We start from the raw sequence: 72,089 nt of genomic DNA on the forward strand, positions 1-72,089 counted from the left end.
TTCTTGTCTGATGTCCGCGTCCTGGATTGCCGACACGCTCGCGGCCCAATCTTTGAGTTTACTCGGTAGCAGAAGTTGATGATGGTCCCGTACGATCGCCCGCATGTGATGGATGGCGTAGTAGGCACCCTTCTGACCGCCAGGCGGCTGCTTGACGCAGCAGAACATCGTATTGTGGGAGAACACGTGCTTGCCGTACTTACGAATAGGCCTGGTGAAGGTGCCTCCAGATTTGGCGTAGCCGGGGAGAACATCATCAAGAACCTTCTTGACATTTGTGTAGTCTACGTTCGACTGACGGTCCGGGTCGAAATACGTGGCCATGGAATATTTGGGGCTTAGGAGGATGAGCGTGCAATGTGTGTCACTGCAGAAAACACGGAATGTTAAAAGAAAAACGATCGAAATCTAAGAATTCATATGTTACGGGCCGGTTGAGGGGAGGACTTACTCGGGAAAGTAAGGCACGAGGAAGTTATCCTTATCTTGGTTTGCCAGAATGACGCCTTCGAGGTAAGAACTCGCGACTTGCCGGTCCCCAGCGCTGCCCAAGATCTTGGCACGCATGTAGAAGGGGTCGACTATCACGATGTCCGGGGTCTTGTCGCGAATGATCCGCATCTCCATACTTAGTGAAAATAGCCGAACGAAGGTGTAGTGCAGCGGATGAAGGTTCAACATAGCATGGATGTCATCAAATCGCAGGACGATCGTACGCCCGATGGAGTTATCCACAAAGCCCTTGCCCTCTGGCACCTTGGCCGCGAAAACCGGGTATGCCACATCCTTCTCTCTGAGACGCCGCTTCTCCAAAGAAAGAACACTATCATGCAGACTCCGCATAGCACCGGTTGCAGCATTGAGCATATTTGTCGGTAGCATCGCCCTACCCGCCACATGCACCCTCCTCGAGATATCCTTAGGTGAAGGTGGCCCGTCTTGAGCATGGATCGTACTCGGTGCCGGCTGGCTCGCACCCTTGTTAGTGTTTCTTTAGCGTGCCTTCTTCTTCTCTTGTAATGGGACCGAGTTCTGCTCACAGACCGCCTTCTTGAGTGTGTTGGGGCTGATAATATTTCGCACCTCGCCTATCTGAGGCTCGGTGACGTCGGCAGCTGGAGGCGTCTCCTGAGAGCTGAACGGCAGACGACGCCTGTTGCAACTTGGCTTCTCCGCGGTACCAGCTAGATCACGCACGTCTTTTGTTGGGTTCGGTTCTTGAGAAGGAGGCCCCATGAAGTTGCCATCGTACACATGTTCGACAAAGTACTGATCAACGTTGCCAAATGTATCGTCATCGTCGTCGTTCTGATCCTGTGCCATATGCATGTTTGGATCCAGTGGCATAGGGATGTCCGGCACCGTTGCGGCGGTCTTGCCATGGGGCCGACTTGGCGCCGGCACGACTGGCGGTGTTGTCTTTGGGGTGGTGTCCCCCGCCCCCAAACGAATCTGGCTCTTCGGCCAAAGCAGGGGCCGGCTCAGGCAGGCGCTGAGGGTCATCACGTCATCATCGTCGGCCCCGACGGGTCGAATCGGAGGTAACAACTCGTCGCAGCCTGGCAGCACCCGAACCAGTTCAACCCTAAACAAGTTGGGTGGCATCTGGGTACCGTGGAACAAGGGGTTGCCCGGTTGAACGATTTTTCCCTTGGCGACATCGACCAACTCGTTGTTCACGAAGTGCAGGAGAATGCACGGAACATCGGCGGCGCCCTGCGAAAACATGTAGGGCGTCAGGGATGCCCAGTCAAAGGCAAGGAGATGAAGTCCTCGGCCGAGAGAGGCTTAATTAGTTACCGTGATGATGGCGTCGAGCTCGGCTAATGTCGAGGCACCGCCAACAGCGGGCGTGCAGTTGACGGAGGGGCCGCTTGCTGCAGAGGTGCCGGCCGGCGTACACCCGGGTGCATTAAGCTCCCGTGCCGGCGTCGGAGACACCAATGCCGCCTCCGCCGGAGACACCAATGGCCCCGCCATCGCATTCTGCGAGTTGCTGGCCGTGAAGCTAGGAATCGGGGGCGGCCCCTATTGGCCAGCCGCAATCCACGCACTCAACCCCTCGATCAAGGTAGGCACAATGGCGGTGATCGTCGCTCCGAGTTGTTGTTGCACTTGCTCTTGGACAATCTCCGGAATCTGCGCCACCTGTGCCTTGAGTTCTTGAACCTCGCGCGCCTGGCTTTCCGAGCTGGTCTTTTTCTCCTTCCGCACACCAGCGGTATAGTATGACCCCATTTTGTGGACAAGCCTTTGCCGGCCACACGACCAGCTGACGTCGGCTTATTGAGCTTATCCTTGTTCTTCATTACATTCAACGCCCTATTTAGAGTGGTGTCCCAAGGGTTGCTCTTAGTCGACCCCGCGCTACTGCTTTCAGTCGCCTGCGGAAGGAATGTAAACCATTTAGAAATTTGGCTTCATTAATTAGAATGCAACCATATGGAGCTAATTACGCGGGGTGTATTCCTTACCAGAACAAGCTCAAGCGCCATGGTCTTCGGATCCGTGGTAAGCTCCTTTGTTATCGGGTCCTCCTTGTACCGGGCCCTGACATAGTTCCTGGTCTGCTTGTTACCGCTGTATTTCTCGAAGCGGGGCGGTAGGCCTTGCTCGGCACGCTCCGCGTCCTCCTTGTCCCATATAGGCTCCGCCACTCTGTAACCGCCGGGACCGAGTTTGTGTTCCCCTAAGTTCAACTCCCGCATTTCTTTCCCCCACTGACTTGATTCGGAGTTTGCGGTGCTCGAGCAATTGATCTTGAAGTCGTTGTAGTCATCTTCGGTGATCGAAGGATTTTTCTCCTTGATCTTCTCATAACTCTCACCTTTCTCGATCATTCTCTTCACATTGCTTTTCCAAGTAGACAGGGCCTTGCTCATCTTCGTGAGGGCAGCATTGTTCACTTTATTCCCTTTGAGGCTTGTGTTTTCAAATTCAGCGGGGAACTTGTATCGTTCGTGCAGCTTCGTGAAGAGGAGGTTGCGCAAATTCCCTCGGTCAGGATGCCTCAGGTTCTCGGTGTTGATCGAGACGGTCCTCCGTAGAATGCACCCGAGCTGAAGCGAGTACCCCTTGACTATTCGTTCGGGCGCCGTTGGATTCCCGTCGGAGTCCACTTCAGTAACTTCCTCCTTGAGGGTGCAGAGCACGGTCGCGCACCGGTCCTTCCGTTGCCTCTTCGGTTGGCTGCCACCTGTGCGTGCGCCACCATCATCACTGGTGGCATCCTCGGCGGCACCATCAGTGGTGGCATTAGTGGGGTCATCCTTGGCGGTACCATCAGTGGTCTCAGGATCGGTGGGGAAGGCGGCGTCCTCATACAAGTGAGGTTGTTCCTCCATCTCCTGGGACAGCTTCCAGAATGCCTTGCCACCCGAACCCCCGGCCTCATCGTTGATGGCCATGTTTCTCTCTAAATAGGAACAAAGTTTGGTCAAAAAGTTGGTTATTGTCAAGGAACAAGATCATGGTCTCATCATTTAGGGTTTGTCGACACCGAGGCATCCTAAAAGCTAAGATTTTATCATTGAGGGTTTTTCGACGCTGAGGCACCCTAAAAGCCTAAGCTTTCATCATTAGTCACAAGTACCCCGGCCCATGCATTAGTCACAAGTACCCCATATGTCCTATTTTTAGCAAAGTCATGCTAAAATTCACGGAAAATTTCAGCATGACCTTTGCTGAAAATAGGACATATGGAGTACCCGAATTTGCTGGAACGGAAGTTAATCGACATTCCAGCAAACTCAAGGGCCTCTCGGGTGGACAAGGGAAAAACGGCCTCCATCACAACATGGAAAATACATTGGCATGTGAAGAGGTGAAACAATATATGCATCTCCAAGCAGTATCATTCAACATTTTGGACAAACCACTACAAGCAATAATGGATCGGATACAAGAAGAATGTGAGAAAATGCAGACAAATACTAACAGATTGAGGTGTTTAACTTGTGGTGCTCTCTGTGCTATTAACATTTCAAGTCAAAACCTTTTCTGGTTAGTAAGTGTTTCTTGAGCATATGTATGTAGTAAGTGTTTCTGCTCTCAGTGTTTCAGAACACATATTTTAGCTACCTAGTACCAGTGCTATTACCCAGCAGTTAATTAGCTTTTGCTTTTGCTTTTCAGTGCCAAATTCTAGCTAGTACCAGCAAATTAACATCTAGCAGCAATCATTTTCAAATATATATACACTAGACATTTTAATATTAACCTAAGGAAAAATGAATAGTTAGGTTAATTACCCACTGTTAGTTATTCAGTCTAATGCTTTGTCCTAGCAGTAGTAGCAGTTTTTTTCTTCTTCATTAACTGTACTAGCAGTTCTTTTTCTTCTTCATTAATTGTATTAGCTATTTACTAGCAGTACTAGCACTTGGATCATATGCTAACGCTACATTGATACATCATCATGCTGGGTAATATTAAATCCAAGCAACTTTATAATCAACGCAAGATACATCAACTACTGCATTGTCCTGCCTAATAAAAACAGTCATGCCAGCATATAGTATATAAATCTGAATTTGTGTTTACAAGAAGAGTGCCCATTGCAATGTAAACCTGAGAACACAACTCACCTCAAGTGCAGGATATAGCAGACACCTACTTCTTCAGTCAAGTGCAGTAAAAGACCGTTTGCAGAACTTGTTTAGTCAGAGTTGAACATTAGAATCCATACTATGCTCTACTATGCTTGTAAAGGAACTAGCAAACAAGCTTATCGGCAGTGTCTGTCTTCCAACCCCACCCAGAAAGTGAGAAAACAGTGGGCAAGCACTGCCAAAGCCCCATGGTAACATGGTGGGGGTCCTGGTGGCTGGTGGTACCAAAACAAAGCCCCGGAATTTTTTTGTTTGCTGGGCAAAATACATCCCGACGAGCGCGGCGGCCGCGGCCGCGGCGAGCAGGAGAGGCGTCGAGGCGGCGTCGGGGCGGCGTCGAGGCGTCGAGGCGGCGTCGGGGCGTCGAGGCGGCATCGGGGCGTCGAGGCGGCGTCGAGGGTCGAGGCGGCGTCGGGGCAGCGTCGAGGCGGCGGTGCAGCGGCATTGGGAGAGGAGAGGGGAAGGGGATCGAGGGCGAGGGCGAGGGAGAGAGAGGGGATAGGTTTGGGCCGGGGAGGAAATATGGATGGGGGCGGCACAATACTAATGGCGCACCACCCCTCGGCGCGCCATAAGTACATCCATACTAATGGCGCACCTCGCCCTGGTGCGCCATTAGTATTTTTTTTATTTCTGCTCGAGCCAACAGGTTATCTTCCACCTGACCTGATCCACATCAAGTTCCCTCTACTAGCTCGACTGGTTAGCAGCCAGTTCTCACACCAGGAGGTCTTGGGTTCGATTCCCAGGCTCCACAATTTTTTTATGCATTTAAAATGTTGTTTGATACTTATTTGTGTTTAAATATGTTCAAACTTGTTTAAATCATAACAGTAATATTTTTTTTATAAGACAGTAATAATTTTTTAAGAAAATATCATCAAACAGTAATGCCGGTGGAGCGGGGGAGGGTGCGGGGGGTGCGGGGGGTCGGCGGCGGCAGTTGAGTAGGGGAGGGGTGTGCGGGGGGTCGGCGGTGGCGGTTGAGTAGGGGAATCGAGGGTGCAGGGGGTCGGCGGCGGCGGCCGGTGGACCGGGGGGTGCTCGGCGGCGAGGGGGACCGGATCTGGCGAGGTGGGATAGCGATCAAGATGGAGGGGGATCGAGATCGAGTGTCCATGAAATTTAAAAATATTCATGATAGTTCAAAAAGTGCCCATGAAATACAATTGAGAAATGAAGGCTACGATTTAAATACAATCAATCTTAGCTAGCTATCTGTTCACAATCTTCTTGCCCTTCTTTTCCGCAAATGGAGTTCTTCTATGGAACGGACGTCCTTTAGGTAGGGTGGTCCTGCTTCTTCTTGTGGTGTATCCTGCTACTTCATCATCGTCGTCATGTTCGATCCTCGGGTCGCCGTACTTGTCGAAGTCTTGCTCATTGGCTACTCCATCCATTCCGATCATCTTCCTTTTGCCTCTCCTCACGACAACACGACTGGGCTTTGAGGGTCGGTAATGAAGAAGAATTGGTCAACTTGGGAAGCCAGTACCCATGGCTCATTTTTCGCGGTGACGTTTGCGCCCGCGGTCTTGGATTTGGCTTCGGGTATAACCATGGTGGTGAAATACCGGTCTTCTTTTAGGACGCTCTTCGCCCATCTGACACGGAACATCGGGACCTTCTCTCCAGCGTAGCTCAGCTCCCAGATCTCCTTGATCCTTCCGTAGTATCTGTCCTTGTCATTACCGGTGTAGGATTCCATCGTTATCCCGGAGTTCTGATAACCATCGCTCTTCATGTCCTTGGCCTCGGTGTAGAATGTGTAGCCGTTGATATCGTACGCCTCATAGGTCATCAGGTTGTGCTCGGCGCCCTGTGACAAGGCGAATATGAGTTGTTCTTCCGCGGAAGAATCCTCATGTAAAGGGTACGACAGAAGCTTCTGCTTGAACCAACGCGTGAAACATGAGTTGTGCTCTTTGATTATATCTCCGTCCGTCCTCTGTTGGCCTCGGTCATTGTACGTCTTCTTAATAAAGGTTTTGTGCTCTACCACCCAAGGATCGACCACGTCTATGTGTTGTAGCGCGACTAGGTTTGCTCTTTCAAAGTCGGCGAGTCGACCCTCTAAGTCGACATGCATTTCGCGGCGACCCTCACGGTGACCCCATCCAGCGAGCCTGCCGAGGTGCCTGTTGACGGGCAGACCAACGGGGTTCTCGATGCCTAGATAATTCGTGTAGTAGGAGATGCACTCTTAGGTCAGAAAGCCCCTGGCTATAATTCCCTCTGGACATGACATGTTGCGAACGTATCCTTTGATGACACCATTCATCCTTTCGAACGGCATCATGCTATGCAGGAACGTCGGCCCGAGTTGGATGATATCCTCCACTATATGGACCAACAGATGCACCATAACGTCGAAGAATGCGGGCAGGAAGTACATCTCAAGCTCGCATAGTATCACCACGATCTCTTCCTGTAGCCTTCTGAGTTGCCTCACGCCAATCGACTTCCGAGAGATGACGTCGAAAAAGTTGCATAGGCCAAATAGCGTTTCACGGACGTGCGCGTCCATGATCCCACGGATTGCAACGGGAAGTATCTGCGTCATCAGCACGTGACAGTCGTGAGACTTCATCCCACTGAACTTCTGCTTCGCTGGGTCTAGGTATTTGCTTATCTTCCCCGCGTAACCGTAAGGAAGTTTTACTCCTAGGAGGCAGGTGAAAAACTGCTCGATCTCCTCCTGACTTAGAGTGAAGCACGCGGGAGGGTAGTCATTTCCGGTCTTCTTCGCCTTTTTGCCTTTGCGACGACTTACTGTGTCCTACTTCGCCTCATCATCATCATCATCATCATCATCATCATCATCATCATCATCATCATCATCATCATCATCATCATCATCATTATCATCATCATCATTAGCGTGAAGCTCCTACCTGATGCCCATTGATTTCAAGTCTGCCCTTGCTTTCGGCCCATCTTTGGTCCTCTCTGGCATGTTGAGCAGGGTACCAAGCAGACTCTCGCACACGTTCTTCGTGATATGCATGACATCAAGGCTGTGAGGCACACGGTGGATCTTCCAGTATGGCAAGTCCCAGAAAACAGACCTCGTTTTCCATACCTTCAGCAGTGGCTCTGGCGCCTTTCGCTTCTTTCCCGGCTCTGGCGCCTTTTGCTTCTTTCCCGGCAGTGGGCAGTCTTTCCAATTTTTCAACAGCTTGTCTATTTCCTCGCCGCTCCTCGTACACGGGCGTTTTCGGGGTTCGGTTTCACCATCGAACAGATCCTTGCATTTCCTCCACTGGTCATCGTTGCGAAGCCACCTTCGATGTCCCATGAACACGGTTTTCGAAGACCCGGGATCTCTATCTAGCTGGCGATACGTTGTGTCATCCATGCACCTTACGCATCCACAAAATCCGTGGACTACCTGCCCCGCGAGATATCCGTAACCGAGATAGTCGTGCACCGTCGTGAGCAGTGCGACTCTCATAGGGAAATATTCTTTCTCTGCGGCGTCCCACGTATTGGCTGGCGTTTTCCACAGCGTGTCAAGATCCTCTTTCAGCAGCCCCAGATACAGATTGATGTTGTTCCCTGGTTGTTTTGGCCCTTCAATTAGCATACTCATGTGAATGTACTTCCTCTTCATGCACAACCAGGGGGGAAGGTTGTACATCCACACAAACACATGCCAGGTGCTATGTGTGCTTCTCTGGCTGCCAAACGGATTGACTCCATCGGTGCTCGCGCCCAGCACGATGTTCCTTGGATCCTTCCCAAATTCTGGGTCTTCGAAGTTCAACGCTTGCCACTGGCTCGCATCCTTAGGGTGACTCAGCATCTTGTCTTTTTATCTATCTCCGGATCATTTGCGTCATCTTCTCGCTTCTTCTCCTCCCTATCCGCATGCCAACGCAGGAGCTTTGCTACCTTAGGGTCCGCGAAATACCGCTGCAGACGAGGAGTGATCGGAAAGTACCACACCACTTTTCGAGGAGCTTTCTTCCTCTTCTTGTATCGAGTGACGCCGCACACCGGACATATGGTAGACTCCGCGTGCTCGTCCCGATAAATGATGCAATTGTTCATGCACACATGGTATTTCACATGCGGTAAATCCAGAGGACACACAATTTTCTTCGCCTCCTCCAAACTGGTCGGGCACTTGTTCCCCTTGGGAAGACGTTCGTGCCAGAATGACATGTTCTCGTCGAAGCATGCGTCGGTCATTTTGTGTTTTACCTTCATCTCCAGAGCCATGAGCATTACTTTCAGGCGGGTATCCTCGGGCCTGCATCCTTCATACAATGGAGTAACCGCGTCTAACTCAAGTTGATCCATCTTGGCTTTCTCTCGGGCGGCAGCTCTTGCGTTATCCGTCTGCTTGAGAAGCAGCTCTTGAATATGAGGGTCCTGCACCCAGCCCATCGATGGTCCAGCGTCGTCTGCTCCGCCGGCATCATCATCTTCATGATCATGCCCGTCGTCTGCTCCGGCATCTTCCTCATCATCATGTCCTGCATCTTCTACATGATGAATGTGTACAGCATCGCCGTCATGATCATCTCCTGGGGATTCTTCGTCTTCTCGCCCGCCCGAGCCGTGGTGGCTGTCTTGCTGCCCTTCCTCATTTCTTGCCCGGCCCCCATGGACGACTTCGTAGTCATCTTCATCTCCTTCCACCGATAGCCATCCATGAAACCACGCAAGAGCAGGTGGTCCCGCACTTGCCCGGAATCCGGGTCCGCAATAAGGCTCTTCAGCTTTCATCTTCGACACGGACATCTTATCTCCGTCTCGTTCTTTTGAAGCATCTCGGCCTTCGCGGACCTCAAAAACCTATTCACGATGCCTTCGGTCATCGTGCGGACCATGGTCGCCTGCGGGGTAGAGCAAAACGATATTTTAGAACCAAGAAAAAATTTGACATGACTTTCCCTGAAAATAGGACCAAAAAGAATGCTTAATGCCAAAATTCTCGCCGAAACGGAAATGAATCAACATTCCGGCAAAATATTGGCAACTATCGCATTTCAAATACCGGTACACCTCCAAACACAAACACATATGCAACACCACAAACATATGCAACACCACGAACATACATAGATCTAGCTAGGCCATGAAAAGTGCATGTGCACATTGTTGTAGGGAGAACAACATAAATATAGTTTCCCTCCTTACTTACCTATCAAAACAAGGTAATTTAACCACTTAATTTGAATGAATCTATGGTGGAAATGAGGTGAAAAAGAGGAGGCACCCGAGACAAGGAGGAGGTGAAGAGAATAAAGTGGGGAGAAAGTGAGTGTGGGTAGGAGAGGCTGTCCAAAATATCTTGTTGCTGCCCACTTACTAATGGCGCACCAACTCTAAATGCGCCATTAGTAATCCAGGTTACTAATGGCGCACCTTCTGGTGGTGCGCCATTAGTAGTTTTGCAAAAAAACATACTAATGGCGCACTGTTCCACAGTGCGCCATTACTAGTTTAAACTAGTAATGGCGCACGGTGGAACAGTGCGCCATTAGTAGTTTTGCAAAAAAAGGAATAAAAAATATAATAAAAACAACAACATTAGTGGCGCACTTTCCGACAGCTGCGTCATTACTAGTTACAACTAGTAATGGCGCACTGAGTCCGGATGTGCCATTAGTATGTTTGGACAGGCGCACTAGTTCAAAAAAAATTGATACTAATGGCGCACCTTGGGCCAGGTGCGCCATTAGTAGTTTCAACTCTAATGGCGTATCAGAAGGTGGTGCGCCATTAGTATATACTAATGGCGCACCACTTGTCTGGTGTGCCATTAGTGTCAATCCCATCTATAGCCCTTTTTCTAGTAGTGTATACATCATAGATCGCACCATATCCAATAATGTGTGGTTACGACGTTCGGACATACCACTACGATGTGGTGTTCTAGGTGGTGTGAACTGTGAAACTATTCCACGTTGTTTTAAATGAAAGACCAAACTCGTAACTCAAATATTTTCCTCCACGATCAGATCGTAGAAACTTTATTTTCTTGTTACGATGATTCTCCACTTCCCTCTAAAATTCTTTGAACTTTTCAACTGTTTCAGACTTGTGTTTCATTAAGTAGATATACTAATATGCTCAAATCATCTTGTGAAGGTCAGAGAATAATGATACCCGCCACGAGCATCAACACTCATTGGACCGCATACATCGGTATGTATTATTTCCAACAAGTCAGTAGCTCGTTCCTTTGTTCCAGAGAACGGAGTTTTAGTCATCTTACCCAAAAGGCATGGTTCGCAAGCATCAAATGATTCATAACCAAATGATTCCAAAAATCCATCTTTATGGAGTTTCTTCATGCGCTTTACACCGATATGACCCAAACGGCAGTGCTACAAATAAGTTGCACTATCATTATCAACTTTGCATCTTTTGGCATCAATATTATGAATATGTGTATCACTTCGATCGAGATCCAACAAACTATTTTCATTGGGTGTATGACCATCGAAGGTTTTATTCATGTAAACAGAACAACAATTATTCTTTGATTTTAAATGAATAACCGTATTGCAACAAACATGATATAATCATATTTATGCTCAACGCAAACACCAAATAACATTTATTTAGTTTCTACACTAATCTCGAAAGTATAGGGAGTGCACGATGATGATCATATCAATCTTGGAACCACTTCCAACACTCATCGTCACTTCATCCTCAACTAGTTTCTGTTTATTCTGTAACTCCTGTTTTGAGTTACTAATCTTAGCAACCGAACAAGTATCAAATACTCAGGGGCTACTATAAACACCAGTAAGGTACACATCAATAACATGTATATCAAATATACCCTTGTTCACTTTGCCATCCTTCTTATCCACCAAATATTCAGGGCATTTCTGCTTCCAGTGACCATTTCCATTGCAGTAGAAGCACTCAGTTTCAGGCTTTGGTCTTCTTCACGGGAGTGACAACTTGCTTTCCATTCTACTTCAAGTTCCATTTATTTTCCTTTGCCCTTTTCTTGAAACTAGTGGTCTTATCAATCATCAACACTTGATGCTCTTTTCTTGATTTCTACCTTCGTCGATTTCAGCATCACGAAGAGCTTGGGAATCTTTTCATCATCCCTTGCATTATAGTTCATCACAAAGTTCCAGTAACTTGGTGATGGTGACTAGAGAACTCTGCCAATCACTCTCTTATCTGGAAGATTAACTCCCACTTGATTCAAGCGATTGTAGTACTCAGACAATCTAAGCACTTGCTCACTAGTTGAGCAACTCTCCTCCATCTTTTAGGCGAAGTATTTGTAAGAGGTCTCATACCTCTTGACATGGGCATGATTCTGAAATACCAATTTCATCTCATGGAACATCTCATATGTTCCGTGACGTTTCAAAAACGTTTTGTAGTCCCGGTTCTAAGCCATAAAGCATGGTGCACAAAACTATCAATTAGTCATCATGTTGAGCTAGCCAAACGTTCATAACATCTGCATCTGCTCCTGCAACAGGTTTGTCACCTAGCGGTGCATAAAGGACATAATTCTTCTGTGCAGCAATGAGGATAAACCTCAGATCACGGACCAAGTCCACATCATTGCTACTAACATCTTTCAACTTAGTTTTCTCTAGGAACACAAATAAAACATAGGAAAGCAACAACGCAAGCTATTGATCTACAACATAATTTGCAAAATACTACCAGGACTAAGTTCATGATAAATTTAAGTTCAATTAATCATATTACTTAATAACTCCCACTTAGATAGACATCCCTCTAATCCTCTTAAGTGATCACGTGATCCAAATCAACTAAACCATGTCCGATCATCATGTGAGATGGAGTAGTTTCAATGGTGAACATCACTATGTTGATCATATCTACTATATGATTCACGCTCGACCTTTCGGTCTCCGTGTTCCGAGGCCATATCTGTTATATGCTAGGATCATCAAGTTTAACCTGAGTATTCTACGTGTGCAACTGTTTTGCACCCATTGTATTTGAACGTAGAGCCTATCACACCCGATCATCACATGGTGTCTCAGCACGAAGAACTTTCGCAATGGTGCATACTCAGGGAGAACACTTATACTTTGATAATTTAGTGAGGGATCATCTTATAATGCTACCATCAATCAAAGCAAGATAAGATGCATAGAAGATAAACATCACATGCAATCAATATAAGTGATATGATATGGCCATCATCATCTTGTGCTTGTGATCTCCATCTTCGAAACACCGTCATGATCACCATCATCACCGGCGCGACACCTTGATCTCCATCGTAGCGTCGTTGTCGTCTCGCCAATCTTATGCTTCTACCACTATCGCTACCGCTTAGTGATAAAGTAAAGCATTACAGGGCGATTGCATTGCATACAATAAAGCGACAACCATATGGCTCCTGCCAGATGCCGACAACTCGGTTACAAAACATGATCATCTCATACAATAAAATTTAGCATCATGTCTTGACCATATCACATCACAGCATGTCCTGCAAAAACAAGTTAGACGTCCTCTACTTTGTTGTTACAAGTTTTACATGGCTGCTATGGGCTGAGCAAGAACCGTTCTTACCTACGCATCAAAACCACAACGATAGTTTGTCAAGTTGGTGATGTTTTAACCTTCGCAAGGACCGGGCGTAGCCACACTCGGTTCAACTAAAGTTGGAGAAACTGATACCCGCCAACCACCTATGTGCAAAGCACGTCGGTAGAACCAGTCTCGCGTAAGCGTACGCGTAATGTCGGTCCGGGCCGCTTCATCCAACAATACCGCCGAACCAAAGTATGACATGCTGGTAAGCAGTATGACTTGTATCGCCCACAACTCACTTGTGTTCTACTCGTGCATATGACATCTACGCATAAAACCTGGCTCAGATGCCACTGTTGGGTAACATAGTAATTTCAAAAAAAATTCCTACGCACACGCAAGATCATGGTGATTCATAGCAACGAGAGGGGAGAGTGTTGTCTACATACCCTTGTAGACCGTAAGCGGAAGCGTTAGCACAACGTAGTTGATGTAGTCGTACGTCTTCACAATCTGACCGATCAAGTACCGAACGTACGGCACCTCCGAGTTCAGCACACGTTCAGCCCGATGACATCCCTCGAACTCCGATCCAGCCGAGTGTTGAGGGAGAGTTTCGTCAGCACGATGGCGAGGTGACGATGATGATGTTCTACCGACGCAGGGCTTCGCCTAAGCACCGCTACAATATTATCGAGGTGGACTATGGTGGAGGGGGGCACCGCACACGGCTAAAAGATCAAACGACCAATTGTCGTGTCTTTGGGGTGCCCCCCTGCTCCCGTATATAAAGGAGCAAAGGGGGGTGCGGCCGTCCAAGGGAGAGGGCGTGCCGTGAGGAGTCCTACTCAAACCGGGAGTAGGACCCCCCCCCCTTTCTAGTTGGATTAGGACTTGGGAGGGGGAAGGAGTGGAGGAGAAGAAGGAAGGGGGGGCGCCGCCCCCCTCTCCTTGTCCTATTCGGACTGGGGGGGAGGGGCGTGCGGCCCAGCCCTAGCCGCCTCTCCTCTCTTCCACCTAGGCCCACTAAGGCCCATTATGTTCCCGGGGGGTTCCAGTAACCTCCTGGTACTCCGGTAAAATCCCGATTTCACCCAGAACCCTTCCGATATCCAAACATAGGCTTCCAATATATAAATTTTCATGTCTCGACCATTTCGAGACTCCTCCTCTTGTCCATGATCACATCCAAGACTCCGAACAACCTTCGGTACAACAAAACATATAAACTCATAATATAACTATCATCATAACATTAAGCGTGCGGACCCTACGGGTTCGAGAACTATGTAGACATGAACGAGACACGTCTCCGGTCAATAACCAGTAGCGGAACCTGGATGCTCATATTGGCTCCCACATATTCTACGAAGATCTTTATCAGTCAGACCGCATAACAACATACGTTGTTCCCTTTGTCATCGGTATGTTACTTGCCCGAGATTCGATCATCGGTATCTCAATACCTAGTTCAATCTCGTTACCAGCAAGTCTCTTTACTCGTTCCGTAATCCATCATCCTGCAACTAACTCATTAGTTGCAATGCTTGCAAGGCTTTAGTGATGTATATTACCGAGAGGGCCCAGAGATATCTCTCCGACAATCGGAGTGACAAATCCTAATCTTGAAATACGCCAACCCAACATGTACCTTCGGAGACACCTGTAGAGCACCTTTATAATCACCCAGTTACGTTGTGACGTTTGGTAGCACACAAAGTGTTCCTCCGGTAAACAGGAGTTGCATAATCTCATAGTTATAGGAACATGTATAAGTCATGAAGAAAGCAATAGTAACATACTAAACGATCAAGTGCTAAGCTAACGGATTGGGTCAAGTCAATCACATCATTCTCCTAATGATGTGATCCCGCTAATCAAATGACAACTCTTTGTCCATGGCTAGGAAACATAACCATCTTTGATTAATGAGCTAGTCAAGTAGAGGCATACTAGTGACACTCAGTTTGTCTATGTATTCACACATGTATCATGTTTCCGGTTAATACGATTCTAGCATGAATAATAAACATTTATCATGAAATAAGGAAATAAATAATAACTTTTATTATTGCCTCTAGGGCATATTTCCTTCACTAGGGGGGCCAATGGCTGGAGATGCTCTAATTAACTGGTGTGCTGGCAGGGTGTAAGAAAACAGAAAAAAGATAGACCACTAAACAAGCCCAAGCCAATGCCTCTGCAGCGAGTAAATTACATCCACAGTACCTGAACTTGACTCTAGGGTTCACTTTCATCACTGTATTCCAAAAGTGTCAAAATAGGTCGCAGAAATGTGTCACTCTAGGTTAGGCCTACCGTATCCAATGTATTTTGTTGATGTGGCACATTTGGACTGGTCCTGCGCCGTTGACTTGCTTACGTGCCAAGCGCATCTCTTTCACACAATCCATTTTGCACCCAATCTAATGTAACTGAGCTGCGCCGGTCCGTTTATGCCGACATGCCTTAGATCCCGCGGCGAGCAGGCGACAGACCCATTTCCAAGCATGAGAGTAAAGCATGACACTACCCACAGTGGGAGTAACATATATAGTAACGTTACACATATCTAGATAAAATAGATGATGTGTCAAGCAATAAATGAAGAAAGAGAGGAAAATGGTAACGTAGCTAGTTACTAGTAGTATGAGTAACATCACATATATCAAGGCAAGATGTGTCTATAGCCTAATAAATGAAGTGTTGCATGTTACCACACATATGTTACTCCCCACTATAGAGGTAGTAACAGAAAAACCTTAATTAATTGAACCTAAAAACTAAGTAAACTAAAAAACAAAAGAAAAAAACAGGGTGGCAGGGGCTCACGGTGGGGGCGGCGACGGGTCGGGGAGGGGGCGGCGACAAGGAGGGTAGGGGGCGGTGACAGGCGGCGCTCCTCGGGGACGGTCCATCGGCGGCTGCAGCAGGGAGGCGGCGGTGGGGAGGCTCGGGAGGGGGTGGGGAGGCAGGGAGGGGGCGGCGACTGAGAGGTGGTGGGCCGGTGGGGGTGGCAGGGCGGGGCGGTGCTCGTCGGGTGGAGAGAAGAAAGAGAGAGGGTGACGGCGGGGGCACGGGTCGTTATCTTATTTTGAAGCATTATCGTCCGTGTCGCCTTTGCCGTCCGCAAGCTGATGGCAACAGACTCTTTGCCGTCTGCTGGCGGACGACAAAGAGGGGGCCTGTTAGTGCTTATTAGCCAGTGGGCCAAACACCATCTTTGCCGTCAGCTAGCGGACGACAAAATAATGGCTGATGGCAAAGCATTACTTTGCCGTCTGCTGCCGCTTTGCCGTCTGCTTTCCCGTGGCTGATGGCAAAGACATTTTTTGCCGTCCTCTAGCAGACGGCAAAGAGGTGGCAGATGGCAAATCTTCAGATTCCAGTAGTGGAAGAAGGTTGCATAGTAGACATCAAGCTCTTTTCTGGCGCCGTTACCGAGGAGGTGAGTGCTTGAAGGTATATCTTTAGATCTTGCAATTGAATCTTTTAGTTTTCTATTTTATCACTAGTTTAGTCTATAAAAGAAAACTAAAAAAATGGAATTGAGGTTGCCTCATATGCTTCATCTTTTTAATGTATTTCATGAAAATGATGGAAAGGAAAATTGTGCTCAGGTGTTAGAAGAGGAATGCATTAAGATGTTTGGCACTAAATCTTTGAATGATGAGCATGATTGCAATGTTGTTAGTATGAATTCTTTGAATATATATGATGCTAATGATATGAAAAGCCACAAGCTTGGGGATGCTATGTTTGATGAAGATGATATTTTTAGTCCCCCAAGTTTTGATGAGCAAATTTATTACGATGATAGCATGCCTCCTATTCATGATGATTATATTGATGAAAGTGGGTTTGGAAGAGTGTAAAATTTAGGAAGTAACGATCCCACTATTTTGGAGGGTGTTGAATCTTATTGTGATAATTATGAAAGTGGATTTGAGAGGTCATGACTTTATTTAGTGATGAATTCACAATTTTGGAAGAGGTTCCAATTGATTATGAGAACAAAGTTGCTATCTATGATGATTATTGTGATGACATGTATACTATAAAGAATAATGATTATAGTTGTCATCATGATTTTAATTTTCAATTGGATTATGCCTCACATGATAGTTATTTTATTGAATTTTCTCCCACTACTATTCATGAGAATAAATTTGCTCATGTGGAGAGTAATAAAAATTCTATGCTCATGCATCATGAAAAGAATGCTTTATGTGATAGTTATATTGTTGAATTCATTCATGATGCTACTGAAAATTATTATGAGAGAGGAACATATGCTTCTACATATTGCAATAATATCAAGTTTCCTCTCTATGTGTTGAAAATCTTGAAGCTTTGCTTTTTTTTCCTTCCTATGCTAGTTGATTGTTGTTCCCATAAATTGTTTGCTCACAAAATCCCTATGCATAAGAAGTGGGTTAGACTTAAATGTGCTAGTCATATTCTTTATGATGCTCCCTTTGTGTTTCAATTCTTATCTTTTATGTGAGCATCATTGAAATCATCATGCCTAGCTAAAAATGCATTAAAGAAAAGCGCTTGTTGGGAGACAACCCAATATTTACCCCTACTGTTTTTATGTGTTCACATGATTATGCTACATTAGTAATCATGTTTTATAGTTTTTGTTTCAATAAAGTGTCAAGTAAAGCCTTTGGGATAGTGTCGATGATAGTTGACTTGATTCTGTGCAAAAACAGAAACTTTTTCCCTCAGTCCAGGAAATTTGAAAATTCATTGCAACGTGCTTTTGATGTAGGTGATTGATATACAAATTGTCTATGTTATCCTAATTTTTCAGAATTTTTGGAGTTATAGAAGTATGGAAAGTTTCCAGATTACTACGGACTATTCTGTTTTTGATAGATTCTATTTTGTATGTATTGTTTGCTTATTTGGATGAATCTATGTGTAGTATCCGAGGGTATGAACCATGGAGAAGTTGGAATACAGTAGATATAGCACCAATATGAATTTAGAATGAGTTCACAACAGTACCAAAAGTGGTAATATTATTTTCTTATACTAAAGGAGCTTACGAGTTTTCTGTTGAGTTTTGTGTTGTGAAGTTTTCAAGTTTTGGGTGAAGTTTCGATGGACTAAGGAATAAGGAGTGGAAAGAGCCTAATCTTGGGGATTCCGAAGGCACCCCAAGGTAATATTCAAGGACAACCAAGAGCCTAAGCTTGGGGATGCCCCGGATGGCATCCCCTCTTTCGTCTTCGTTCATCGGCAACTTTACTTGGAGCTATATTTTTATTCACCACATAATATGTGTTTTGCTTGGAGCATCATTTTCTTTTGTTTAGATTTGCTTGCTGCTATTCAGAGACATGTTTTATATCTTTTAGTTCAATAGAAAAGTCAAGTATAGCCTTTACCATGCTTATTTTACAAGTCTATACGTTGTTATTTTGAAATCAGAAAGTTTGTTGTTATGTTTTGAATATTGGTGAATAGTCAGAACATGATAAATCATGAATTTTTTTCACAATGAGTAACAACAAATTTTCTATAGTGTGGTAATTTTTCAGAATTTTTGGAGTTAGGGAAGTATGATTCCTCTTGCATTCTTTACAGGCTGTCTTGTTTAGACATATTGTTGTTATGTTTGCATTGTTTGCATATGTTTGCTTGGCTATTAAAATCTGTTAAAATAATAACATTCGTAACTACGACATGTATATCCTCACAAATAACGATGGGTATAGCAGTTGGTTTATCGGCCAGTTGCAAAGAGATTTCAGTTGGTGTCAACTTATTCAAATGAAGTCTACGATACAATGAGAAAGGCATGACACTAACACCGGCTCCTAGATCACATAAAGCAGTTTTAACATAGTTTATTTTAATGGAGCATGGTATAGTTGGTATTCCTGGATCTCCTAGTTTCTTTGGTATTCCACCCTTAAATGTATAATTAGCAAGCATGGTGGAGATTTCAGCTTATGGTATCTTTCTTTTATTTGTCACAATATACACACACACACACACACAAACACACACACACACACACATAAGGAGATATTTTCAGAATATCAGTCAAACACATACGCAAAAAGACATGTCTAAGCATTTCAAGAAAGCGCTCAAATTCCTCATCATCATTTTTCTTGGATGTTTTAGGGGGAAAGGGCATGTGTTTTTGAACCCATGGTTCTCTTTCTTTACCATGTTTCCTAGCAATGTAGTTTCTCTTATCATACCTTTTATTCTTAGGCTGTGGGTTATCAAGATCAACAACAGGTTCTATCTCCACATCATTATTATTACTAGGTGGAGCATCAACACGGATATCATCATTAACATTATCACTAGGCTCATGTTCATCGCTAGATTGTGTTTCATCATCAAAAATAGAAATATCATTTGGATTCTCAGGTGTGTCTATAGCAGGTTCAGTAGAAGCATGCAAAGTCCGATCATCATTCTTTTTTCTTTTTAGAAGGACTAGGTGTATCAGTATTAATTCTCTGAGAGTCTTTCTCAACTCTCTTAGGATGGCCTTCAGGATAAAGATTCCTGAGTCATTTTGTCACATCTAGTTATAACTCTAATGGCATGATCATTCATCTTATTATTGATTTCATTCAGCAAATCATTTTGTGCCTTGAGAACTTCTTCTACTTGAGTTTTTACCATGGAAGCATGTTTACTAACAATCTTGGGACCATTAACAGTTCTACACATATAATCACACAAGCGTTCAAGCATATAAGCATTTCCTTTCAATTATCTACTAACATATGCATTGAAGTTTTCTTGTATAACAATAAAATTATCAAATTCATCCAAGCATTGGCTAGAAGACTTATTATAAGGAATATCACCTTCATGGCTTCATCAAATCTATAGAGAGAATTTACCTCTACTACTTGTGTCGGAGTATTAAGACCATGTATCTCTTCAATGGGTAGTAAATTCTTAACATCTTCAGCTTTAATACCTTTCTATTTCATAGATTTCTTTGCCTCTTGCATGTCTTCAGGACTGAGAAATAGAATACCCCTCTTCTTCGGAGTTGACTTAGGAGGTAGTTCAGGAAGAGTCCAATCATTATCATTACTCAATATATTATTCAATAGTACTTCAGCTTGTTCAATAGCCCGTTCCCTGAAAACATAACCAACAAACTATCTAGGTGGTCCCTAGAAGCATCTGTTAGTCCATTATAAAAGATATCAAGTATTTCATTTCTTTTGAGAGGATGATCAGGCAAAGCAGTAAGTAATTGGAGATGCCTCCCCCAAGCTTGTGGGAGACTCTCTTCTTCAATTTTCACAAAGTTAAATATCATGGGGACTACACACACAACTAGGAGCAAGAGAATTAAACCATATCTTAGCATCACCCTTTAACGAGAAAGGAAACAACTTAATAATATAGTAGTAGTGATTTTTTCCTCATGAGAAAATAAGGTGGCTATAACATTCAATTTAGTAAGATGTGCCATAATAGTTTCAGATTCATAACCATGGAAAGGATCAGATTCAACCAAAGTGATTAAGTCAGGATCGACAGAGAATTCATAATCCTTATCAGTAACAAAGATAGGTGAAGTAGCAAACTTAGGATCATATTGCATTCTAGCATTCAAAGATTTCTCTTTCCACTTGCATAGTAATTTCTTAAGATCATCTCTATTCTTACAAGCAAGAAAGTCCCTAGCTACCTCTCCATCCATAACATAACCCTCAGGCATAACAGGCAAATCATATCTAGTAGAGCTAGGTCTAACAGGTGTTTCAAAGTGTTCAGTTTCAATAATTTCATCAGTTTCGGAAATATTATCAGTTTCAACATTCTCAATATCTTTAGCTCTAGCAAGTTGTTCATCAAGAAATTCACCCAGTGGCACAGTCTTATCAAGCAAAGTACTAGTATCATCATAAGCATCATGCATAGCAGAAGTAGCATCATCAATTACTTGCGACATATCAGAATAAATAGCAGGCGTAGGTGTCGCAAGCTTACTCAAAACAAAAGGTGAATCAAGTGCAGAGCTAGATGGCAGTTCCTTACCTCCCCTCATCCTAGAGGGAAAATCTTGGTTTTGGTATCTTTAAGATTCTTCATAGTGATCAATAGATATAAATCCCAAGTGACTCAGAGAATAGATCTATGCTCCCCGGCAACGGCGCCAGAAAAAGGTCTTGATAACCCACAAGTATAGGGGATCGCAACAGTTTTCGAGGGTAGAGTATTCAACCCAAATTTATTGATTCGACACAAGGGGAGCCAAAGAATATTCACGAGTATTAGAGTCGAGTTGTTAATTCAACCACACTTGAAAGACTGAATATCTACAGCAAAGTATTTAGTAGCAAAGTAATATGGAAGTATCGATAACGGTGGCAAAAGTAACAATAGCAGTTTGTAGTGATTGTAACAACGGTAACAACGAAAGTAACTCGGCCAAGATCAATATGTGAAAAGCTCATAGGCAATGGATCGGCAATGATAATTGTGTTGGATGATATTCATCATGTAGCAGTCATAACCTAGGCTGACATAGAACAAGCTCCAATTCATCAATATAATGTAGGCATGTATTCCATATATAGTCATACGTGCTTATGGAAAAGAACTTGCATGACATTTTTTGTCCTACCCTCCTGTGGCAGCAGGGTCCTAATGGAAACTAAGGGATATTAAGGCCTCCTTTTAATAGAGAACTGGACCAAAGCATTAGCACTTAGTGAATACATGAACTCCTCAAACTATGGTAATCAGCAGAAAGAATCCCAATTGTTGTCACCTTGGGGTATGCGGATCATAACTCATAATAGTTGATACTAGGAATCAGACCCTAATAAAACTAACTCAATTACATGATAAATCTCATCCAACCCATGACCGTCCAGCAAGTCTATGATGGAATTAGTCACGCACGGCGGTGAGCATCATGAAATTGGTGATGGAGGAAGGTTGGTGATGATGATGGCGACGAATCCCCCTCTTTAGAGCCCCGAACGAACTCAAAATCAGCCCTCCGATGAAGAAAAGGAGGCGGTGGCGGCTCCGTATCGTAAAACACGATGAATCCTTCTCCTTGATTTTTTCTCCCCGAGTAGGGTTATATAGAGTTGGAGTCAGGGTCGGAGGAGGTCCAGCGGGCCCACAGGCCCTCTAGGCGCGCCCAAGGGGGACGCCCCCAGGCTTGTGGCCTCTGGGTGGACCCCCTCTGGTAACTTCTTTCACCACTTTTTTTTATATATTCCACAATAATTCTCCGTAAATTTTCAAGTCAATCCGAGAACTTTTATTTCTGCACAAAAATAACACGATGGCAATTCTGCTGAAAACAACGTTAGTCCAGGTTAGTTCCATTAAAATCATGAAAATTAGAGTCCAAATGGGCAAAAGAGTTTGGAAAAGTAGATACGATGAAGACGTATCAGAAAGTATATGTCAATCGTAGAAGAACCGTCAGTGATACACAACAGATCGCTGACGATTTGCAACACTACTACGTGTCCGTAGGGGCTCCGAAACCGTTTGAGATACCATATTATCGCACAGAGAGCTCAGAGTAAACCGTGCCCAATGTAAAATACAATCTCAGTCGTAAAATTTTCAAGAAACGTGTGAGATCCCAAACGAAAAGCACATGTCACTCATATCGCAGTCATCGCTGATACACAACAAATCACAAATGGTCTGTAGCACCTGTATGTGTGCGAAGGGGCTCTTGGACCGTTTGTGAATGAACATCCTCGCACATGGTAATTGCTTGGAAACAAGTGCGATGGAGTCATGCATGGCAGACGAGTTCCACATAAAACTCGTGTGCAATGGGTCACATATCGCACACAGTTTATATGTTGGCCTGTGTGCCTTAGATACTGTTTACCAAAATTTTCAGTACGAAACATTGTTTAGTTTCACTGCGTCATTAGAAAGATTAATCACCAATCCCACACATGTGACAAAAAATTGTGTGTGCTGCATCGCATATGATTATATTTGGCAAGGCGTCTGCATCAAGGCTCCCCTATCCCCGACGGTTTTTGTGTCATGTGGGAAGGAACCCCTATCGCACACACTCACTAGGCGACGGTTTAAAATGCCGTTGCAGAAAGGGGTTAAAAATCGTTTGTATAGTAGCTCGCTGTACCAGTGTTTGCAACGAAAGGAGGATTATTTCACCACAGTATTAAACTCGATACCGCTTAGTATCCAATTTAGGAGATCCCTAGTAGGGGAACATTGGAATGCTTGGTTGCACCTGGTACGTGGGTTGATGGATGTTCAACTATCAGATCAGGAGGATACAATTCGCTAGAATCTTCTCAATGAAATCCATGTATTCGGACTTAATTGATTCCGGGCCATTGTCGAGGTCTTTGCACATTTGGAAGATTAAAGTTCCGTTTCGAATTAAAATCATTATGTGGTTCGTCCATAAAGGAGTCATTCTGACCAAAGATAACTTGATGAAAAGGAATTGGGTTGGTAACTCCAGGTGTTATTTCTCTGATCAAAATGAATCGATTAAACACCTTTTTTCGAATGTCCACTTGCAAAATTACTATGATGATCAATTCATATAGCTTTTAACATTCACCCCCCAAGGAGCATAAACATGTTATTTGGGACGTGGCTTAATTGAGTGGACATACACATAACTAAACATATTCGGATAGGAATATGTGCATTATTTCAGGCTATATGGAACACTAGGAATGATTATTAATGAGACAAAATTCACTATTTTTTTTGTAGGTTATCTATAGAGCTAGAACTTGGATCTGTATGTGGTCGTTACTCACTCATGCGGACTTCAGAGAGCTTTTGGTTATTGTGTGCAACTGCTGGGAGACGGTAGCACAGGCTATCTTCAGCCGATTTGGTTGGCGAGCTAATAATAGGCTAGGTGTGTAGGCATCGTAGCTTATTCTTCATCGCCGGATGTGACACTTTTCAGTTCTATACCGCCGGATGTGGCACTTTTTAGATTATTTTTTTGATTTTTGCCTAGATTATGAGCTTCTTTGGACCTCAAGACATTGTTACATTTTTATTTAACAATCTGGCTACATGCATCGATTGATGCAGAGGCCTGGGGTCATCCTCCTTAAAAAAACTAAATAAGTGTCGGATAACAAATGAAAATCTAGTCTTCCTTTCCTGACAATGCATGAACTTGATAATATTGGTTCTTAACTGAGGTTATAATACTTATCTCTACTGTACTGTATCTCTCCTCCTCTTAAAGGAAAATCCCAACGCAGTTCACAAGTAACACATTGCCGACGTCGCCGAGTCGTTAACCACCGCCAGACGTGCCATGTGGCACCACTTTGCCGTGGGTACTTGTTTGACTCTCAGCAAAAAGAGCATATGCCGACTGTGCCTTCTTGGCCACGTCTTCTTCTCGGCAACAACCTCTCGTTGCCGTGTCATCCTTTCTGTGGTAAGCTACTCTTGACATATACTCCCTCCGTTCCTTGATATAAGGTGTATAGATTTTTGAGGAAAAATCCGAAATATAAGGTGCATTGCGTTGCACCACTCGTTTGGATAATTCATTTTTGGAATTTGATTACATTTCCTTATATCAGGCAAGATCCTCTATTTACTCATGTCAATTAGTCAGGTGTAATCTCGACCAAAACTTGTGAAATTTTTCCTCCATGTGCGTTCTTTAATTTCCGTGCCAAAAACTATACACTCTATATTTAGGAATGGAGGGAGTATATTTTTGCGGAGTCCCTGTGGTTTGGCTCTAGGCGACGAGCTAGGCACTCAACATAACATCAATATCTTCAACAATCAAGGCCGTAACTACATTCATTCACTAAGCAGGTGCAGAGGAGACCTGTAGATTTTAGATTTTACCGACTGGTAAATATTTTTACGTGAGTGAACCACCTAAGAATTTAGCAAAATACTTCTCTCTAATGATAGAACCCCCATGTGATTCACGCTCTGGCTCCTCCCCTGTCACGCACTTTAATGCAAACGCTCAGAAAATACTACATCTTCAATGCATGGGACCCAAGGTTGTTGAGGTGAACAGCGCATGTTGGAAATAATTGAGGTTCAACGTAGACAGCTGCAACCACAAATAAAATCTCAAATAATTGACCGAATTTGTGTCTGCTCGCATCTCAGAACTTAATAGAAGCCGACGTGTGCTTCAGTGCGGCGATTCGTTGTCCCGTCCGCTGTGTACCTTTTTTTTAATCGTCTAATTGCCCATTTTTGTTAAGCCACATGTATTGCACCGTTTGTTTACATAGGCCATTGACGCGGCACGCTTCGTCCTATTTTTTTATTATCATTAGATTTTACCTGTGTGTCTAGCACTGATGGATGCTTATGGTTGTTGGGTTTCTACAAGAACGGACGTTTGGCTCTCGGTTTTCATGGAGGTCAATATTTTGAAAAAAATAAAAAATATTTTTTTTTATTTCAACAAAGTCTCAAAAAAATTGTGTAAGTAAACAATGATGTGAGGCGTGGGTGTGTGAATTTTCAGGATGAAATGCAATCCGTACGTAAAAGAAAATTCATGGACTGAGATGATGAATAGTATCTTGTATTAAAAAGCCCCAGATCTGTCTTTTTTGCACAACCTTCATTTTAGTGTATTTCGTCCTTAACATTTACACACTTGCACAATATGCTTTCATCTATCTCTGTATTTTCTTTTGTCAGAATTTTTTGAAATGTGAAAATTTGAATTTTCACAAATTTCGAATTTTGCATTTTGAGGCCTTCATAGAGCTCGGCCTCCAAAAAAATTGTATGCCGACTGTGCCTTTTTGGCCACGTCTTCTTCTCAGCAATAACCTCTCGTTGCTGTGTCATCCTCTTTGTGGTAAGCTATTCTTGGCATATATATTTTTGCCGAGTCCCCGTGGTTTGGCTCAACGACATTCATTCACGGCCGACGAGCCAGACTCAACGTAACATCAATATCTTCAACAATCAGGGCTGTAACTACATTCATTCACTAAGTAGGTGCAGAGGAGACCTGTAGATTTTAGATTTTACTGACTGGTAAATATTTTTACGTGAGTGAACCTCCTAAGAATTTAGCAAAATACTTCTCTCTAATGATAGAACCCCCATGTGATTCACGCTCTGGCTCCTCCCCTGTCACGCACTTTAATGCAAACGCTGAGAAAATACTACATCTTCAATGCATGGGACCCAAGATTGTTGAGGTGAACAGCGCATGTTGGATGCAAAATAACTGAGGTTCAACGTAGACAGCTGCAACCACAAATAAAATCTTAAATAATTGACCGGATTTGTGTCTGCTCGCATCTTAGAACTTAATAGAAGCCGATATGTACTTCACTGCGGCGATTCGTTGTCCCGTCCGCTGTGTACCTTTTTTAATCCAGACTTTTTGTTTTGGCAAAATCAGATGATAAGCACAAGAAACAGTTCTATTTGTTGTTGACTATATTGGTTATTTAGAAACATATGATAGACTAAGAAATATTTTGGATTGTCTTGTATTCTAAATAGCTCATGTACATATAAGAAATATTCTATATACCTCAACATCACGCGCAATCGTCTTGATCACTGCTCGCCGTCGGGATCTGCCTGATCTACGCCATGTGACAGACCTGGCCCGTCGGTTGCGTGCGCCTCCGCAGGTCCCGTGAAGATTGTCCCCGAGTTCAGCGTGCCCCTCCAGCGATCGAGCAACGGGCTGCCACTGCATCGCTCCGTCGAGCCACAACGCCGCCGCCCCATGGTTCTCCTCGCAGTTGCATCGACTTGTGCGCCACCGCTACGTCGCCCCTTCGGGTCATAGTGCCACGATACGCGGTCCCCGCCGCTGCCCCGAGGCCGCCCCCATGGTTGCACCGTTCCGCGCTCAGCCACTGGACCGCCCGTTCGGGCTGTAGCGCCGTGGCCCGCGGTCCCCGCAACCGCCCCGAGGTCTTCCATCGTCGCCTTGACCTGCTCGCCGCCGCTGCGTCATGGCCCGCGGTCTACCGTTGTCCCCGCATGTCGACCTCTCGTGTTATGCGCCGCGCCGCCTCCCTTGGTGCGGGAATGCCATCGTCCGCGCTGGTCTTCGTCACGCTGTTGGATTTCTCAGCTACTTTGAGCACCGCCGCCGCGCTACTAACCTAACCTCCGCCGCCACTCTTCTTCGGCTGCCGCCGCTACCTCTGTAGCCGCCGCCCGTCCACCCCCTTCGTGTTTGTCCAAGCACCATCCCGTTGCCAACATCACCGTCGTTGAGTTCTTCTCTGCTCGCCCCTCCGACTTCTCTGACATGGCGTACAGCTCGTGCAGGTCCCTCGTCTACGCATGCCCGGTGCTTGCAACACCGATGCATGCCTTCATCCATGACGTGTCCCCGGGCCTGGCAAGCTTGGTGTGACGCTTCGTCAACTTTGTCTTCATCCGTCTACGCATGCTCGGTGCTGGCAACACCGACGCGTGCCTTCGTCTATGACATGTCCCTAGGTTTGGCACACCCGACGCGACGTGTCGTTAGCACCGTCTTCTTCCCGGTGCACCACTACTTCGACACCACTGCGCCCATGACTAACTCGGCGCCTCCTTGTGCCCGCGGCTCCACGGCGAATTCCTCGACGCTGGCCACCCCGACTCGACATCGACCACGGCATTCATCGCACGACTACCTCAACCATGCCCCACCACCTATGCTCTCGGCTACCTCGACAAACAGCACAAAGGGCTACCGCCTTGCTTGCAACCTTGTCGGTTGCCACTCCAGCCATGTCTTCCGCGATGCATCGACCGTGGGGGGGGGGGGGGGGGGTCCGTCGGCTTGCCTCCGAATTCTTCTCCAGTCTCACCGTCTGTGTCGCTACCGTTGTGACTGCGGGGGGTGTTGAGGATATTGATTATTTGAAAACATATGATAGACTAGGAAGTATTTTGACTTGTCTTGTACTCTAAGTAGATCGTGTGTGTATATATATATATATATATTTGGGGCACCTATGTTTGGATCCGGCTTGCCTGCTCCCTCCCCATGCTCCCATCCATGCTCCCACCTCATCCTACGGCTGTCTTATTTTCTTTTTTCCTTTTTAATATAATCATCTCCCCCCTGATTTTAAGGGGGTGGGGCCGGGTCTTATTTTGTTCCAATCAAATCAAGCCACATATACGGGAGCACGGATGGGTGCACGCGCGGGGAGCAGGTAAGTCTCATCCCCTAGGTTTGGGGCACCTAGGTGCCCAGCCTGGGCACGTAGGCCCATTTATGGCAAGCCAATTTTATTAGCGCATGACATGCAATCAATGAAATAGTAGCTTTTCATTTTTCTTTTGCATGCACTACTACACTGGCCAATGATTACTTTCCAAAAAATATATTATGTTGATTTCCTAGCAGCAATCCTTTTCCAAATATTATGTTGATGTATTATACCTAATAAAAATATACACATACGTAGGCTACTATATCTAATGAAAATATACACATACCATAAATATTACTTAATGAAAAATATACGTATACCCGTGGTATTATATGTACTAAGAATATACGCATGCCGAGGTATTATACCAAATAAAAATTACGGATATGCCTCGGGTATCTCAAATACCTACTAACAAGACGAAATGAATATACCCAAAAATTTCATGAGTATGTAGATACCTCGAAAATATCATGAGTATGTACAATCTGGTATGTATATATCTAAATGGTGTACGTACTCCAAATCATTGGCACGTGCATGAGGTATCAGGTACCTACTAACGAGACACAATGTATATACCCAAAAATGTCATGAGTATGCAGATATCTCAAAATAAATTTGTGAGTATGTAAACTTTTTTAGTACCAAAGATATTCTCGGGTATGTTTATATCCAAAATATTTTTGGGTATATGCAAGATTTATTAATATGTACCTACAACTAGCTTATCCATGTAGAACAAACTTAAAACGATGTACACATTTACTTTTTGGGTATTTTATATTTTTGGATGAGTGAAACATGAGAATACCCAATATATTTCTAGATACCTTTGTTTTTAATAAGATTATACATGCACGTACTAGGAAATACGACCTCAGACACAAGAAACGGCCACATTCCTAAAAAAAATAAGATATATATGATGTATTAGGAAATATGATGTTATTAGTTTGGCATATACGTGGAGTATCCATATGGCTATTTTCATGTAGGAGTCACGTAGTTAATGCACGTCCAAAAGTAGGGAGATATTTATTTCCTTATTGCCATGGACCAATCAGATTAATACCTCATTAAGAAGGCAAGTAATCACGAATTTAAACAGTGTTAATTGATGGCAGCACCGCAGATTCTTTCCAAATATAAGGTACTATAAAGGAGAACGGACGTTTGGCTCCCGGGAGCCATGGAGGCCTTTTTTTGAAAACAAATCAAAATTCAAACTTTTCGGTTTCAAAAAAATCTGAAAAAAATTGTGCAAGTAAACAAGTATGTTATGCCTATGTGTGTAAAATTTCAGAATGAAAAACGTTGAAATGTGACCTATACAAAAAAGAAAAATTTCTGGTCCGGGAGGATGAATAGTGTCATGTGTTAAAAAGCCTCAGATTTGTCTTTTTTGCACAGCCCTCATTTCAACTTATTTTGCCCTGAAAATTTACACACGTGTGTGTTAGGCCTTCATATATATGTGTGTTTTTTTCAGAATTTTTTGAAATGTAGAAAATATGAAATTCAACAAAATTCAAATTTTTCAAAACCGAGCTCCATGGAGCTCGGCCTCCAAAGACAATATCCGACTATAAAGGTGCATGCTTACTATATTAGCTTAATTCCTTCAAGGTTTCTCTGAAATAAACCCAATGTATACGTACGCTCCACCCTCAATCCAACATATTTTTATCACGTGTTTTTTTCTTTGATTTCTCATGTCTTCCCTGTTTCTTAGATTCTGTTGCTGCTTCTACCTAGGCTGCCCGACTAGAGCTTTAACTAGACTACCAGAACTCCAGAAGCATTGCCGTTGGCCGCACCATGATCTTCTTTCCCAAATAAACCAAAGTTTGTTTCATTCCCGTTTGTTCATATGTTCTAGTATTTCTGACACATCATATACTAATCATTCGACCTAAAAAATGTGCTCTTGATAAGTTTTTATCAAAATAATGAAGTGGCATTTTGGAGAAGGTTGCTTATGAAAAACAAATTGAAGATTTTGTTTCAAGGACTGCTAGAAGGATGCATGTTTATGCCGAATAATGTACTAATTTTGAGTTTTTAGAATGGCTAGCTTCTTGAGTATAAAAATTTCTTTTCCTAATTGCCAATGGTTATATCAAGGGGATAATTTTGAATGTTGAACAGGGCCCCCGTTTTGGATGTTGAACAGGGCCCCCGTTTTCTCGGGCCCATATCATCGTGGAAGCACTGCTACATTGAATTGGATGGCGCTAAGCGTGGGTATCTGCATCTTCTATAAGTAGCTCTCGTGGCTCTTGTATACCCAGTGTTGCTTGAGTCAGTCGGCCAAGCATACACATCCATCAATCAGAAGAGCTAGTCCCTGGTGTCAGCCATGGTTGTCGGTGTGGTGTTCTTCCTCTTGGCCGTGCTTCTAGCAGCGGCGGTCACTGGGGGCAGCGCGGCGCTCGTTGAGCATACGTTTGTCGTAAGCACTCCTAGTCCTGTTTAGCTGTCTCCTTAGTAAAGCTACTATAGTAGTACTTTCTCACCATTTCTTTTCTTTGGGTAGCTGAACAAGAAACATATGTAGTACATGTTAATTCTGTGAGTAATCAGAGGTTAATTAATTTGCTGATCTAGCTACCGATTTGTGCAAATATGTAGGTGAGCCAGATGAAGCTGAATCACATGTGCAACGATACGCTTGTCACCGTGGTGAACGGGCAACTCCCCGGGCCGGCATTAGAGGTCAGGGAAGGAGACTCTGTGGTGGTTCATGTCATCAACAAGTCGCCCCATGGAGTCACAATTCACTGGTGTACTTTCAAGACTGCCATAAAATTGTCAATAATTCACTGTTATTTCTTTCAATGTTTTTAGCACACTTTTCAGGCAAACATGGTTACATTGTTCCCCGGAGGAAGAAAAAGAAAATAATATGACACCTTATATGTATATATAACCATTATCCTATGTATATAACCATATATATATATATATATATATATATATATATATATATATATATATATATATATATATATATATATATATATATATATGCAGGCATGGAGTGAAGCAACAGCTCAACTGCTGGGCTGATGGGGCAGGGATGATCACCCAATGCCCAATCCAGCCAAGCAAGAACTTCACATACCGGTTCAACGTAAATGGCCAAGAGGGCACGCTGTGGTGGCACGCGCACGTCGCTTGCCTCCGTGCAACCATCCATGGAGCCTTGATCATACGACCAAGATCTGGTCTCGACTCATACCCGTTTCCAGTACCTGACAAGGAGATCCCCATTATTATAGGTTTGTACGCAGTGTATGCATGATTACATTTGTGGAATTGTCAGTCTAATGATATACACACGAGCCTTATAAAATCAGAAAGGATGGAGTAGAGCTCTGGTATTTTGTGTGTGGGTAACTAGGTAGATAGTGGGAGACAGATCCAGGTGACTACATGCATGCATAGCAGCTAATCACAAAGTTTGTTTATTGCATGCATGCAGGTGAATGGCGGGAGACAGATCTTGTGGAGTTAGATAGGAGATTCGGGAGAAGTAACTATGCCGATCTGCCCCGTTCATCTATGATCAATGGGAAGCTTGGGGACCTCAATAAGTGTTCTGGTAACCAATTATTGCCAATTTTACGGCAGTCTTAAAAGTAGGAGATTAAGGAATTTGATTTCACCTACTACCATATAGGGGTCACAGAAGAGAACTATGTTCTTAATATGGAGCATGGCCGGACGTATCTGTTACGGATAGTGAACGCTGCGCTCCACCCGCAGTACTACTTCAAGATCGCCGGGCATACGTTCACGGTGGTGGCTACGGATGCCAACTACGTCAAACCCTACACGACGGACACCATCGCCATCGCGCCAGGCGAGACCGTCGACGCGCTGGTCGTCGCTGACGCTGCACCTCCCGGCGGCAGATTTTACATGGTCGCCCTGGGCATCATCTCGTTGGGGCCTTCCCAGACACGGCCGGTGTTCATTTCACGAGGAGTCGTGTCCTACACCGCCAACGACCCAAGCAAAGAAATATCAGACGATACTGATTCGATAATGGTCCCTGAGATGCCAGACTTTCGTGAAGAAACCACATCCTTCTACTTCCATGGCAACCTGACCAGCCTGCGGCGGCCGCAGCCAGTGCCGGCAGACGTTGACGTGCGGCTGCTCATTGCTGTAGACACGGGGAACTTGTGCAGACAAGGCAGTGTACCATCAGCACCATCCTACTGCATGGTGACCCGCATGAACAACATCTCCTTCCAGCTTCCGGCGGCGACATCGCTCCTCCAAGCACATTACAACGAGGATATCGCAATGATCAACGCGTTGGAGGACTTCCCAAGCAGGCCACCGGCGAGGATGGTGTTCGACCAGGGCCACACGTCAAAAGCAACGTACGTCAGTGTGGAGGGTGCGGTACAACGCCACAGTGGAGATCGTTTTTCAGGGACCGCCGACGACGCCCAGCTACTCTAACCCCATGCACCTCCACGGGCATGACTTCTTCATCCTCGCACAAGGGTTCGGGAGATACGACGAGGAGAAGGATGTGCACGCGTACAACCTAGTGGATCCGCCCGTGAGGAACATGGCCCTCGTCCCCATGTATGGGTGGACTGCCATCCGATTCGTCACAAGTAATCCTGGTACGTGGCTGCGTGCATCCATGTTTATACATACTCCTACATGGATTCTTATGTTGTTGTTGCTGAATTAAGGGATATGAGTTTTTGACACCAACTGCATGCACGATGATGAACTCAACAGGGGTGTGGTTCTTGCACTGCCATATCGAACAACACATATCCTCGGGCATGGCAGTGGCATTCGTGGTGGAGAACGGACCAACAAAGGATACCACTCTTCCCCCGCCTCCTGCAGATTATCCAAGCTGTGATGATCCAGATGATAAAGTGTTGTACGAATGAATAAAAGAAGTATGACCCTAAAGAGAGTCTGCCTAGAGCTCAACTAACTATGACATCATTTCACATCGGCAGATAAACAAAGCCCACCGTTGTATGCATTGTTAGTTATCTCGTTTTCTCGCTGTTTGTTTGTTGCCCACGACACCCAGCCCATAAGGACGGGACCTTCTCCGACTGAGCCGGTCCATTGGTGAAAAAAGAATGTGTTGCTGGCACTACAATTTGAACTGCAGACCTCCTGATGGAGGACACATCTTGCTAACCGCTGCAACTTGACAAGTTGGCATGACAAATGAGTAGCGTGAGGTCTAAAGAACTAATGGCAGCGCCATAAATGAATATTACTTGAAAAATTGCAACCAATTTTTCAAATTTTGAACACTTCTTTGAAACTGTGAACAATTATTTCGAATGCGAGCAATTTAAAAAAATTCCCAGCATTATTTAAATTATGAAGAAAATTTAAAATTCCCGATCACTTTCGAATTTGTAAACAAAACTTGAAAATGAGAACATCTTTTGAAATTCTGATTTTTTTAAACGTGAATATTTATGTATTGGTGAACACAATTTTTTTTAAACACGGACATTTTTAAGATTCACATACATTTTTTGAAAGCGCGAACATTTTTTGAGTTGGTGAACAAACTAGCGTTATATACAAAAGGATATGACTCGAAAGGGTGTGTCAGATTTGTATACAACTATGGGATTTTGAAAAAAGGTGGGAAGCTAACACAATGGGTTGGGAACTAAAAAATATATCAATGGTGGCTTTTCCAAAGAAAAACATGAACACTTGGGTCGCTCCAACTCGGTTGCATATCTTTAAAAGAAATTAAAAAAATGGTGAGAAATGGGCTTGCAACGGGTTTGAAAAAATGGGTTGGACCCAGAAAATGGGAAACAAACACCGTTGAGTAGCTAAAATAGGTAAAGAAAAGAAAAGGTAGACTAGTGAAAGCACAAGTGCTCCCTGGGTGATTTTGGTATTTAATGTCAACATATCTCTTGTTGGACTAATACCTTTATCTAGTATACTTCAGATCAGTTCAACAATGGCATGGCAAGGACAAGAGGATGTGGAACCCCTTCAAAATGATAAGGACAAAGATTGGAAAAAACTCAAGACTCTTCATTTTCATTTTAGTGATCCAAGATCACATTGAGTCCATAGGAAATCCAATACTATTAAAAGGGGATGAGGTGTTGCTTAATGGTCTACTTGCTCAAAGTGTTTAGTGATATTGCTCCAAAACCCTCAACCACTTCCTCATTTCCACATATTTCCAAAACCCAAAGTCAAACTCGGCTCCATCGATTTGATCTATCTGGTGCCACCGAGTTCAGTTGGCATAGCGACTGCCCAAAACACTAGACAATTCGGTCCCACCGATACGGATCTTGATCTCACCGAGATGGCCTTGCAAACTCCCTATTTCCCTTCGTAACATTTCGGTCTCACCGAAATGAGCGATCGGTCCTACCGAGTTTGCTTGACATCCTCTCTGTTTGATCTTTGCTGAAATCGGTCTCACCGGGTTCATGCAATCGGTCTCACCGAGATGAGGTTTTGCCCTAGCCCTAGCACATCGGTCCCACCGAGATTCCTAATGTTCACATTTTGAACTAAATTGGTCTCACCGAGTTCTTCTATTCAGTCTGACCGAGTTGGGTCAAATGTGTGTAATGGTTGGATTTTGTGTGAAGGCTATATATACCCCTCCACCCGCTTCTCCATTTGTGAGAGAGCCATCAGAACGTGCCTACATTTCCACTACTCATTTTCTGAGAGAGAACCACCTACTCATGTGTTGAGACCAAGACATTCCAATTCTACCACAATAATCTTGATCTCTAGCATTCCCCAAGTTGCTTTCCACTCAAATTTTCTTTCCACCATATCCAAATCTATGAGAGGGAGTTGAGTGTTGGGAGACTATCATTTGAAGCACAAGAGCAAGGAGTTCATCATCAACACACCGTCTATTGCCTTTTGGAGAGTGGTGTCTCCTAGATTGGTTATGTGTCACTTGGTAGCCTCCGATAAGATTTTGGAGTTGAACCAAGGAGTTTGTAAGGGCAAGGAGATCGCCTACTTCATGAAGATCTACCCGAGTGAGGCAAGTCCTTCGTGGGCGATGGCCATGGTGGGATAGGTTGCTTCTTTGTGGAACTTTCATGGGTGGAGCCCTCCGTGGACTCGTGCAATCGTTACCCTTCATGGGTTGATGTCTCCATCAATGTGGATGTACGATAGCGCCACCTATCAGAATCACGCCAAAAATCTCCGTATCTTCATTGCGTTTGCACACTCCAATCCAATCCCTTTACTTTCTTGCAATTAGCATTCCTTACTCTTTCCGCTACTTATACTCTTGCCATGCTTGCTTGAAATGTATTGTGAATGCTTAAATTTGTGCTAAAACTCCACCTCAACTTGAAGAAAAAATTGCCACTTTTGCTTGTCGAGTGTCTAATCACCCCCCCCTCTAGACACCTTTTCTCGATCCTTACACTTGGTATCAGATCTTTGGTCTCCATTGATTTGGTTTAATCATCATTGGAGGAAGATGGATGAGTCTATGATTGGGAGTATTAGACGTAGAGTGCCTATACTTGATGGAGAGTTCTATAGTGCTTGGAAAAGTGAGATGCTTGAGATTTTCAATGAATTTAATTTGAACAAGTATATTACTAGCCCTTGTGCGCCTTCTATTGATCCCTTGCATCCTACCCCCGATGAGTATCTTGACATAACCCGCAATCTTAGAGCTATTGATCTTATCATAAGAGGGTTGCCTACAAATTTGCTTGTATGCTTGCCTACATTTGAATGTGCTTATACTATATGAACATATCTTGAGGAACGCTCACCAAACTATTCCTTGAAAAATCTAGATGAGATTCTTCAAAAGTCCATTGCTTTTCATAAAAAATTTCTTTGCCTTTTTTCACATTAAAAAAATTCACATTTGAAATTCCAAACAACCTTTAAAATTTTTGCGTTCAAATTTGTTTTGTGTTTATAAAAAGTCATGTTCAAATTCCTAAAAATATATGTAAAAAATGGTCAACATCCATATAAAAAATGTTTAGCATGTATTGAAAAAATGTTCAATGTGTAATTAAAAAATTTCTAAATGTGTGTCTAAATAATTCGTATGTTTAAAATGCATATTCAGAAAATATTTAATTTCTTCACACAGTTTTGAAAGAATGTTTTTTTGCGATAAAATTTTGAAAGAAGATTCATTCCTGTTTTCAGAAAGAAATGAGAAAAAAGAAGAAATACAATGGAATACCGAACAGCAAAAGAAATGAACATGTTTTACTTTGCAATGTCATTTTGGGCCTTTGGATGAGCTCAAACTGTGAAGCTGGACGTCGAGAACTCTGTACGCTTTTGATTTTCCGTAGTAGGAAGGAAACGGCCGCCTAATACAGAAGATCTTAAATTACCGTACTGCGAGTTGGCCAATATAGCATACTTGTTCTAGTGGTTCGGTATGTTTGCATGTCAAGAGCAGGTCGTGTGTTTGAGTGCGGCTGCATCTAATATTTTTGGATTTTCCACTATTTCACTGCTACTCTGTTTGCATGTCAAGACTGTTTGGGCCGGCCCAGTTGACCTTCCATGTACGCCGGACTGTGTACGGACGGCACATACTCTGTATATAATTCTAAAAAACACACAAGCTGTGTATCGGGGGTGCAAAAAGACTATCCTGCCATTTATTATGAAAGGGGAATGGAGGGATCTCCTTCGTTGATGTGTTTACGGGGTTGTATCGAAGTAGAAGTGATCCATCTAAGAGCATCTTCAATAGATGGTCCAAATTTTGATGATCCAAAATCGGAGATGTAAATTTTGGACTGCCTAAAAGTGCGTTTTGGAGCTCCGAAAAAAGGTCAACTCCATCAGATGGTCCAAAAGAGCAACTCCAATAGATGGTCCAAATGCATGGTCCAAAACCGGCCAGCAGCCGCCCGGCTGCTGTTCAACGCGCGGTGGAAGAAGATGGCCGGCGGTTGGATTGGCTGCTGCTAACGGTTGCGGTCGGCTCCGGATGGCGGCGGTGATAAGAAATGAGGTTGGAGGCCGGCCAAGAGGAGCTCGGCAGGCGGCGAAGACTAGTTCGGCAGCCGGGCGGAAGGCGACGGGGAGGCGGTCGTGCGGCCGGCGCAACCGCCGTGGACAGGCTCACGGCCGATGGGAGAAGGTCGGCGGCAGCCTAAGACCCGGTGGAGGCCTACCGCGGCAGCCGGACCGCCGGAGGGACCGAATCCCGCGCCGGCTACCACCCGATTCGGCGGCGTCCGGGCGGCAGCGGGGAGGCGACGAGGGCGACGGGAGCGGAGGGCGGCGGCGGCGGAGGGCGGCGGCGGCGATGTGGGGTGGTGGCGGCGCCGACTGCGAGGTTTTGGGCGGTTGCGGCGGCGGATTCCGGCCGGTTGTTCTTCGGGCGGGCGGACGGGCGCGGGCGGGAACGGAAATGAAGTGGCGGTTGGGCGTTCGCGGGCGGCGGCTGGTTTTGGACCAGATGCATCTCGTGATGTATATTTGCATCGCGAGGTGTTGCATTTTACATCACGAGGAGGCCGCGGTCCAATTTTTTTTTACATATGGACCGTCCGTTGGAATAGCGTTTTTTTGCCTCGGACGGTCCAAAAGTTAGTTATTTCAACATTTGAACCATCTATTGGAGATGCTCTAATAATCTGCATTTTCCTCTGTTGTGCGACACTTGCGATGTTGCGGAGAGCTAGTGCGCCCAGCATTGTTATGCTAGTTGAGTTGCTTTCAGCGCGACTAGAATTACCTACCATTATCCTCTTTCAGCTTTGCATCGGGTGGTGTGTCTAGTGGTGCAGTGCGTGGACCATTTCTGCTCATCATCCTGTCTTCCATAAGCGCAATGTGCTCCTGACAAGATGGCACCTATATGAATTCAGCCAATCCGCGTTGCTCACTTGTTCCGCACTAGCTAGCCACGTCTACACTTGTGCTCAGCTCCTCATCATCACCATGCAAGTAACACTGCCACTCTCTCGATCGCAAGCCTATAAATACCACTCATCTCACCCCAAACGCTCACACCCATCTGAAGCCATACTTGCTCAAAGCCAGTAGCTCACTACTAGTCGATCAATCTGTTGTTTCAGAGAGACGCCATGAAGTACTTGGCCCAGCTGGTGGTGGCGCTCCTGGCCTTCTCGGCGGTGGTGCTGATGGTGGCGCCGGCGGGCGCGGAGGGGGCGACCTGCAACGCGCTGCAGCTGACCCCGTGCGCGGGGGCCATCGTCGGGAACGCGGCGCCCACGGCGTCGTGCTGCAGCAAGATGAAGGAGCAGCAGCCGTGCATGTGCCAGTACGCGCGCGACCCCAACCTGAAGCAGTACGTCGACTCCCCCAACGGCAAGAAGGTCATGGCCGCCTGCAAGGTGCCCGTGCCATCCTGCTAAACCGACGCATATATGATGGATCCACACGAGTGAGCCCAGCGCGCACGCGCGCCTCTCTGGCCTCTCGCTGCATGTTTCGTGTGTGTTGATGTGTCAGTGTTTGCTTGTTCCCTGCACTGACTGGCTACCCTGACGATGTACGTGGACCGATGTGTATCTGAATTTACGCAATAATGATGATGTTTCCAGCTATATGCAATTTACATGTTCTTCCTCGCGTACCGTTTTTTTATTAATAATAAATTTTAATTTTGTAATTCCGAAACTGGTAAGGAAAAGTCGGAATTTTGAAAAATAAGAAGGACCCGATGATTAGTAGCGTCCAGGCCTGGTCGCTGTTGCGAACCACGTCCACACCTGGACGCTATTGTTAGCAGCGTCCTGTATGTTGAACTTGGCCTCCGTTCAATCTTTCAAACTGATGCGGATTTTCTCCGTTCTTTCTTCATTTGGGTTGGTCAGGTGGACGCAAATGTTTGTTTTTGTCTGCCGGTTCGTAGGTGCGTCCAACACGGTCAGAAGTATTTCACATTTGCGCTAGCTTTTGACATTTTTAAAAAATATAACAGCCAACAAAAAGTCCTAATTATATTAATTAAATCTTAAAAAATTAAATGAAAACTACAAATACAGTCAGCGGCTGGGGGTAGATCTAGGTAGCATCATCGTTGTCCTCCTCCTCCTTGGTCAGGTCGACGTAGACTGGCGCCACCATCCACGGGAAGGCCTGCTGGAATGCTGCCAGCTGCTGCTCCGCCTGCCATGACCGGCAGTGGTGGTGGAGCGGCGAGTGCGCGTGGTGCACCGGACTCACACTCGAAGCACTACCGGCAATGCTGGTTGTTCTCGGTGGCGAACCATGCATCCCCCTTTGGCGAATCCACCGCGTACGTTGGGTCGCGGCGAAGGTCGGCAGTAGTAGAGCACGGGTGGCGGTGAATCTTCGTCAGCTACGTGCGGCCTGAGGCCGGCAGAGCCGGCACCGGAACCCTATCAAGGTTGAGGTGCCACCCGTGTGGTTGAGGTCCACATCGAGCTACAGCGCTGGCACACCATGCTCCCAGAAGTTGCGGAGAGCAGTGCACCGACATGTAGAGGCAAAAAGCGCGGCCACCGACTCAAGGTCGATTTATCTATTTTCATAAACTAGCCAATTACCAAATCCATCCGTGAGAACCTCAAATGTACAGTTTTGAAGGCAGTATACAGTTCAGCCTGTAAACCGGTCAAACCTCGTCGGAGCAGACGCGCTACCGTGGAACTGGCCGGAATCTACCCAGAACTCACCGGAATCCGTCGCCGCACGTCAGAAGAAGCCGCCGCACGCCGGAATTTGCCACCACCGGTCCGAATTGCTGCCGGCCTGACCTCCACTGCCGAGGCGAGGCCATCGACGGGCAGGGCGGAGCAGGCCACCGGCGGCCCGAATCAGGGCGAGGCGACGCCGGAGAAGCGCGGGGGAGGGGGGGTAGCGCGCGGCGGCGGGGAGCTCGCACGGCCACGCCAGGGGGCGCCGAGAAGCTCGTGCAGCCATGCCGGGGAGCACGCGCACGGCGGCGGGCGGTGCCGGGCTCAATCGGGGACGAGAAGGCGCGCCAGGGAGCGTGTGCTCGGGGTGGGCGGCGCAGGGCCAACGCAGGCGAAGCCGGGGCTTCGGGGCAAGGCACGCCGTGGCCGAAGACATGCTCTGCCGGGACAAAATATTCACTGACAAAATTCCGGCAAAAGTGACAAATATTCTCTTACATGTTCTTCCTCGCGTGCATATTTTATTTTTAAAAGATCCAGGAAATGTCAAAACGTTCCAATTTTTTTCCCAGCAAACTTGAGTTGTCGTTTCTGTCGTAAAAATATATTCTGTAACGAAATATTCACTGACAAAATTCCGGCAAAAGTGACAAATATTCTCTGACAAAAGCGTGAACAGTACCTTGTATATAGTGACAAATTTGTTTTTTTCGCCCACAACAACATGAAAGTCATTTCTTCGCGAACGATTTTATACGAGTGCAGCAATAAATCTGCTTTGTTCGCAACAAGTTTCAGATTTTTTTGTTTTTGACTTTCTTACAAATTACTTTTTTTTTAATTCGGGTGTAATCACACCCGAGAGCCAAATGTTCCCGTCGGATGGAGGGAGTATAAACTAGTAGAAACAATCTCATCAAAAGGCAACATGTTTTTCAGAATCTTGCAGAAGAATTGTCTTTTTTATTTGTCTTGTAGGATCGTGTCCCATGGATTGGGGTGGGTGGGTGCTTGAATAGTCCTATGCAGAAATTCTACTATGAATTTTAATGTGCAAGTCTTAGCCTTTTCCCAGTTATATCCTTCGCAAGACCTATACCTGCAAGTGCATAACAAAGAAGAATGTGAAAGCCAAACTTGAGAAAAGTACGAGTTAGGGATAGAGATTGCAAAGATGGTGACGGTTTCACGAGATTCGGTAGTTGGTGGTATCTTACTACTCATTGCTAGAGGTTCAGGCACGAAGTCCTATGGTGCACAAAGACCACAATAGCGTCGCGCACAAATGGATTGGGTTGGATAGTTAACAGAGCTTCTAGAAAGAAGTGTCTGCAATTGGAAAAATGTGTTAATGATTTCATTAGCTCTATGGAAAGATACTCATTAGTCTCTTTGTACATCCCCCCCCCCCCCCCCCCCCCCAAATTTTTTTTCCTTCTTGTGCCTTTGTAGTTTCATTTATATATAGTCTTCTCGTTTTCGGATATTCACTCCGGCACATGGGAGTATATGCTCCTACTGCCGGTAAAGGACATTTCAAAATGCCAAAAAAATGAAACAAAAAAATTGGCGCGTACATCTTGACATTCTATGTGCGCACGCCAAGTTTTGGCGTAAAACCGACATTTTTTATGGCCTCTGTAAAAAAGAGAAACAAATTGTCACCTGAAAAGCCATTTTTAACACTGATTTTTTTTCTTTCTCACACGCGACATAAAAATTGTCGGTTTTTCACGAAACGATTTTATGAGCATGTGGAATGTTGAGAAGTACGCGCGAACCTTTTTGTCATAATTTTTTGACATTTCAAAATATGTTTAGAACACATTTTGAAAACCAGGAGCATATGCTCCTGGGTGGTTCTTTTTTGCTTTCGTTTTTATACCTTGTACTAAATTATTGAAAATTAATAAAAATACACAGCAACAGAATCATGTTGTTTCTCGTACAAAAAGTATCAGATGGATTTGGTTTCGGAGTATCGGACCTATAATGAGAAGAGGTGATCGGAAGTGCCGGAGAAAATGCTTGGAGGTGCGGGATCTAACAAAGATGGTTTCCTAGGATGACAACTCGGTGGTATAAGAGAAAAAATCTCGGCGGTTCCAAAGGGAACAAAGAACAGGGTGCGCTTAGACAAAAAAACACCCATTCCTCACATGATCAGTATTACCTGGTAGAAATACTCAAAATTATCAACGGTGGTAAAAACAGCGGAATTTGAGTGGAAGAAGTTCAAAACTTGGGAATTTTGGTTGAGAATCTTTATTTGGAGTTGACCCAAGATATTTTTCCTTGTTCCCCTCTTGACATTATATATGGTTGTCCTTAAACTCATGGTGAATTTTGGATTCACCTAACGCCTATAAAGATGCAAACTATGAGTTGAAGGATCGAATTGCCATTAATTACCACAACCCAACAGGGGTATAAGATGCACTTTGAATCTCCCCCTATTTGTTGATCGGGGACAACACAATTAGATATAGAATGAAAAGATTAAGTATGTGAAAGTTCAGGTACTTATTATAAGTTTTGAGCTCCCCTATTTGTGTGCACTATTAAAATTTGCTCTTGGAATTCAAGTGTTACACATTATTAGATAGTGTGGGAACAACAAGTATATGACACATTCCATGGGATGCATTGTGTGTACAAAAGATAAAGATGGGGAAGACCATGGGTAAAAATTTAGGCACGACTTTCGCGGTCAGGACAATTGAAACACCAGAAATGACATGACCTAAGTGATGGTTGTTCCACAACGGTACATCTGTGATCTATGGCGGGCGATTCTAGATTATTTTTTAGCAAATATTAATCCCATTTTATTAAGAAATGGTAATTTTCATAGGAATGGTTACAATATCATGTGGCGTCACTACTCACTAGCCACACCAAGGGACAAAGCATGTTTTGCCAAATTATGGGCATTGTCATTGTTGTTCCGGCTTCTTTGGACATAGCTGCATTCATCAAACTCCAAAGCTTTGGATTTGATCTCCCTGATGATGGAGGCGATTCTAGATGGCCCTTCTGAGATGGGAGTGTATTTCTACCGGCCTGCTAAAGACGTGCCGCCAATGATGACCCATTCTGTATAAGTGAGGCCTGATTTGGGCGAGAGAGTGGGCTCTTGTTTTTGTGCCATGGCTTGTTTCAGTTATTGTCATTGTAACACTCTAGAATGAGGCAAAGGTTTTGCCTCCACTTTTGAAAAATTTCCACTGAGACTGGATGGTTTGAGAACAGGAGCACCTGTCAAAACATTGCCTGGCTTAAGGTGTCCCTAAATGTGATGCGTGGGTAGCTAAATAATAGGAACCGAGGAAGTGCCATTCCCACTAACCGAAAGGTCGTTGGCTTAATGAAATGGAGCAATTGGTCTATGTCGCCCTTTACACTTTCTCTCTATTATCACATATGAACACGTCTATTTGCTGGTGAGAAAGGACACACTGGGCAGCAGCCCGTCAGTGAGGGTGAGTAGAGTTTCTCTATACTTCGTCTTAAAGGTGGCATAATACCGAAAAATGGAAGGGGGTGTGTAGTGTGTACAGTGAGTTAACTCATAGGTCAAGGAAAAGGGTCGAAGGTCTGTTTTCAGGGCTGACCAAATGCTCTGAAGATAGATACTGAACTAGACATACAGGTGTATCATTCCACTCAAAAACCTGAATACATTTTAACTCTACACTCAACTCTTTACCAAATGTTTTATGTTTCATTCTCTTTGTAAAAATACAATAAACTAGTTAAGCTCGACCTTTCCGCTGTTCTTTAACCAGTTAACAAATGTGACATGCAGCACAGCTTAACAAACCTTATCATGGGCATGCAGTCCACCAAACCTGCTTTTTCCTCTGGGTTGTGACACTTGTAGTTTCAGAGGTAGTGCGCGTGGCCTTGTTGTGCTAGTAATTGAGTTGCTTTCAGTGCGTGCGTCGACTAAACTTGCCAATCCTCTGCACTTTCAGTTCTCCTTTTTTTCATAGTGCGTGGACCATTAATTTCTGCCCCATCATCATCATGTCTTCCATGAACGCAATGTGATATGCCCCTGAGGAAAAGGCACATCGTTGCACACTAGTACTGCAGCAGCCGTGGCCATTTGGCCCGTGTCTGAAGTCTGAACTCTCTTAATCAAAATTCAAAAGCCTATAAATACCACTGATCTCATCCCCAAACACCCACACCATCCAAAGCCATCTTTGCACAAGCCACTAGCTCACTACTCACTACCAGTCGATCTACATTTCATCGTCAGAGTTTCAGAGACGCCATGAAGTACATGGGGCAGCTGGTGGTGGCGCTCCTGGCCTTCTCGGCGGTGGTGCTGATGATGGCACCGGCGGGCGCGGAGGCCGCGACGTGCGACGCGCTGCAGCTGAGCCCGTGCGCGGGCGCGATCGTCGGGAACGCGGCGCCGACGGCGGTGTGCTGCAGCAGGATGAAGGCGCAGAGGCCGTGCATGTGCCAGTACGCGCGCGACCCCAACCTCAAGCAGTACGTCAACTCCCCCAACGGCAAGAAGGTCCTGGCCGCCTGCAAGGTGCCCGTGCCATCCTGCTAAATCGACGTCTATGAACTATGATAGGAGACGAGATAGCCCAGTCAGTGGCATAATATCTCCCTGCACGCTGCAGGTGTTGATATGGGAGTGTTTGGTTGCCGTGTGCAGTTACCCCGATGTATCTGTATCTGAAATTCTGAATAAATGCAGTAATAATTATGTATGTTGTTGGTCATCGTGCGTTATGTTCGGATGGTGCTTGTGTGAGCTCCACTAGGTAAGAGATGGGCCTTGATGGGAGAAAGAACTGTTCGTTCAAACGGCCGGTCATCATATATGGCATATGTTTTTCCCGAACAGGCATGTGACATATAACTCATGTTTTTTTTAGATAAAAGGATAAGCTCGGCCTCTGCATCATTACGATGCATATAATTATATTTATTAAAACATACATATCATCATTCGGTACACTACAAAATTAGATAAAGCCACGAACAACAAAAAATTAGAAAATATATCTACACACATATTTTATTATTGGACCACCATCAAAACTGGTTGAATGTTTCATGTCCTACCATCTTTCATCGATTGCACCCAATGCTATAAGCTCCAGCGCTTTCACATGCTGAATGAAGGACTACATACAAATCCATCATGAAGCTCTGAAAGCAACCTGCAAAATTTTAAATTTTTTATTACTCTCTCGAATTATTGCAACAGTTCTAGCTTATAACATCCATAGTAAAGCACAAACTATCACTGAGATACGCGCCTTAACTTTAGGATTAACCCAACCAAACTAGCATGCACACAAGCTCGTTATACTAGTAGGTGGGGGCATGTTATATGAATCGCACACCAAAGAAAGGTGGCAAACATGTAAGAGCATCTCCAGCCGTTGGTCCCACAGGAGGCGCTAAAAATCGCCCCCTGGAGGTGCACCGGTGCTAAACCGCACGCTGGCGGCGTGATGCCCCCAGTCGTGGCGCCCACGTTTTTATGAAAATTTAAATTACGCCACAAACACAGCGCAAATTCAACCAAACTTCGGCGAGTACGTTTATATTTAAAAATATTTTACAACAAAGAAAAAAAAAGCTACTAGGCTGCTCCTCGCCGTCTCCCTCGCCGCTCCTCGCCGCCCGCCACCCGCCGCCCTTGCAGTTCTACATGCCGAGGAGGCTGTAGAACCGCGTGTAGTCGCCGCCGTCGTCATCGTCGTCGCCGCCGCCGCCGTCCCTGCTGCAACCCTCCCCCGGTTGGCACGGCGGGTTGGACGGTCCGGGGGCGTCCTCGTCGTCGTCGCTGTCGAGGATCACGACGTCGTGCTCGTCCTCGCGGCCACGTTTGCGGGCGGCTATCTCCTCCAGGGCCCGGAGCTGCCGGACCATCTCGTCACGGAGGTAGTCGTCTCGCGCCCACTGTAGGGCCTCCTCGTCGGAGAAGCCGCACCGGGCTATCTCCTCGTACTCCGCGGGGAGGCCGGGCTCCGGCTTGGGCGCGACGAGGACGAGGCGGCCAGAGGGGGGTGGAGTCGCCGATGCGGACGCCGGAGCTGCGGGTGCGCCCGCTGACAGGCCTGTCCTGGGGCTCCGGCTTGACGGGGCGGAGGTAGGGAGAGCCGGACGAGCGGTCGGACGAGGAGGAGGACGCCCCGGGCTGCTCCATGCGCCTCGGAGTCCACGAGCTCCCACGTCGGCGAGAGAAGGACGGGGGAGCGGGGTACTCGAGCCTCGGCGTGTTGCCGCCCTCGATGTACTCGAGGACGGCCTCCAGCGTGCGCCCAGGCACGCCCCACCATCGGCGCCACCCCTCGGAGTTGAGCCTTCCGGAGGGCACGACACCGTTCGTGGCCTCGAGTTGTTCGGCATGGCGGCGGCGGAAGTATGGCTCACAGAGCGGGCTGTCGGGGACGTACCGGGGTCCTTCCCTCGCGGCCCATGGCAGGGAGGCGCGGATATGCGCGATCTCCGCATGCCACGCCGCCCCGGTGGGCGGTGGTGGCACCGGGACCCCACAAGCGCTGATTCTCCACGCCCCGGGCACCCGCATGTCCGGAGGGACCGGGTACTCGGCCTTGAAGAGGAGCCGAGCTTCATCCTCGTGAAGGTGGCGGCGGCCGAAGCCGTTCGCCGCCGCGCCGTCGCCTGGGAAGCGCTCGGCCATGCTTTGAACTGGAGACGGCGAGAGGAGAGAGAGGAAGGGGAGAAATGGCGCGTCGGCAGTGGAGGCTCTGTGCGTGTCTCCTGCGCGCTGGGGTCGACTTATATAGGCGAAGGCGCCGCGTACGCGTGGCCGCCGCGTGTACGCGTGGCGGGCGAGGGGACGCGGGTCGTCCGGTCTTCACTGCGCCGCCCGTGAGGCATCAATGGAGGTTGACCAGCGCGGCAGCGCGCGGCAGCTTTGGCATTGATTCGCCGCGGGAAACGAGGCGATGAGGACGACGAAGCGGCGAGAAGAGAGACGAGTCACTGGCAAGGAAGGCCCGCAGCTCTTTCGCGCCAAAAACGATTCGCCCGGCGCCCCCCAGCGCGCCGGGTTCGGGTTGGGTCCGCCGGCGCCAATTTCGGCTCGAGCCAGTGAAAACTGGGCCCTTGGGGGCGCGACTGGGCCGATTTTTTGGCGCCGGCAGCCAAAAAGTCGCCTGGGGGGCCTTGTTGGGGGCGCGGCTGGAGATGTTCTAAGAGATAAAAGGTGGTTATTTGTTTCATCTTGGTCACAGAAACAACATTATTTACTACCTTATCACCTCCGTTTTTGCCAAATTACCCTTCATTGGGATGACCCTCCGTATGCATGAACCACACTAAAATGTTGTCTTAAATGACACTTTGTTTTCTCAAGTATGTTTCAAACAAATTACAAACCTTGTATTTACGAGGTCCGTATACATCGATTTAACCGAGAAAAATCCTAGAAAAGGTCAGCTGCCAATGAAAGAATCTTGTTCGCTAGTTAAACTAAGCATCATCAACACATGCACTAAATCGAGCCAAGCACCCACGCAAAATATAAAAAATCGAGCCAAGCAGTCCATTTGTCCCTTACCAGAGCTCGTGTGAATTGGATATTCAAGGAAGTTGTCCCTAATATTGTACCCACAAAAATCTATTTCTGTTAGAATAAATTCGAGGCATACCGTCGATCATCCAAGGACCAAGTAATCACACGAGCACGACACCGAGATTTGTTAACGAGGTTCATCGATATGGCTACATCCCCGGGGCTCGACTACGGGCGCTCCTCCCCGTGACACCGTCACAATACCGCACACCGGCCACCCGGGCGCCGGCACAAGCCGTCGGCTCCCCCTTGCGCGTCTGTGCTATTATGTTGGTATAGGTTACATCGTGTGTCTATCCCCGCTATATAAGAGAGGCCTAGGATACAAGTGTCCTACTAGGACACGACTCCATATCCTATGTAAACACAATACAACTCATAGTCCAACTGTAACCTACCTTGTACACAATATTCGACACAACTCTAACAAACTCCACCTTGGCGAATATTTTCCACCACCATGAATTCGTCAATGCGTCAAACTTCCATGTACATTGGACTTGAGCTTATCCCGTGAGTACCGCTGCTACTCCAAAGACTCCATGTGACTCCACCTGCAACTTGTAGTCCCTTCTTTTCTTGATCACGGTCAACACTCGAGCATAATTAAATTCCTTGTTACTCTAGTTCGTGCTCCCAACTTTCAGAGTATCCGTCAACGCCATCACACACCGATCACTGACCTGCGTGAAAGTGAACAACTCACATATTGGATGTCACGCATAAGAGTTACCTGAACTCAACATCACCGCTCCTTTCTTGACCGCCTGTCTGAAACTTGAAAAAATTCACCGTTGCTTGTAGTCATCCCAAGTCAAATTCGCAGTTGTCTCACCACATGTATGACCACCAGAGCCCTGGCCCGTCTCCATGTCCCGTGCATACCGCACGCATCGCCGCTATTACTGCGTCGAGCCTCCGCTGTCCCGGTCGAGTCTCAAGGGTCGCGAGACCACACCACTCAACCCCCACTGCAGAGTACCACCGGTCATCACCGACCGATGACGAGTTTCACGCTTCCATCAGACCACTGGGCTCCAGTCCGAACTACGTGCCACTCGCTTTTCCCATCCACTGAATAGGCTTCGATTCTCTGGATCCTTACACCGTAGCCCCTCAATCAAGCTCCACCTTCAACATGACTCCATGGTAGATGATCAGTCCACCCTCGCGTCCCGTCGACTTCAAGCTCACATGTGCACCGTCTTGAATCAACCCCATGCCATAGTCTTGTCGAAGCCACACAAGCCTCGGGCCTGCGTCACGTGTTTCCACGCCCAGAAGTCGGTCACCATCAGCATCACGCTCCTACGTCGTCGTCGCCGATTCCACCACCGTCTTCTGTACCAACCGACTTGCGTCGATCCGTCAGACTGCCTAGTCCGACCCAGTCGAACTCGTTCGACTGTATGACACGCTCATGGCTCTCAAATCGTCTTCCACGAAATTTCCATCCATTCAGACATAATTCCATCTTAGCTGACAAGACTTCCCGCAACGCCCTCAAGCATCCCTTTTGTGCCAACAAATCTTCCACCATTGTCTGTCATAACTCAAGATTTTCTGTTCCGTGAACTTCTCCACCTCAAACCCGATGTCCGATGACATCATGATTCTTCGTACAACTGACGCTGCCAAAAATTATCCGAGCTTTCCTCTCATGTGATGCCCAAGTACACAAGCAAATCTGTACTACTAGCAAATTCCAACCAAAACTTATTTGGCCTTCACGTGATGGCTCGGCTCCTTGCACAAAACTCCGATGCTAGCTTTGCTTTGCCTTGTCCTAAGCCTTCCCGATGGATTCGTATCATGTATCAATGGATTTCATCTTTCCGGCGATTGATGCCTGCCTATCTCTGTGTCACGTGGAGACTCGGTCTCCCTTCTTGGTCCAAACAAATCCCGTGTCCAGCTCCTGCCGCTCATGGAACTCTCCAACACATGCAACGCGCACGCTCCAGGCGTCGTTGCCTCTGAAGAATCCTGTCGCTGCACGCTGCATGACGCCGCTGCCGTTGTGTTCCCTTGATCGCCACATCTCCTGCCCACTCGCCGAGACCGATTCGATCTGGGACGCCTCGATGCTTACGGCCGCTTGCTGCTCCGATTGCTACTTACGCCGTCCGAATAGTTCTCGTTGCCACCGTTCCGATCCGATCAGTTTCAACTTCACAACCGTGATCTTTCGGCTTCGCTTCCTCTAGATCAACCACCACAGCCTCCTTTAAACCTTGCTCATGATACCACTTGTTAGAATAAATTCGAGGCATACCGTCGATCATTCAAGGACCAAGCAATCACACGAGCACGACACCGAGATTTGTTAACAAGGTTCACCGATATGGCTACATCCCCGGGGCTCGACTACGGGCGTTCCTTCCCGTGACACCGTCACAATACCGCACACCGGCCACCCGGGCTCCGGCACAAGCCGCCGGCTCCCCCTTGCGCGTCTGTGCTATTATGTTGGCATAGGTTACATCGTGTGTCTATCCCCGCTATATAAGAGAGGCCTAGGATACAAGTGTCCTACTAGGACACGACTCCATATCCTATGTAAACACAATACAACTCATAGTCCAACTGTAACCTACCTTGTACATAATATTCGACACAACTCTAACAATTTCTGTTGCACACTATTATAAAATGATGTGTACTATAAAGTCAAAGGTGCATACTCTAGTCAAGTATCCTCCCAAAACGTGTGGTACGAACATCTCCAACTTGAAAAATGCTCTATTGAAGAACACACACTTTGTCCTTATCAACCCCTTTCAGAAGTGCGAGTAATTTGGCTGAATCGTAACTTGAGATAAAGCTTTGGAGTGAAGATACTTGTTACGCAATAATTGAATCCTCAGTTCCTCACACCCTCCTCCGAAGCAAGCCTTGCAGCCATTGGCTAATGAGGCATTTGTTCTTAATTTTGTGGTCTTTAATACCCAAACCCTAAATGCTAACCCTAATCCCACTCCTCCTACAACTGGCCCCTCGTTTCCCTTTCTTCTTTCCTTGCATATTCTCCGCTCAGCTCCTCTTGTTTTCTGGTACTTGAGGGCGCTTCATTTCTCCTCTTTCTTCCTTCACGAGAGCGTTTTATACGTAGAATGCTATGATATTTCATTGATTCCATAATTGTGCATTCCTTTCTATTCAGATCATGTATCGATTTCTCCCAGTAAATTCTGTTCATTTAGTTATTTGCCTTTTTATTTGAAGCAAATGTCTCCATTAAATCTCTGTGATTCTCATTCTTCTACATGGATCCCAACAAGAGCCTTGGCAACACTAAGAAGGCTAAGGTAAATTTTTTTCATCATTTGTGCTAGTTTGTACCATATAAGGCATGTCTGATTCATAGGAAAATAAAAGGAAAATCATAGGAATAGGAATTTTTACTATGGTGACAATTCGTCTATTTTATTCAATTGAATGGACCATAGAAAAGTTACATGAATGATTCCTTTCAATTGAGTTTCATAATAAAATCTAAGAAATTTAACAATCAACCGCAACCTCTACTTTACATTCTCATGCACAAAGAATGAGACAAAGGCCATAAGTAACATAATGCCAACTCCATCTTGTCTTTGCATATAGTTTAACCTCAATTTGACCATGTATTTTAGGATTCCTACATTTTTTCTATTCATGCGAATCAAACAACCACTTCTTAACATTCTTGTGTTTTCACAATCATCTGTTTTGCACATGTCAATCAGGAAAGAAAGCTAGGAGGATGGACTAATGATGGACCATCTAGAAGCAAGGGCGATCAGAATTTAGACAGTGAGGTAAATTTATCTTCTGGTCTCTCCTTTCTCTTATGTTTGCTCTGGGGCCTGGCCTTTCAGCTATGGCCATACTATGCTCTGCTCCAGCCATCGAGCCAATGATCTAGTGCTTGTGTTTGCTATGAGACGTATCTGATAATTCTCATGTGGATACCGTACATATCCACATGAGAATTATCATATATGTCCAGCGACTAGCGACTAGCAGGAGATTGTAGCACGGGATACATACAACCAGGATACATACAACCAGTTTGAGTGACGGTTCAATAGTCGGCTATGTGTGTTGGCATATTTACCGATTTTCACCAATCATGGCTTGTTTCTGTGTTTTATGTCTTCATCGATATTGGATCTTATTACTCAAACTTGAATAAATGATGCATACACCAGGGCTATCCTCATTTTCTAAATAAAAAAATAGAGAAAACGTACTCACACACACACACAAAAAAAACAAGAAAGAGAAGTGTTTCAACAAGCAAAGATCAAACTCTAGCAGACTCACCGTAAAGGCAGACCCAAAAATGGCTTTAGTGCAGGGACAACCCTACAAAAAAAGATCGGATGACACAGCAAGACTCAAACTCCTACTCTTGGCCATGTTCATCCTCTATTATCAGTGTTATTTGATCCCAGAATTGAAGATCAGGCAAGTTGCCATAATCCGCCAAAGTATCCTTTGATCTCAGAGTTGAAAAACAAGATTACGATTCCATAGCAGATTCCTCTATTATCACACGTGCATTCTCAAATTATTATGCTATATGCATGAACGCGCTTGTTATTGTAATCCTCTATTTTATAGGAATCTGCCACGGAAAGCAACTCAACTAGCTGTATACGGCGATACCTGCCCTTTGCAGTACAGAATTATGCTACGTTCGAGAGTGGTATTGAGAAACTGTACTCTGGCAATATAAATAGAGTTCTTGGACAACCCATAGCCTATCCTTTCTCACCAACAAAATAAACGTGTTGACAGGTTATAGAAAGGAAATTAAAAGGTTGGCAGATCAAGTGCTCCGTTCGATTAAGCATCAACCTGTCGGTAGTTCGTAATGTCACTCCCTCAGCTCCTTTTATTTAGCTGCACCAACGTGCATCACATTCAGGACACCTAAGCCAAGCAATATTCTCCCAACGCAGTCGTTGATAATAACACAACGCGGTACTAGAGAGGCCAGACATAAATTGGCTATCTGATTACTAGTATTCCGGTATTGAATGTGTTGAGTTTTATTTGATGCTCTTAGTACTCTGTACTATGTTCTGTTGGTATTTACACGTACAAATTTAGAGCTGGGCATTTGTCATTTGCAGATCTTGTAATGGTATGTACTGATGTGGGGATTAATCTAATTTTGATTCTATACTTGAGCTTAACTGCAATCATATTAAGCACAAACCTAAAAACAAAGACAGTTCTCTCTTATTGTCATATTTGTTTCTGAAACCAAGGAAATTTTAATAGGTTGGATGAATTGTTTTGGTTGAAATCGCCAGCAAGCACACCTTGAGATATATATTTTTGGATCCCATGCTACAAATGGAACAATATTTATAAGAAAATTTTCTAAAACTTTGAAGTATGCACAATTGCTTGACCTAAAATCACTCAAAATGTGACAGTTCAATTGTGGAAATGATGACCCATGCTTACATTTAGCCATACTGCCTCAAGCCCCTCGACACTCCATGAATCATCGCCATCCCAAAAGGATACGACCTGTGCACCGACGCGCGAGCAGCTACCCGTGCACCCCTCTACGTGTAACCCAGCAGCGCACAGAGCCGAGACTTTCCTTGATCGTTTCGGCACGCCCATGATGGGTTCCACTGACCCACTAAGATCATCAGGCTGGCCATGTTCATCACATAGTAAAAAGCGCAACACGTCACCCCGGTCAGTACCGTCCGATGCCCCACGCCCCGTCTCGATCGATCTAGTGGATCGAGCTCGGTGCCCGCGCGCATGTCGGTAGTGCACCCGGGCTTGATGCTTCCGCGTAGCACCCTCTGTCGCGCGCCACACCTACTACGTGCTGCATGCGGCCTATAAAAGGCGCACCATTCTCCACAACGCAGGCAGCAGCCAACTCCTCACCGACGCACAGTCGCACAGACACAGCACGAGAACAGCTTCACCACTTCCCTCCCTCCCATCCGAGCCCAAGAAGCAGCAACAATGGCGGCGTCGAAGGCCACCCTGTCTGCTTCATGGTCGTGGCTCTCGTGACGGCGCTGCTGGCGGCGCCGGGCGCGGTGGAGGCGGCCACGTGCAGCCCGACGCAGCTGCCCCCGTGCGCGCCGGCCACCATCGGGAACGCGGCGTCGAGCGCGGCGTGCTGCGGGAAGCTGAAGGCGCACCCGGCGAGCTGCCTGTGCAAGTACAAGAAGGACCCCAACCTGCAGCGCTACGTCAACTCCCGCAACGGCAAGAAGGTCTTCGCCGCGTGCAAGCTGCACCTGCCAAGATGCTGAACTAGATATTGGTGCTGTTGGTGCCGCGCCTCGCCTGCCGCGGCCCTCCTCTCCCTCACCCTCAGCTCACTGTCCCTCGCCGTCACCTGACTCACTGACGAAGAAGATGAAGTTCAGAAAAGTTCAGAGAGGAGACAGTGGACACAGGGATTTTTCCGGCGCTTGTACGCCTTCTCCTTTTCTCGAGCACGAACTCGACCGTGTCAACAAGATACAGGGGGGATCCGGGGCTTTATACCCGCGAGCACCGGCCTGCCAGGCCACGCCTCGCACCAACTCGCACACCCACTCCCCCACGTCCCGCGCGCTCTGGCCGCGCCCGAACGCGATCGCCACGGCCACCCCGCGCGCCCGACGCGGTCTCCTCCCCGCGCTACTCGTCTACACGCAACGGCCCGAGCGCTCGCACGCAACGGACACACACGCACACACACCTGGTCACGCACGCACGCGACCCAGGCCGCCCTGGCTCGAGCCCGACGCGGCCACTGCACGCACGCACGCACGCGCACGCCACTCCCCGGGCCTCGCCACGGCTTATTCCCAACAGGTGCCACGAGCTTCGTCCATCTCTGTCTCGCGCGTGACAATGTGCCATGGCCGTTGGTGTACGTCACGTGTACGTGAGGTAATGGCCCGGTTTGGATACTCTAACTGAGTTAAAAGTTATAGTTAGATTCTAGCCCTAAACTAACCTTGAACTAACTTTAGCCGATGAGGTGTTTGGATGACAGTGTTAGATGGAGCGCGGATACGGTGAGGCGCCTTCACGGGCGGTGCGAGAGTGAGGGGGGAGATGACAAGAAGCTTCAAGGAAGTGAGGAAGGATCTCCTGCGGGAAGGGCGAGAGAAAAAAGTGCTTTTTAGTGATCCCGAGAAGAACTAAACCAAATAAACACCTTTTGGGTGGGTTAGATTTTTGGATATTTTTGGATTAGTTGAGTCCAAACTAACTCTAACCCATGGATCCAAGCAGAGCCAATAAAACGAGGGGTGGGTTAGATACTTTATTATAAAAAAATTAAACAGAAATAAATTGACAGCGCTGTAGTACTTTGGTACGGTGCACGTCATGCGTACTTATGTCCATGCACATGCATACATTCACCCCTATGAATGCACACATGCACACCCTACCCCTATGAGCACCTTCAAAAGACTAAGCCGGCATATCATCTTAAAATTTATGAAGTTACCGAGCAACAGGATTTGAATCCTGATGGGCTGAGGATACCATAGTCCCTTTAACCATCCAACCACAGGTTGGTTCTCATATCCTGTGTATTGAAGCATATATATATATATATATATATATATATATATATATATATGTATGTCAAGAGGGATAAACATAAATATTCTTCTCTATTCCCGAAAAGAAAGAAAATACTTTTTAGAACTGGGGAATAAAATACCAGTAACTACATAAAACACCACGTGTTGTTGTAGGAATTTATAGCAATAAATTTGTTAATAATAAAATCAGAAATATGAGAGTAATACCTCTCCACGTTCTTACCACATATCAAAGGTAGCAGACTTGTGGCTTCAAGTGTCTAGCCTTCTTGGTGCGTTAGAATGACTTGTGGCCAAAAGTAATAATCGATGATGTGAAGAGGTTGCATGTGCTTGTTAGTGCGGAGGATTTGCATGTATTGAAAAATGAAAATGAAACGTCGAGTGATTGTATGTGCTTAATAATGCGGATGACTTTACAACTCCTTAAGAATAGAGGACGTCATGCTTGCTTCATGCCTGTACTTTAGCACAAGGATGAGCCATAAAAAACAACAATGAAATTGTTGGAAAGAAATGTTGGATCGAAAAACTGGTCGATACCAAGCGTTAGGAACCTTCTCTAGTCTCTCGACTGAATCCTTGATACAAATTACATGGGAAATGTGCAATCTCTCGAGGTTGAAGCATGGGGAGGGAGTGATAGACTCGTGCGGCTTCCTTCTAATCCAATTGGATGCCGAAATTAAACATATTACACGTATATGTAGGCCAAGGAATAAGTAGTGTTGTGTTTTACTAGACTCAATCGTAGCTGACGAAGCGCTTGTCGATTAGGTCAGGCTACCCTCTTCGCCAGTGGCGGATCCAGCCCAAAATGCTAGGGTGTGGCGAAGGCGAGTAGGGCCAGGATTTTTTTATTACTTCCTCTTTTAAAATGGGCTGGGCCAAGATTTTAGGGGTGGGGCCCGCCCCACCCTACACCCTGCTGGATCCGCCCCTGCTCTTCGCCCTTTCGGTGCTGTTGAAGCCATTGGTATTATATCTTCGGCGTGGACAGAGTCAGGGATTATAATTACCGGACAAGTTACATAAAGCCATAAATACATTACTAAAGTACTAAAACTGAAAAAGGATAAACAAGAAAGGGAAAGGAAGACGATATATGCACTTGAAGAAGCTCTTTAAGCTTGAGACATGAAAACCAACACTAAGAAGATAACCAGAAGCAGTGCCCTGAGGAGTGGAACTACCGTCATCAAAGCCCCTCACGAATTGAGACCTTGCGAAGCAGAACAACATCAACATTTGGCTTAGTGACCATATCCACTAGCTGGCCATTGGGAGATGATGCAAATTAACGATTATTGTCAGCATTGTCGAGGGGGCTTACGCCGCTGAAATAACATCACAAACACAAATCCCGCTAGCTTTATCACCATGCCATCACTTCGTGGTGATCTGCAAACACCATCAAAGGGTGGTGCAAAACCGATATTCCAGCAAACAACACGAACTATGATCATGAGAGCTCCACCATGGGTACAAAGCTTCACTTCATAAAAATGAGGGTGTCCATATACACTGTTGAAAGGCCCATATCATATCACCAGAAACACGAAGCTCGGTGCATTACCATTGACCATCCCCACTGGACGAAGTAGAGCATGGGTGGCAGTACATGAGCAACCCGAGTGGGAGAGATGGTCTTCTTAAGCTCAAGTGGGTGGAAGAGATCCTAGCACTGGGATGCCATGTGGTGTCACCATTGAACCGCTCATCAACACTATTGTCAAAGAATGCGACGAACCACGTAAATGCCAAAGATGGTGGCCCTTGTGGCATATTCAAGAAGTTGTAAGAACGCTTGAGGGCACCATAGTCACAAAGCTTTCTCTTGGAACCAGGGATGGATCTAGCTGGCAAACTAAACACCTCCTAGGCTTAACCGAACCCTCTATATACATTAGCTCATATCACAAGGCAAGGGGACAAATTATACTATTTTCTGTTTTATCACTGGAACTAAAGTGCACACACACAGTGGCATTGGGCAACTGGTGATACTTGCATGATTACAGTGCATAACAATTTGCAAGTGTGTTTGTGCATATTGTATCCTTAAAATATATTCTTGGTCGGGTATCCTTTAATACTTTGGTACATATCTTCAAGTACAGGGTCTAACCGATATCTTGCTAGAGGTTTCGAAGGTATGACTATGTATATGCAAATAAAGAATAGAAGGCTACATAATGTATTTATGAGAAGCTTGTCATTGAATCATTGGCATTGTTAGGTTACTCAATTTTCATGGTTAGATGTGTCCTACATATTCTTTGGGTTTTGTTTTGACGTGACTAAGTAGTATACTCCGTAGGTAATGAGATCAAAATAGCATCGCCTCTAACAAACACAAATAAACATTTGCACATTTGGTTTCTTTGTTTGGTCCATAGTTTGCATAAAACTACAATTCAATCTTTAAGTAGAGATGACTTGCACCCGTAACCTGCTCCAAACTAGCCCAACTGACTATGCTTTACGCATTCTTGTGTTGACTTGAGAATTTTGCTATAGAATATTAGATACATAAATATATACTACTAAGACCATGCAAAAAATATGAAGTTTTATTATAAATATTATTTACTTTAACTCGTTGGACGTCTATTGGAAGTTTAATTCAGTATGGCCTATGCCAAAATTTCACGATCACATATATTTCCATAATCTTAGTGGTTGCTATGGGTTCATTTTTTATTGGAGTCTCAGAGCGTGTTTTTGTATATGCTTTATTGGAGGACTCCTCTGCATTACAAAACCACCAATTAATATAATCCGCTGGTTTCTCGCTTGGTCATTTAATAAATAATATTATATGCATATAATATGTAAGAATATTAAACCACCATAGGTTCGGGTTTCTATCTAATTTTGGGGGAGTCAGGTTGTTTCCTTGTTGTCACACAAAAAGTCTATACAAGGTTAAATTACTCATCGGCCATCTCTTCGAATGATTTGAAAGACGCGGTTCTAGTTACTTGTACATTTGGCAGGTTCTAGTTACTTGTACATTGCATGTTAAATAACTTGTGAAATGCAACATCATTTTGAAAGGGTTACAACACTAGTAAATAAATAGATGAATGCCTTAGGCATCATCATACGTATTGGAGGCGCATGGATGACCACATCACACAATTCAATGTGAGCATACTATTATTTGCTTCATTGCATGTTTTGATCATTTGCTTCACTTTATTTCAGTGTCTTGATTTTTTGATAATCTTCCTTATTTTTTGTTTTAATAGTGTATCAATATTTTAACCCAAAAATCAATGTGAAATGACCTATTTACCCTTGTGGCATTGTTGCAGTCTCTCTCTACTATATGACTAAATGATGAAAGGTTTTGCTGGTCACTTTTAGGTCACCACTTCTTGCGTTTTTGCAAAGTCAATGCTTGGTCAAAATTTTCATTTTCGGTGACTTTCAAAAAGATCAGCACAAATTCACTTACTTAAATCTTAAATTTTCAAATAATTTTAGGTAATTCATTTTTTCTAGAAATTTTGAAACTTGTCCAAAATTTAAAGTTCCAACTTTTGGTTTCGACTCTCGGACTTCGTAACATCTGAAAAAAGGCTTGAAAAACGTAGAGAGAGAAAGAAAGTCATCGGGTGATGGGCCATGGGCTTTCATCTTTTTGCTTGAGTCCCAAGTCTAGCCGGGCTACTGCCCGTGGGCATGAGAACTACATCTCGCTTATAGTGAGAGTACCTACTGTCTCGCATGAAGGTTTTCATGTGCCCGTCGGTACTGGCCAGCCCCATTATTAGCGTCGTTCACACGCTGGTTGTGTGTTCACTGAGTTTTCTTCAGGTTTTTTTGTTTCCTTTTATTTATTTCTTCTCTCATTCTTTTTCACCGGTTTTGTTTGTTTATTTATTGGTTTTCACTATTTTTCTATTTACTTTGTTTTTCTTTGTTTCTTTCTTGGTTTTCACTGATTTGTTTTCTTTCCATTCTCATTTTTCTTCTTTTCTTCCTTTTCTTTGTTTCTTTCTTTATTTTCTTTATTTCCCGTGTTTTTCTTGATTTTCACTGTTTTTAATTCTTTTGCACTTGGATTTCTTTTTTCTTTTTTCTTTTGTTTCCTTTGTTTCTTTTTTGGTGTTCATTCGGTTTCTTCGTTTCTCTTTGTTACCTTTTGGTTTTCTTCGGTTTATTCTTTCTCTTTTTCGCATGGAACATGAGCATCTTTTATACACATTTAACATTTATTCAAATACATGAACCCTTTTTCTGTATACGTTGAATTTTTTCCAAATACATGATTAACATTTTTTTCAAACATATATTTTGATGCCAACCTTTTTTCATACACATTCTTCTTCTTTACATATATTCGGAACATTTTTTGCAGACACGCTTAATATTTCAAATACATGATTAACATTTTTCTCAAACATATATTTTGATGCCAACTTTTTTTCATACACATTCTACTTTTTTTGCATATATCCGGAACATTGTTTGCAGACAGGCTTAATATTTCAAATACATTATCAACATTTTGTACATATTTTTAATGTCTACTTTCTTGCATGCACATTTTACTTCTTTTTTTGTATACCTCAGGAACATTGTTTATACACATTTGATATTTTTTAAATACATGATTATTATTTTTGCATCGATATGTTTGGAGTCACTTCTTTGCATACACATTTTACATATTTAACAGATTTATAAATGTTTAATATATTTTTAATATATCACTAATATCATATGTGTCTACTATTTTCCAGCACATTGTACAGTTTTTCATACACTAGGAAAAACATTATACGTGTTTAACATTTTTAAAAATACATGATTAACATGTTTTTTCATATATATGTTTTGATGTCTACTTTTTTCATGCATGTAAAGCAGTTTTTAGAATAGATTTATTTCGGAACATAAGCAAAATTAAAAATAAGTCAAAAAGCAAAGCAACAATATGGAGAAAAATAATAATGAATAAGGCCTCTGGTCTCCGCTAGGCCGGCCCGTTATAGCGGCTGCTTGACTTAAGACCGCGCTAGGTCTTGCTGTGAGCAAGTCATAGTCGCGCTCACCAGTGAGGGAGCTACCCCTAAAAAAAACAGTGAGGGAGCTATCCCTAAAAAAACCAGTGAGGAGCTCTTTCGATTATCAAATTCCCCCCACACGAGCAGCTCCCACTGACAGAAACCAGTCGCACGGGCAGCAGGGTCTGTCTCTCTGATGGCAACCGTGAAAAGGTGGCCAGGGAAGGGGCAAGAGGAGGCCCCGAATGGAACTGCCTACTCAAGTGGAACGTTGCCGACGCCACAGGCCAACCCGTGACACGCCATCCAAATTCTAAGGCTAGCGACTGACACAGCGACTGATTTGTCAGTTTGAGATTGCTTTTACCACGCTTACCACGTGGTCTAAGGCTAGCGACTGGGTTATATTCCCTCCGTCTCATAACGAGCAATTTGATAAAATGACACACTTTTTCTCGTACTTTGATCCAATGGCACACCTTTCTTTTTATTAGATTAAATAGCACACTTTTCATTCATAGCTGGATAAAATGGCACAAACTGAGTTGTTCCTCCTTCTCCAAGTCTGAGCCGACACGTCATAACACTTTGGACGAATTTGCCCTTATGTTGTTTCTTCCTGGTCAACCAGTTCGATTGAAACAGAGGAGATGAGACTTTCGCCAAAAAAGAACAGAGGAGACGAGACGATTCAGAGGAACGATCAAAATCTCTCCCTTCATCTTTCTCTCTCTCTCTCTCTCCCTCTAATTCGATTCAATAAGCATGTAATTAAAGCTAAATTTCTTCAGGACCGGGCATCAATACGAGCTGAATTTCTTCACAGGAAGAAGCATCCGTAGCCTATAGACAGCTGAACGGGCAATCAAAATTAAAAGCTAAATTCAGGCCAGCGGCATGAGTTTCATCAGGTAGACTGCTAAAGCTAGCACTACAGCTGCGAGCAGCTACAGCCAACTACAACAGCGAGCGGCTACGAACACGCGCTACAGTCAGGACTCGAACACGTTCAGCAAGGGACCTGGACTACGACGCCCTGCAGGGAACTTGAAGTGGCGGCAACCTTCTTCTCCCGCATGGCGAGGGAGCGGCCGGAGCGTGGTGGACGGGGGCGCCCTTCTTCTCCGACACGCCAAGGGAGCGGCCGGAGTGCGGCGGACAGCAGAGCGTCCTCCACAGGTACGGGCGCGGCGTGGTGAGGTGGTGGCGCCGGGGAGTAGCAGCGAGGATTCATAGCTGTGGAGAGGAAGCACACCGAGATGGCGGCTCTTTGCTTGGCTCCAAACCAGTTGACCAGTCAGAAAGGGCAAAATAGTCCAAAATATTATGACGTGTGTGCCCAGGCTTGAAAAAGGAGAAAAAAAACTCAGTTTGTGTCATTTTATCCAGCTATGAATCAAAAGTGTGTTGTTTAATCCAATAAGAAGAAAGGTGTGCCATTGGATCAAAGTACGAGGAAAAGTGTGCCATTTTATCAAATTGCTCGTCTCATAATATGGGATGGAGGGAATATGTTTTAGACTTCTACCGTGTATCAATTGGGACTAGAAGATAAAAGGTAAAATAAACTCCAAAAAAAAATCTTGACAAAGCGGAGTTCTTTCACATCCTGGCCCTTTTATGAATAACAATTGCTAGGGGCTAGGGATAATTGACTCATTCATCTCATATATATGTGTATGATGCAATAATCTAGACGAGTGCTTTTCTACCTACATCTTACATGCACATAATGGCTGCATGTATTTTTGGTAGAAAAAAACATATAATTGTCGAATGAAGTGAATCATCTTCTCATGCATAAGAAGAAAGCAAAGCTACACAAAATATGCAAGTGGCACCACACTTACCTCGCCGCAGTATAATCTTCCCCACCGGGCCCTAGCTACGGAAGGATAATTCATACATAGTTCCTGTATGGATACGAACATACTACATATATAGGTGCTAAAAAATGTTTCTATAGTTTTTCAGTACTCAAGTAAATAATTAGGAGTGAAAAAAAACTATAGTAGCTCATTGCTTAATGCTACCACTTGAGCTTGCGTTGGTTTTCCCTTGAAGAGAAAAGGATGATGAAGAAAAGTAGAGTAAGTATTTTCCTCAGTTTGAGAAAAAAAGGTATCAATCCAGTAGGAGACAACGCACAAGTTGCCGAATACCCGCACAAAAAATAAACAACTTGCACCCAACGCGATAAAAGGATTGCCAATCACTTCATGATTACTTGCAAAAGTAGGATCTGATAAAGATAAATAAACGGTAAAATAAATATTTTTGGTTTATAGATAGGAAAGTGAAAAATTGCAAAATAGTATATCGGAAACTAGTATGATAGAAAGTAGAACTTATATGATGGAAAAGAGACACGAGGGCCATAGGTTTCACTAGTGGCTTCTCTCAAAATAGCAAATAATATGGTGAGTGAACAAATTACTGCCGAGCAATTGATAGAAGAGCGCAAAATTATGACGATATCTAAGGCAATGATCATGAACATAGACATCTTGTCCGTGTCAAATAGACCAAAACGATTCTGCATCTACTACTATTACTCCACACATCGACTGACTCCTGTCTGCATCTAGAGTATTAAGTTCATGAAGAACAGAGTAACACATTAAGTAAGATGACATGATGTACAGGAATTAACTTAAGCAATATGATGAAAACCCCATCTTTTTATCCTCGATGGCAACAATATAATACGTACCTTGCTACCCCTACTGTCACTGGGAAAGGACACCGTAAGATCGAACCCAAAGCTAAGCACTTCCCCCATTGCAACGAAAACCAATCTAGTAGGACAAACTAAACCGATAATTCGAAGAGACTTGCAAAGATATTAAATCATGCATATAAGAATTCAGAGAAGACTCAAATAATATTCATAGGTAATCTGATCATAAATCCACAATTCATCGGATCTCGGCAAACACACCGCAAAAGAATATTACATCATATAGATCTCCAAGAACATCGAGGAGAACATGGTATTGAGAATCAAAGAGAGAAAAGAAGCTATCTAGCTACTAGCTATGGACCCGTAGGTCTGTGGTAAACTACTCACGCTTCATCGGAAAGGCAATGGTGTTGATGTAGAAGCCCTCCGTGATCGAATCCCCCTCCGGCAGGATGCCGGAAAAGGCCCCTAGATGGGATCTCGTGGGTACAGAAGGTTGCGGCGGTGGAAAAGTGTTTTCGTGGCTCCCCCTGATGGTTTTGGGGCATAAGAGTATATATGGGCGAAAGAATTAGGTCAGGAGAGCTCCGAGGGGCCCATGAGGTATGGGGCGCGCCCTACCCCCCTGGACGCGCCCTCAACCCTCATGGCCGCCTCGTTGAGTCTCCGACTTCATCTCCAAGTCTCCTGGTTTGCTTCTGGTCCAAGAAAGTGTTGGAAATATGCCCTAGAGGCAATAATAAAATGGTTATTATTATATTTCTTTTTTCATGATAATTGTCTGTTATTCATGCTATAATTGTATTATCTGGAAATCGTAATACACGTGTGAATATATAGACCACAACATGTCCCTAGTGAGCCTCTAGTTGACTAGCTCATTGATCAACAGATAGTCATGGTTTCCTGACTATGGACATTGGATGTCATTGATAACGGGACCACATCATTAGGAGAATGATGTGATGGACAAGACCCAATCCTAAGCATAGCTCAAAGATCGTGTAGTTCGTTTAGCTAGAGCTTTTCCAAATGTCAAGTATCATTTCCTTAGACCATGAGATTGTGCAACTCCCGAATACCGTAGGAGTGCTTTGGGTGTGCCAAATGTCACAACGTAACTGGGTGACTATAAAGGTGCACTACGGGTATCTCCGAAAGTGTCTGTTGGGTTGGCACGAATCGAGACTGGGATTTGTCACTCCGTATGACGGAGAGGTATCTCTGGGCCCACTCGGTAATGCATCATCATAATGAGCTCAATGTGACCAAGTGTCTGGTCATGGGATCATGCATTACGGTACGAGTAAAGTGACTTGCCGGTAACAAGATTAAACAAGGTATTGGGATACCGACGATCGAGTCTCGGGGAAGTAACGTACCGATTGACAAAGGGAATTGTATACAGGGGTTGCTTAAATCCTCGACATCATGGTTCATCCGATGAGATCATCGAGGAGCATGTGGGAGCCAACATGGGTATCCAGATCCCGCTGTTGGTTATTGACCAGAAAGGAGTCTCGGTCATGTCTGCGTGTCTCCCGAACCCGTAGGGTCTACACACTTAAGGTTCGGTGACGCTAGAATTGTAGAGATATGAGTATGCACTAAACCGAAAGTTTTTTGGAGTCCCGGATGAGATCCCGGACGTCACGAGGAGTTCTGGAATGGTCCGGAGGTAAAGAATTATATATAGGAAGTAAGGTTTCGGCCATCGGGAAAATTTCAGGGTCACCGGTATTGTACCGGGACCACCGAAGGGTCCCGGGGGTCCACCGGGTGGGGCCACCTATCCCGGAGGGCCCCATGGGCTGAAGTGGGAGGGGAACCAGCCTCTGGTGGGCTGGTGCGCCCCCCTTGCCCCCCCTGCGCCTAGGGTTGGAAACCCTAGGGGTTGGGGGCGCCTCCACTTGCCTTGGGGGGCAAGCCACCCCCCTGGTCGCCGCCCCCCTTGGAGATCCCATATCCTAGGGCCGCCCCCCCCTAGGGGCCCTATATAAAGAGGGGGGAGGGAAGGCAGCCGCACCCATGCTCTTGGTGAAGGAAATATGCCCTAGAGGCAATAATAAAGTTATTATTTATTTCCTTATTTCATGATAAATGTTTATTATTCATGCTAGAATTGTATTAACCGGAAACATAATACATGTGTGAATACATAGACAAACAAAGTGTCACTAGTATGCCTCTACTTGACTAGCTCGTTAATCAAAGATGGTTATGTTTCCTAACCATGAACAATGAGTTGTTATTTGATTAACGAGGTCACATCATTAGTTGAATGATCTGATTGACATGACCCATTTCATTAGCTTAGCACCCGATCGTTTAGTATGTTGCTATTGCTTTTCTTCATGACTTATACATGTTCCTATAACTATGAGATTATGCAACTCCCGTTTGCCGGAGGAACACTTTGGGTGCTACCAAACGTCACAACGTAACTGGGTGATTATAAAGGAGCATTACAGGTGTCTCCAAAGGTAGATGTTGGGTTGGCGTATTTCGAGATTAGGATTTGTCACTCCGATTGTCGGAGAGGTATCTCTGGGCCCTCTCGGTAATGCACATCACATAAGCCTTGCAAGCACTGCAACTAAGATGTTAGTTGTGAGATGATGTATTACAGAACGAGTAAAGAGACTTGCCAGTAACGAGATTGAACTAGGTATTGGATACCGACGATCGAATCTCGGGCAAGTAACATACCGATGACAAAGGGAACAACGTATGTTGTTATGCGGTCTGACCGATAAAGATCTTCGTAGAATATGTAGGAGCCAATATGGGCATCCAGGTCCCGCTATTGGTTATTGACCGGAGACGTGTCTCGGTCATGTCTACATTGTTCTCGAACCCGTAGGGTCCGCACGCTTAAGGTTACGATGACAGTTATATTATGAGTTTATGCATTTTGATGTACCGAAGGTTGTTCGGAGTCCTGGATGTGATCACGGACATGACGAGGAGTCTCAAAATGGTCGAGACGTAAAGATTGATATATTGGAAGCCTATGTTTGGACATCGGAAGTGTTCCGGGTGAAATCGGGATTTTACCGGGTTACCGGGAGGGTTACCGGAACCCCCCGGGAGCCATATGGGCCTTCATGGGCCTTAGTGGAAAGGAGAAAGGGGCAGCCCAAGGTGGCTGCGCCTCTTCCCCCTCCCCTAGTCCTATTAGGACTAGGAGAAGGTGGCCGGCCCCCCTCTCTCCCTTCCCCTCCGAGGAATCCTAGTTGGACTAGGATTGGGGGGAGGAATCCTACTCCCAGAGGGAGTAGGACTCTCCTGCGCCTCCCTCTATGGCCGGCCAGCCTCCCCCCCTCTACTCCTTTATATACGGAGGCAGGGGCACCTCTAAACACACAAGTTGACACAAGTTGATCCACGTGATCGATTCCTTAGCCGTGTGCGGTGCCCCCTGCCACCATATTCCTTGATAATACTGTAGCGGAGTTTAGGCGAAGCCCTGCTGCTGTAGTTCATCAAGATCGTCGCCACGCCGTCGTGCTGACGGAACTCTTCCCCGACACTTTGCTGGATCGGAGTCCGGGGATCGTCATCGAGCTGAACGTGTGCTCGAACTCGGAGGTGCCGTGGTTTCGGTGCTTGATCGGTTGGATCGTGAAGACGTACGACTACTTCCTCTACGTCGTGTCATCGCTTCCGCAGTCGGTCTGCGTTGGGTACGTAGACAACACTCTCCCCTCGTTGCTATGCATCACATGATCCAGTGTGCGCGTAGGAAATTTTTTGAAATTACTACGAAACCCAACAGTGGCATCCGAGCCTAGGTTATTTATGTTGATGTTATATGCACGAGTAGAACACAAGTGAGTTGTGGACGATACAAGTCATACTGCCTACCAGCATGTCATACTTTGCTTCGGCGGTATTGTTGGACGAGACGACCCGGACCAACCTTACGCGTACGCTTACGCGAGACCGGTTCCCTCGACGTGCTTTGCACAGAGATGGCTTGCGGGCGACTGTCTCTCCAACTTTAGTTGAACCGAGTATGGCTACGCCCGGTCCTTGCGAAGGTTAAAACGGAGTCTATTTGACAAACTATCGTTGTGGTTTTGATGCGTAGGTGAGATTGGTTCTTACTTAAGCCCGTAGCAGCCACGTAAAACATGCAACAACAAAGTAGAGTACGTCTAACTTGTTTTTGCAGGGCATGTTGTGATGTGATATGGTCAAGGCATGATGCTGAATTTTATTGTATGAGATGATCATGTTTTGTAACCGAGTTATCGGCAACTGGCTGGAGCCATATGGTTGTCGCTTTATTGTATGCAATGCAATCGCGATGTAATGCTTTACTTTATTACTAAACGGTAGTGATAGTCGTGGAAGCATAAGATTGGCGAGACGACAAAGATGCTACGATGGAGATCAAGGTGTCGCGCCGGTGACGATGGTGATCATGACGGTGCTTCGGAGATGGAGATCACAAGCACAAGATGATGATGGCCATATCATATCACTTATATTGATTGCATGTGATGTTTATCCTTTTATGCATCTTATCTTGCTTTGATTGACGGTAGCATTATAAGATGATCTCTCACTAAATTATCAAGAAGTGTTCTCCCTGAGTATGCACCGTTGCGAAAGTTCTTCGTGCTGAGACACCACGTGATGATCGGGTGTGATAGGCTCTACGTTCAAATACAACGGGTGCAAAACAGTTGCGCACGCAGAATACTCAGGTTAAACTTGACGAGCCTAGCATATGCAGATATGGCCTCGGAACACAGAGACCGAAAGGTCGAGCGTGAATCATATAGTAGATATGATCAACATAATGATGTTCACCGATGAAACTACTCCATCTCACGTGATGATCGGACATGGTTTAGTTGATTTGGATCACGTGATCACTTAGAGGATTAGAGGGATGTCTATCTAAGTGGGAGTTCTTAAGTAATATGATTAAATTGAACTTAAATTTATCATGAACTTAGTCCTGGTAGTATTTTGCAAATCATGTTGTAGATCAATAGCTCGCGTTGTTGCTTCCCTGTGTTTATTTTGATATGCTCCTAGAGAAAATTGTGTTGAAAAATGTTAGTAGCAATGTTGCGGATTTGATCCGTGATCTGAGGTTAAATCCTCATTGCTGCACAGAAGAATTATGTCCTTAATGCACCACTAGGTGACGGACCTATTGCAGGAGCAAATGCAGACGTTATGAACGTTTGGCTAGCTCAATATGATGACTACTTGATAGTTTAAGTGCACCATGCTTAACGGCTTAGAATCGGGACTTCAAAGACGTTTTGGACGTCATGGACCATATGAGATGTTCCAGGAATTGAAGTTAATATTTCAAGCAAATACCCGAGTTGAGAGATATGAAGTCTCCAACAAGTTCTATAGCTAAAAGATGGAGGAGAATCGCTCAACTAGTGAGCATGTGCACAGATTGTCTGAGTACTTCAATCGCTTGAATCAAGTGGGAGTTAATCTTCCAGATAAGATAGTGATTGATAGAATTCTCTAGTCACCATCACTAAAGTTACTAGAACTTCGTGATGAACTATAGTATGCAAGGGATGACGAAAATGATTCCTGAGCTCTTCGTGATGTTGAAATTGATGAAGGTAGAAATCAAGAAAGAACATCAAGTGTTGATGGTTAAAAAGACCACTAGTTTCAAGAAAAAGGGCAAAGGGAAGAAGGGGAACTTCAAGAAGAAACAGCAAGCAAGTTGCTGCTCAAGTGAAGAAGCCCAAGTCTGATCCTAAGCCTGAGACTAAGTGTTTCTACTGCAAAGGGACTGGTCACTGGAAGCGGATCTACCCCAAGTGATTGGCGGATAAGAAGGATGGCAAAGTGAACATAAGTATATTTGATATACATGTTATTGATGTGTACTTTACTAGTGTTTATAGCAACCCCTCAGTATTTGATACTAGTTCAGTTGCTAAGATTAGTAACTTGAAACGGGAGTTGCAGAATAAACAGAGACTAGTTAAGGGTGAAGTGACGATGTGTGTTGGAAGTAGTTCCAAGATTGATATGATCATCATCGCACACTCCCCTATACTTTCGGGATTAGTGTTGAACCTGAATAAGTGTTATTTGGTGTTGGCGTTGAGCATGAATATGATTTGATCATGTTTATTGTAATACGGTTATTCATTTAAGTAAGAGAATAAATTGTTGTTCTGTTTACATGAATGAAACCTTATATGGTTACACACCCAATGAAAATAGTTCGTTGGATCTCGATCATAGTGATACACATAATCATAATATTGAAACCAAAAGATGCAAAGTTAATAATGATAAGTGCAACTTGTTTGTAGCACTGCCGTTTAGGTCATATTGGTGTAAAGCGCATGAAGAAACTCCATACTGATGGGCTTTTTGAATCACTTGATTATGAATCAGTTGATGCTTGCGAACCATGCCTCTTGGGCAAGATGACTAAGACTCTGTTCTTCGGAACAATGGAGCGAGCAATAGATTTGTTGAAAATCATACATACTGATGTATGTGGTCCGATGAATATTGAGGCTCGCAACAGGTATCATTATTTTCTGATCTTCACAGATGATTTGAGCAGATATGAGTATATCTACTTGATGAAACATAAGTCTGAAACATTTGAAAAGTTCAAAGAATTTCAGAGTGAAGTGAAAAATCATCGTAACAAGAAAATAAAGTTTCTACAATCTGATCGTAGAGAAGAGTATTTGAGTTACGAGTTTGGCCTTCAGTTAAAAACAATGTGAAATAGTTTCACTACTCATGCCACCTAGAACACCACAATGTAATGGTGTGTCCGAACGTCATAACCGTACTTTATTAGATATGGTGCGAACTATGATGTGTCTTACCGATCTACCACTATCGTTTTGGGGTTATGCATTAGAGACAGCTGCATTCACGTTAAATAGGGCACCATCTAAATCCGTTGAGACGACACCGTGTGAACTATGGTTTGGCAAGAAACCTAAGCTGTCGTTTCTTAAATTTGGGGTTGCGATGCTTATATGAAAAAGTTTCATCCTGATAAGCTCAAACTCAAATCGGAGAAGTGCGTCTTCATAGGATATCCAAAGGAAACTATTGGATACACCTTCTATCACAGATCCGAAGGCAAAACATTCGTTGCTAAGAATGGATCATTTCTAGAGAAGGAGTTTCTCTCGAAAGAAGTGAGTGGGAGGAAAGTAGAACTTGACGAGGTAACTGTACCTGCTCCCTTACTGGAGAGTAGTTCATCACAGAAAACTGTTTCAGTGACACCTACACCGGTTAGTGAGGAAGCCAATGATAATGATCATGAAACTTCAGATCAAGATACTACTGAACCACGTAGATCAACCAGAATAAGATCCGCGCCAGAGTGGTACGGAAATCATGTTCTGGAAGTCATGCTACTAGATCATGATGAACCTACGAACTATGAAGAAGCGATGGTGAGCCCAGATTCCGCAAAGTGGCTTGAAGCCATGAAATCTGAGATGGGATCCATATATGAGAACAAAGTTTGGACTTTGGTTGACTTGCCCGATGATCGGCAAGCAATTGAGAATAAATGGATCTTCAAGAGGAAGACGGACGCTGATAGTAGTGTTACTATCTACAAAGCTAGAATTGTCGCAAAAGGTTTTTTCGACAAGTTCAAGGTGTTGACTACGATGAGAGCTTCTCACTCGTATCTATGCTTGAGTCTGTCTGAATCATGTTAGTAATTGCCGCATTTTATGAAATCTGGCAAATGGATAAACAAAACTGCATTCCTTAATGGATTTATTAAAGAAGAGTTGTATATGATGCAACAGAAGGTTTTGTCAATCCGAAAGGTACTAACAAAATGTGCAAGCTCCAGTGATCCATCTATGGACTGGTGCAAGAATCTCGGAGTTGGAATATACGCTTTGATGAGTTGATCAAAGCATATAGTTTTATACAGACTTGCGGTGAAACCTGTATTTACAAAAAGTGAGTGGGAGCACTACAACATTTCTGATAAAGTATATGTGAATGACATATTGTTGATCGGAAATAATGTAGAATTATTCTGTAAAGCATAAAGGAGTGTTTGAAAGGAGTTTATTTTTTTTTTTCAAATAAAGACTTCGGTAAAGCTGCTTACATATTGAGTATCAAGATTTATAGAGATAGATCAAGACGCTTGATAAGTTTTTCCAATGAGTACATACCTTGACAAGATTTTGAAGTAGTTCAAAATGGAACAGTCAAAGAAAGAGTTCTTGCCTGTGTTACAAGGTGTGAAGTTGAGTAAAGACTCAAAGCCCGACCACGGCAGAAAATAGAAAGAGAATGAAAGTCATTCCCTATGCCTCAGTCATAGGTTCTATAAAGTATGCCATGCTGTATACCAGATCTATTGTATGCCCTACCACTGAGTTTGGCAAGGGAGTACAATAGTGATCTAGGAGTAGATCACTGGACAGCGGTCAAAATTATCCTTAGTGAAATAAGGATATGTTTCTCGATTATGGAAGTGGAAAAAGGTTCGTCGTAAAGGGTTACGCCGATGCAAGTTTGACACTAATCTAGATGACTCTAAGTCTCGGTCTAGATACATACTGAAAGTGGGAGCAATTAGCTAGAGTAGCTCCATGCAGAGCATTGTTGACATAGAAATTTGCAAAATACATGTGGATCTGAATGTGGCAGACCCGTTGACTAAGATTCTCTCACAAGCAAAACATGATCACACCTTAGTACTCCTTGGGTGTTAATTACATAGCGATGTGAACTAGATTACTGAATCTAGTAAACCCTTTGGGTGTTGGTCACATAGCGATGTGAACTATGGGTGTTAATCACATGATGATGTGAACTATCGATGTTAATCACATGGTGATGTGATCTAGATTATTAACTCTAGTGCAAGTGGGAGACTGAAGGAAATATGCCCTAGAGGCAATAATAAAGTTATTATTTATTTCCTTATTTCATGATAAATGTTTATTATTCATGCTAGAATTGTATTAACCGGAAACATAATACATGTGTGAATACATAGACAAACAAAGTGTCACTAGTATGCCTCTACTTGACTAGCTCGTTAATCAAAGATGGTTATGTTTCCTAACCATGAACAATGAGTTGTTATTTGATTAACGAGGTCACATCATTAGTTGAATGATCTGATTGACATGACCCATTCATTAGCTTAGCACCCGATCGTTTAGTATGTTGCTATTGCTTTCTTCATGACTTATACATGTTCCTATAACTATGAGATTATGCAACTCCCGTTTGCCGGAGGAACACTTTGGGTGCTACCAAACGTCACAACG

The 72,089-nt window shown here is 44.8% G+C and overlaps 2 protein-coding genes and 2 pseudogenes across 2 annotated transcripts; all 4 read left to right on the forward strand.

The window, feature by feature from the left end:
- Window positions 1-30,600: 30,600 nt before the first annotated feature.
- LOC123097665 (laccase-20-like) lies at window positions 30,601-33,360 on the forward strand (annotated as a pseudogene).
- Window positions 33,361-38,301: 4,941 nt separating this feature from the next.
- Window positions 38,302-38,877, forward strand: LOC123097673 (non-specific lipid-transfer protein 2). The gene has a single exon (XM_044519488.1). It carries the CDS (start codon window positions 38,395-38,397, stop codon window positions 38,683-38,685), a length of 291 nt encoding a protein of 96 aa, XP_044375423.1. The 5' UTR covers window positions 38,302-38,394; the 3' UTR covers window positions 38,686-38,877.
- Window positions 38,878-44,112: 5,235 nt separating this feature from the next.
- Window positions 44,113-44,669, forward strand: LOC123097683 (non-specific lipid-transfer protein 2). The gene has a single exon (XM_044519498.1). The coding sequence runs from the start codon at window positions 44,216-44,218 to the stop codon at window positions 44,504-44,506; it is 291 nt and encodes a 96-aa protein (XP_044375433.1). The 5' UTR covers window positions 44,113-44,215; the 3' UTR covers window positions 44,507-44,669.
- An 8,834-nt stretch (window positions 44,670-53,503) lies between these two features.
- Window positions 53,504-55,322, forward strand: LOC123097690 (non-specific lipid-transfer protein 2-like; annotated as a pseudogene).
- Window positions 55,323-72,089: the final 16,767 nt, after the last annotated feature.

The sequence above is a fragment of the Triticum aestivum genome, chromosome 1B (assembly GCF_018294505.1).
Source record: "Triticum aestivum cultivar Chinese Spring chromosome 1B, IWGSC CS RefSeq v2.1, whole genome shotgun sequence".
In the NCBI taxonomy this organism is placed as follows: Eukaryota; Viridiplantae; Streptophyta; class Magnoliopsida; order Poales; family Poaceae; genus Triticum; species Triticum aestivum.

Coding starts and splice junctions, on each gene's coding strand:
- LOC123097673 (XM_044519488.1), top strand. CDS start 38,395: ATGAAGTACTTGGCCCAGCTGGTGGTGGCGCTCCTGGCCTTCTCGGCG.
- LOC123097683 (XM_044519498.1), top strand. CDS start 44,216: ATGAAGTACATGGGGCAGCTGGTGGTGGCGCTCCTGGCCTTCTCGGCG.